General features: G+C 40.1%; 6 non-coding genes across 6 annotated transcripts; all 6 read right to left on the bottom strand.

Moving 5' to 3' along the window:
• Positions 1 to 25,737: 25,737 nt before the first annotated feature.
• trnat-agu (transfer RNA threonine (anticodon AGU)) lies at positions 25,738 to 25,811 on the bottom strand. Its single transcript has one exon. It is a non-coding gene; the product is annotated as a tRNA-Thr (tRNA).
• Positions 25,812 to 31,267: 5,456 nt separating this feature from the next.
• On the bottom strand, positions 31,268 to 31,341 carry trnat-agu (transfer RNA threonine (anticodon AGU)). The gene has a single exon. It is a non-coding gene; the product is annotated as a tRNA-Thr (tRNA).
• Positions 31,342 to 31,864: 523 nt separating this feature from the next.
• Positions 31,865 to 31,954, bottom strand: trnar-ucu (transfer RNA arginine (anticodon UCU)). Its single transcript is given in 2 exon segments — positions 31,865 to 31,900; positions 31,918 to 31,954. It is a non-coding gene; the product is annotated as a tRNA-Arg (tRNA).
• A 236-nt stretch (positions 31,955 to 32,190) lies between these two features.
• trnat-agu (transfer RNA threonine (anticodon AGU)) lies at positions 32,191 to 32,264 on the bottom strand. The gene has a single exon. It is a non-coding gene; the product is annotated as a tRNA-Thr (tRNA).
• Positions 32,265 to 32,787: 523 nt separating this feature from the next.
• Positions 32,788 to 32,877, bottom strand: trnar-ucu (transfer RNA arginine (anticodon UCU)). Its single transcript is given in 2 exon segments — positions 32,788 to 32,823; positions 32,841 to 32,877. It is a non-coding gene; the product is annotated as a tRNA-Arg (tRNA).
• Positions 32,878 to 33,710: 833 nt separating this feature from the next.
• On the bottom strand, positions 33,711 to 33,800 carry trnar-ucu (transfer RNA arginine (anticodon UCU)). Its single transcript is given in 2 exon segments — positions 33,711 to 33,746; positions 33,764 to 33,800. It is a non-coding gene; the product is annotated as a tRNA-Arg (tRNA).
• Between the last annotated feature and the right edge of the window lie 38,289 nt (positions 33,801 to 72,089).

A 72,089-nucleotide genomic window follows, 5' to 3' on the forward strand; every position in this document is an offset into this window, starting at 1 on the left:
GCAAACAAAACAAACCTGGGACTGGGAGGAGCAGGGAGCTAAACGAGAGTGAAACGAGGGGGAAAACTAAAGGGGTATAAACACAAAGCCACAAACCTCGCTTGGGCAGAGAGGGGAGATACTAAGGACAGAGCCAAGCTCTGTGTACAAACAAAGGTAGCGGGGGAACCAACTGCCAGACCAGACAGCAAGGCCGACCTAACCTGAACCTGTAGAGTACTGCCTAGAACTTGGTTCACCATGGAACCTGAGCAGGAAGCGAACGTACCTGGCTTGCCTCCGAGTCGGACAGAGAATCTCTCCTAAACATGGGCCGCAAAACTAGAGCTGACCTGAACACGGCGGTAACGTGTGAGGAATCCCAGAGCGTCACAGGGATTCCAGTAGAGTCAATTCACGGCAGTGAACAAAGGGAACTACGCTCCTTTAGTACTCCCAGTCCCAGGTGAAACACATGAACAATGAATCAACACAAATGAACAGAAACGAACAGGAAGTCCTTATTATTATTACTATTATTATTTAATATCTTTTAATTATAATAATATTATTTTTGAACATCCAGTGAACAGTTTAAACTCACCTGGCATATCGAGAATCTCTACACCCAACTGAATGACGTGTGGAAGAAACGCCATCTAGCGATCATTATATGTCAGTAACAGCTTCCTTGTATAAATATAAAGTGGTATGAGGAGTTTAATTGAACCCTACGCCACTGTTTCCTTAAACTAGAAGCTGAGTGAATATTTACTGCTGGAAGGTCTAATTTACACTGGAGAGTGATATCATTTTTCTTTATGCTTTAAAAATTAAATTCTTTAGAAATTTTTATTCAGTTTTTATTACACACTGTGCTGTAATGGCTCCCGCAAGCTTAAGACTCTCCACAGGGGGTGCCATTAGTGCACAACTAGCTCTGTTTGAGTCGATTCTGCGCATGCGTGGACCAATTATTTTTACAGTTTTCATGTGTTTTTCATGATAATTCTGTTTTTCTCGTTGCTTCATGCAATCTCTGCTTACCGTTAATATTTGCTAGAGTGAAAAAGTGTAAACTGTGATTAAAAAAATAAAAGTAATAAAAAACGATTTCTTATCACCTCTGTTACCTCATAATTATTACTCTCATATAGTCACTAACACTATATCTCTCATATACGTCTGCTGGGAGCATTCTCTGATATGATGCTTTTAGCCTGTAGAAATATCCCACCTACTGGTTCATTTAGGCACATTTACCTTCATAAAGAAACACATGGCTGCACAACTCGACCGGACCGCCATCGTCTGCATAGCAATTATCAAACAGGTACAAACTACATCCTCTCCTTATTAGAAGTACTTGAGCAGCTTTGGTGTAGAGATGGTTATTGAGAAGCTTTTCAGAGTATTAACACAGTTCAGTGCTGTTGAAGCATTTGACTCCTGACTCCATGCTGCCATCTAGCGTCTAGTTTCATTTCCTACAATGACTGTTTCTGTCCTTTAATACAACGTAAATGTCAATTTGATATTTTCTAAATTAAATTAATATACCACGGATATAATTCTCATTCTTATTAACAACCGATAAAGATAATAAAATAAACTTTATTTTACCTAAAAATGTCTCTCTTTTTTCTTTTTTTACACACTTTCACACACTCTGGAAAGTGGGCGTCAGAGTGACTGCATTCAACCCATATTCACTTCCTAATCAATGCTAAACGAGTCTGTGTGTGTCTGTTGGGATTGTTGGGCCCTCATCTGTTTAGACGCATACTATCCTAATTGCTGCTGCCCTAACATTGCATTTAAACCACTCCCATTTGTTCAGAGGTGAAATTTCCAGTAGTGAAATATCTTCAATTAAGTAAAAGGTTACTATTAAATTTCCAAATTGAATTCAAAGGTGATTTACATTTGTTCCCAAGAGAGGAACAAGGTAACTGAACAGTGATCAGTTAAAGGAGATGCTGAAATTTCACAGCTTAAAATACTATCCGTCACATTGTGAGGGATTAACCAGTAGTGTAGCCTTGAACACTGACCTTTATTGGAAGCATTAAACCAGGTGTACTGTCTGGCATTGGGGTTTCCTGTCCTCCAACAGTCTGTCAGATTAGTATTGGAGACTAAGTTATTGAAAATATAATCAAAAAGATGATGCTGCCCTCTAGAGGGAAGACGGTCAACTGAGCCATCTGGAACTACATTAAAGTCTTCTCCTATAACAACCTGATCTGTCGAGTATTTTACCTTCCATTACTTTATCTTCCTACAAAGGTCTGCTTCAAATATTTGGTTAATCGCAATACTGTTAATCGCATATACACAAACTAAAATGAATTTTGCTCCATCAGTATTCACAACTACCAATGACTAATAACATCTGTATCACATACATGGTCCAATAAATCTACACTATGGTAGCATGTTTTGACAAGTAAGTGAAACTCACCAGAACATGTGATCCATGTACAAACGGTCCGAGTTAGCACAAGAAATATGCGTGGTGACGTCAACAACTAATCGTCTATTAAATACTAATGAACTAATTGGGTCGTCGATTTTTGTAGACTATGTCGATTAGCTGTTGCACCCCTACAGCAGATATTCTGTCTGGTTTGTTCTGTAAAGTAATGAAATAAAAACAGTAATATTACTAATATTAGAATCTAAACAGTTGGTAATTATGTGGAATATTATATGGAAATTATATAAACATCAGGGAAAATATGTAAAATTGGTATATTTGGAATTGTACAATAATATATGTTGTTTATATCCTGTAATATAACCTTATTTTCTACTACAGACTCACTCACTATAAGAGCTTATATGTAAATATGTTTATTTGGAACAGATCGTGCATAATAGTGTAAAATAGTGTATATGTTTATATATTCTGTATTTGAATGTGAATATTGTATACTTGGTCACTATAAAAGATTTTTAAATATAAATATAAAAGACTATAAAAGATTTTAGGGAAGCACTCATTTGTTAGCCTGATAATGTCTCTGTCTGTCTGTCTCTCAGTAAAGGCTGAAGAGGCCATGGACCAGCACAGAGGTCCCTCCACCAGTGGAGCTTGTCTCGGACTGAGTCAGAAATAGTGGGTGGACTAACGTAAGTCTAAATCAAGTGTGATTCAGAACCTGATTTCTGAACATCTTCAGTTGAGTCATGTATGAATGCTGCTGATCTGTTTCTTAAACTGGTTGTTTTTGGAACTAAATCTACATCCACAGAGGAGCTTTACTACCTCTGATCTAAAGGAGAAGTGTATTCAATGAGGGAGGAGCATAGTAATGAGGCCGCCCTGACCTGCAGACAAACGATTTCTCAAACCCTGAAACTAAAATATGAATATTTAATCATTATGTACATTTAAAAATATTTATCTAAATTTCATAAAAATATACCTCAGAAGATAAATGTACCATTTCTGTAGATGTTCCCAAATAAATCTTGCTGTTGGTAAAACAACCATTGAGGAGCAGATTGTGGTACTCATCATCCATAAGGAGCTGAAGGTCTGGACAGCGATGCCAAGGTTCCTATTTTCCTGTTATTTAAACAATTATTTTTTAAACCAGATATGAACCAATTATGGTTACCTGGTGGATTTGATTGCATTCTGCGACAACAGCTTTAGTGAGGTCAGTATATTGGTTGATCACCCCACCTAATCATCCCCAACTCTCCAACCCATCTCTAAAATTTTGTATGGAGCACCATCCATCATTTCAGAAAACACAGTTCCACTGCTCCACAGCTCAATCTAACCTACAGGGGCTAGACAAGCTGTGTGTGTGTGCATTTGCACATCTGTGTCAGCAATGGGTGCAACATAAAGTAGCTGAAAGCATTGTTTAGAAAGGTTGTCCACAAATATTTGGACTTATTGTGTAAGTTAAGTGAAACGCTTGGTAGGTTTGAAAGTAGGTTACTCTCAGACAACCCTGAAAAAAGTGCAGTGATTGAATGTTCTTCACCTCAGGCATCAGCTCTCCACTGGTGTCCAGTTCAATATGGAGGGTGAAGCTTGTTCCGGTGGCCTCAGTGATACAGACCAGAACTTCCACACTCTGTTGGACAGCGGATCTCCTCCCATAGACACTGCTTGATTTACCAGCCTAGGACCAGAGGACCGGAAAGTGATCCATACTGAGGCCATGGAACAGCAGGGATGTCTCTCCACCAATGAAGCTCGTCTCTGGGACTGAATCAGGAGCAGTGGGTGTTCTGAAGGCAGTCTGAATCAAGAAGCACAACAAGAAGATTCAGAACCTGATTTCTGAACATCTTCAGTTGAGTCATGTACAGGTGCTGGTCATAAAATTAGAATATTTTGAAAAAGATGATTTATTTCAATTCCATTCAAAAAGGTAAACTTGTATATTATATTAATTCATTACACACAGACTGATATATTTCAAGTGTTTATTTATTTTAATTTTGATGGTTATAACTGACAACTAATGAAACCCCAAATTCAATATTTATATTATATCTATCAATATATATATATATATATATATATATATATATATATATATATATATATATATATATGGAAACTCAGTTGTTTCTGATGTGGACATGAAGCGGACTTACTGAGAAGCAATGCACTGTAAAAAGTGGGACTGGGGTTCATTAATATTTACTAAATAATTAAAAGTTACCAACACATAATAAAATAAGAATATATGTAGTTTAAAATCAAATCGAGTTTTTAATGTTTTTATTAATTGTATGTAACACAAATGTTGCTTTAATAATAAAATTAGCTGAGTAGAATTTACTTAACGGCAATATTATATATATATATACAACTTTTTCTAGGACCTTGGCTATGAAGGGAAGATTTGAGATTGGTGTATAATTACCAAGCTCATTGGGGTCAAGGTTAGGTTTTTTGAGAACAGGTTTGATAATTGCTGAATTAAGGGATTTAGGTATGTAGCCAATGTTGAGGGAAGAGTTAACTATGGCCAGTACTGATTGTATAACCCTAGGCAGAACCTGTTTAAACAACTGTGTTGGAACAGGATCTAGTACACATGAGGATGACTTTAATAGGCTATTCAGAGTATTCAGAGTGTGCATTAAAGCTGGTGCACCATTCATCAACATTCACTGCAGTGGTCAGGGACTGACTATGAATTTTTAATGTTTTCAATTTTATCCTGCTAATGTCAGCAGGAATGGCTGAGTTAGTTTGTCTGTGACTGCTGGTGAGTTTATTCACAGTATTAAAAAGGAATCTGGGGATATTTTTGTTATTGTCTATTAGTGATGCGATTTATGAGGATTTGGCTTTAATTAAAGCTTTTTTGTATTCCGCATGACTATGATGCCATTCAAGCCGTAGAGAGTACGCATATGGTCATTACACCAAGGCGCTAGCTTTCTCTCCCTAATTTGTTTGATCTTAATTGACGCAACATTGTCAAGAGTAGAGCGGAGCACAGACAGCAGATCATCTGTTTCATGCTCAAGTTCTATATGATGAGATGGGCTGGAGATGGTTAAATCTGGAAGGTTATTAATGAATACACTAGCTGTAGACATTGTTATGGTACGTTTGCTCATAAAGCGAGGCATCAGGTGGATATCCTGGTTTAAGACTACAAACATGATTAGGTAATGGTCAGAAATGGAGTCAGGCTGAGAAATGCTTACTACATGTTCTGTTTCAATATGCAGGGTCAGAACTAGGTCTAGTGTATGGTTGGACCTATATCTAGGAGTTGGACCTATAACATTTTGAATGAATCCCAAAGCATCTAAGATTGATTTAAACCTAATTCTAAGGGGGTCCTAAGGACTCTTTTCAAAGTGAATACTGAAATCTCAAACAATAAAAGCCTTATCAGTTGTGGTGGAAATCTGTCAGAGAGTGATGAAGCAGACAAGGGAATATGCATTGAGTAGCAAGTTTAATGAATCTGCACGCAGCTCGTGACCACGATACAGACTGCCTCAATGGTATTCAACATACATACTTATAGGAATATCCCCCACCCACCCTCACATGTTGCATACGCATCCTGAAGTCATGACTTACGACACCTGGCACCTCCTAAGAAGGAGTGTATGTAATTAACACTAGTGGTGTGTGACCTCTGGCACACTTTTCTGCCTATTGTTGATAGATTTAAGACACTGTGCCCCTGAGTGTGAGGGTGAGTAAGGGGACAACATGATTAACTGCTCTGTTTCAGCTAATGCTTACCCATATATTTCTTATCTGGCCTCGGCTGGCGCCAGACATAGTATCAGAATGTACTGTACAACTGTGCAGTAGATTATATAGAACAGAACATGATTTACGAATGCGAAATATTAAGGGGATACAAGATTAAATGGATACATTATGAATCAGCATGATTACAATATTTTTCATGACACAGTAGAGACAGCTACTTCTGAAAAGAAGTCAGCAATTTCACTAACAAGATCTGTATAAGGTCCAGGAGGACGATAGACTGTAATAAGCAGGAAAGAGAGCTGCTTTTTAGAAGCCGGAGAAAAGCCTGCCACTTTAAGAATAAGCACTTCAAACGATTTAGCTTCATAACCTGAGTTTAGGATTATGCCTAGAACTGAATCATAGATTGTGGCAACGCCGCCACCACGACCACACCTGAGTGGATAACTGCAGTAGTTAAAGCCTGGGGGAGTTGATTCATTCACAGCAATAATTCATTAGGTTTAACCCACGGTTCACAGAGACACAGTGAACTGAGGAGGTTTACAGTTAGAATTTCATTGACAATGACGGCTTTACGTGTTAGAGACCGTACGTTTAACAGCCCAAACTTAACGCAGGAGTTGCTAGTACTCGGACATCACGAAGCGCTGTTGATTCTGATTGGGTTGTTAAAATTTATTTTTGAACGTCTATGATTATCTGCAAGACTAAGCACACACCAAAGCTCTGCATACTGTTAGTCATAGTCTGACGCCAATAAAAAAGGGTTGATTTACTCATTGTAGCAGTTACTGATTAAAGATTACCCAAGGAAAATGCACTGCTGGGATTCAAACCCAGGATCTCCTGTGTACTAGACAGGCACTACAACCAACTAAGCCACTGCGCCCTACCTGAAAGGTAATCTATATCAATACAATATAGCTTCAGGCAAATTCAAAAACATTCTCTTGCATACAAACTTCACACAGACAGAAAAAACAACTTCCCTGAATAGGAACCTCTGCATTTTCCAGAAACAAAAAACATCACATGTACATATACATGTACAGAGTAGGAGACCTGGTCACACAGAATGTACACACAAAAGCTTAGCATCTTTTGTTTAGCCTTCAGGTTCCATTTAAACATCTTTTAATGGATCAGCAAACATCATTCTGATTCAGAAAAGGCTAAAATCCAAAATTTCAAACTGCTTCCTCTCACTTTTCACAAATACATGCAGAATCTTCTGCAGCACAAATATGTTCCAATACCCCAACATCAAACAGAATATTTCTGAAAGTTTGAAATTGCTATTAATTAGGTAAAAAGACTAGACCAAATCTTGCAAATAAAAGTACAAAAAAGTAGTAGACAGAGCTATAAAGAAGAGGAAACACTCTCGACTCTGGTGGGACTCAAACCCACAACCTTTGAATTGCTCCAGCTAGTCATTTAGAAGTCCAGTGTGCTATCCATTGCATCACAGAGGCCAGTTTATGAAATGGGTTCCTTGGCCAACCTTCCTATAAAATAACAGTAGTGCTGCTAATATTTGAGGCAAATAATGAATTTACTATGCATATGTAAATCCCAGTGGTCTGATGATTATCTGCAGGTCTAAGCAAACACCAATGCTCTGCATACTGTTAGTCATAGTCTGACTTCAATAAAAAAAAGGGTTGATTTACTCATTGTAGCAGTTACTGATTAAAGATTACCCAAGGAAAAAGCACTGCTGGGATTCAAACGCAGAACCTCCTGTTTACTAGACAGGCGCTATAACCAACTAAGCCGCGGCGCCGTACCTGACTCGTCTTCTATATCAATACAATATAGCTTCAGGCAAACTCAAAAACATTCTCTTGCATACAAACTTCACACAGACAGCAAAAACAACTTCCCTGATTAGGAACCTCTGCATTTTCCAGAAACAAATAACATCAACTCTGAAAGCTTGTCTCAATTGCTTAAACCTATCATATACATGTACAGAGTACTAGACCTTGTCACACAGAATGTACACACAAAACTTTGCATCTTTTGTTATCCTTCAGGTTCAGTTTAAACATCTTTTAATGGATCAGCAAACATCATTCTGATTCAGAAAAGGCTAAAATGCAACATTTCAAACTGCTTCATCTCACTTTTCACAAATACATGCAGAATCTTCTGCAGCACAAATATGTTTCAATACCCCAACATCAAACAGAATATTTCTGAAAGTTTGAAATTGCTATTAATTAGGTAAAAAGACTAGAGAAAATCTTGCAAATTAAAGTACAAAAAGGTAGTAGACAGAGCTATAAAGAAGAGGAAACACTCTCGACTCTGGTGGGACTCAAACCCACAACCTTTGATTTGCTCCAGGTATTTATCTAGAAGTCCAATACGCTATCCATTGCACCACAGAGCCCAGGTGAAGAAACTGGTTCCTTGGCCAACCTTCCTATAAAATAACAGTAGTGCTGCTAATATTTGAGGCAAATAATGAATTTACTATGCATATGTAAATCCCAGTGGTCTGATGATTATCTGCAAGTCTAAGCACACAACAAAGCTCTGCATACTGTTAGTTATAGTCTGACACCAATAAAAAAGGAGATGATTTACTCATTGTAGCAGTTACTGATTAAGGATTACCTAAGGAAAAGGCACCACTGGGATTCGAACCCAGGATCTCCTGTTTACTAGACAGGCGCTATAACCAACTAAGACACGGCACCCTACCTGACTGGTTTTCTATATCAACACAATATAGCTTCAGGCAAACTCAAAAACATTCTCTTGCATACAAACTTCACACAGACAGCAAAAACAACTTCCCTGATTAGGAACCTCTGCATTTTCCAGAAACAAATAACATCAACTCTGAAAGCTTGTCTCAATTGCTTAAACCTATCATATACATGTACAGAGTACTAGACCTTGTCACGCAGAATGTACACACAAAACATAGCATCTTTTGTTTACCCTTCAGGTTCATTTTAAACATCTTTTAATGGATCAGCAAACATCATTCTCATTCAGAAAAGGCTAAAATCCTACATTTCAAACTGCTTCATCTCACTTTTCACAAATACACGCAGAATCTTCTGCAGCACAAATATGTTCCAATACCCCAACTTCAAACAGAATATTTCTGAAAGTTTGAAATTGCTATTAATAAGGTAAAAAGACTAGAGAAAATCTTGCAAATAAAAGTACAAAAAGGTAGTAGACAGAGCTATAAAGAAGAGGAAACACTCTCGACTCTGGTGGGACTCGAACCCACAACCATTGAATTGCCCCAGCTATTTATCTAGAAGTCCAATGTGCTATCCATTGCACCACAGAGCACAGGTGAAGAAGGTGGTTTCTTGGCCAACCTTCCTATAAAATAACAGTAGTGCTGCTAATATTTGAGGCAAACAATGAATTTCCTATGCATATGTAAATCCCAGTGGTCTAAGCACACACCAAAGCTCTGCATACTGTTAGTCATAGTCTGACGCCAATAAAAAAAAGTGTTGATTTACTCATTGTAGCAGTTACTGATTAAAGATTACCCAAGGAAAAGGTACCACTGTGATTCAAACCCAGGATCTCCTGTTTACTAGACAGGCGCTATAACCAACTTAACCACAGCGCCCTACCTGACTGTTTTTCTATATCAATACAATATAGCTTGAGGCAAACTCAAAAACATTCTCTTGCATACAAACTTCACACAGCCAGCAAAAACAACTTCCCTGATTAGGAACCTCTGCATTTTCCAGAAACAAATAACATCAACTCTGAAAGTGTCGTCTCGGTTCGTCTTCCTCTGGAGATGGACTTGTTATTCAAAAAGGAGAGTCTGTAACCACCGTCTTTAGTTGTAACAATAATATATTTTATTTCAATCGAAAGAACAGTGTGGAGAGAGTCTGCCAATTCTGGGTGCCCTTCGGTCTCTCTCTTCCCGACTTAGGAATACCTTGAGTTTTTATACCCTATTTCACGTCACATTCTGTTGGAATGTTGCCATATATGGAATGTTTACATTTCATCCATAGGGAACAGCCATTAGCTCCCCCATTACCTAAGTGGTCCATGGCCACATCTGGACAGCGTTTAAATCACTGACACGTCTGCCCAAAGGGATGTCCAAATCTAAACAGCATCTTATGTCTGTTCAATTTGTGTATATTTGGTCAAGAAACGGGGCCCCCTTTCTTTTCTACATCTGCAAAGCCAATGAATATACTACATTTGCCCCCTTTGAGCCTAATCAGAGGCTCAATATAATAAAAGAGCATCACACACATGGTTACATGTGCTTCTAAAGACCTATTCCTTCTATGTTTGCCTTTTTTAACACTTATTTCACAGAATGTGAGAGCGAAAACCTGCCAGGCAGCTATCTCACTTTTAATATCCCTCAATCATCCAAGACAGGAAAAACTCTCTCACGGTCCCTCTGCCCCAGGCGACCACATACTGTACTCCAGGCCAATGTAAAAAGAAGGAATATCTCATTGATATATATATTGAATATGGACATCTGCTAGTGTGAGTAAATACATTTGTAACCCCATTAAACCAAACATAATGTGTACTTTCAGGCTGGTCGACCCATCGGACCTTCCAATACACCTGTCCCTGCCTACCATTACTGACCCTAGTGTAACCAAGTTAAAAAAGCTATATATGGTTTTAATGTTATAATTACACAAAATTCCTCTCTATAAGGTGGCTCGTATTGGTGCTGGGCAGTTTAAATTAGGACCTCCCCTTCCCTTCTCCTCCTCTTCCCCTGCCTCCTCCCTTTTGACTTCGGTCTGTATGAGGAGGTAGGTATCTCTGAGTGCCTCAGGGTTAATCCTTATTAATCTTAATTTTCTTAGTTCATAAATATCTCAACATAAGTATATATATATTCCTGGGCTCATAATCAACACTTGTATTGTATTGTATTTTGCTGATGGTCAATGTTAGAGTGAGTTATACTGCTGCACATATTGCTAGCATCGTGCAGCATGGCCTATGCAGTATACCAGTCGGCTGAGCTAATTGGTTTTATATTCTTTTCCTATGAGGAGCGAGGAGAGAGTGATGCACGGGCTGCCCAACACTAAAACAGCTATATTATTTCTGTTATCAGAATAAAAGCCACACAACGAAACAACGCAGAGTCCCTTTGTCTGTTGGTGACAGTGGTATGATCATCCACCGGTTACACTTGGTGCCGTGACCGTCCTGGATTCTGAGACCATCGCTCGTTTGGTCGCCGTGGGTTTCTCCTCCCGCTCGCCTCGCGCCTCCTTCCCCCGCCCGCTACGGAGACAACGTACCCCCTCCCCTCCCGGCTCGCGCGCTGTGTGTGTGAGCGTGTGCACCCGTGAATCTGCACTGGTGACGGACACTCTCTCCTATGCTCCGTGTTAACAGGGCAGTTAATTCGAGTAGCCACGTTTTATATTTATATTAGTATAAACAGCACTTTGTGAAAGTTAGAATTTATATAGTGATGTGTTGTTGTTTTTTTCTTAAAGTGACCAGAATCTGACGTTCTCTTAATATCAATAGCTTGGTTATTCACTAAGCAATGTTTCAGAGCAGGCTACATCTGTTTACAGTGGTGAAGACAATCATATGTTGATAGCTTTTTGTGTATCATCTTGCACATTGGTTTAATAAGAGTTCAGTATGTCACAGTTTGATGGTGCAAGTAGTGACAGTCCTGTTTCACATGATACGAGATTTACGTTTGGGAGGGGTCAGCCAGTTCCAGGTTATGGGAGGGGCAGAGCAGTAGCACCTACCTTTATAGTAAATCAGGATGACACAGTTAATCAGTTTGTGTTAGACTGTCATAGAGGCCCAGCAGCAGTTTCTACCCCTGTTGCTCATGAAGTTCCACAGACCCAACCTCAAGTGGTTAGCACTGAAGTTTTAAGTGAGGTCATGGCTAATCTAGCTAAACAGATAAGTGAAAACATTACTGCCAGTATCCACACCATACACCAGCAAAGCAATTCCCAAGTGCAGTATCACAGCCATCAGTCACAGTCTGCCATTGATGCTTCAAAACTAAACATAACCGTCCAGTCAGATGTTAAACCTCCACCCTTCTTTCGAGGGGATGGCACAGACAGCATTACAGTCCATGAGTGGGAGGATATGATGATGAGTTATCTCCACCGTGTAAACCTTGAAGAAGAAAAAATTGGTAGTTTCATTATCAGCAGACTGACAGGTAAAGCAAGAGATATGGTGAAAGTTTCTCTGCGCAGCAACTCACAGCTAAGCTCCTGCAGTCCTACTTCTGTGTTCGACATTCTGAAGAGGCATTTCAGTGAGCTAACATACTCCAATATGCCAATGAGAGATTTCTATAACACTGTTCCTATGGTTGGTGAGGGTGTTATGGATTATTGGATTCGTCTCAACAAAGCCATAGATGTAGCAGATGAGTGTTTAAGGAGACGAGGTAAAAGTGTGGAGGACCCAAGTGCTGAAGTTGTCATGATGTTTATCTCTCACTGCCCAGATCCTGGTCTCGCTTTGTCTTTTTCTTTCAAGTCCGCTGAAAAATGGACTGCAGCTGAGGTACAAGAGAAACTGGATGCCCACCAGAGAGATATGAAAAAAGGTACAGTGCATGCTCCACAGGCAACAGTAACAACACGCAGGATGGGTTTTGCACCCATCACCCAAGCTGTTATCAAAAAGGATGAGTCTCACCAACCAGTCCAAGCCCCTAGTCATCTGCAGCACAGCAGTGCTTCACCTATACAATCAACCCCATCTTCTAACCCTACAGCAGCTGAGCCTAGCTTTAAAGAGGTGGTCAGTATGCTTGACAAAGTCCTTTCCCTTTGCACAACGTCACTCTCTCCATGTCAAGAGCAGCACAAGCAAGCCTATAGCTCCCAGGGACAAACACGGCAGACGTGCAGAGTGTGTGGGAAACAAGAACACTCCACATATGATCACTGTAAACTTCATCGGCTGTGTCGCCACTGCCTAAAGCCTGGCCATTTCAAGAGTGAATGTCCAAACACTGCCAAACCACAAGTGAGCAATGTGCAGACCTCTAGCAGTCCTTTAAACTAGCTAGCCCATGTGGTGAGAGGGGAAACATGGGCAGTGTTGATGCTACCCTCATTGAGTCAGACTTTGAGGCAGTTTATGTTAACAGCTGTGCATTCTTACCAGCAGAGAAGACTGCGATTTTTGTGGGCTCACAGAAACTTGAAGGAGCCAGTGACCTGTTCTATACCCCAGTGATAGTCAGTAGCCAAGTTACATTAAAAGGACTGCTCGATTCAGGTTCTATGTCATGTACAATTAGTGAAGAGGGTGAACGGAAACTGAAAAATGCCGGCGTTCTTCCTCGCTCACAGCCAGCACCCAGTAACATTGTGCTCATTGGCTGTGGGGGTTTAACTACTCATCCAAAGTGCATATATGAATTGAACATTGAAGTGTGTCAGGCCAGGTTCATTGTGCCAGCTCTTGTCATTCCCGGCCAGCGTGATGAGTTCATCATTGGTACAAATGTGATCAAACCAGTTATACAAACAATGAAGTCTGATGAGAAGTACTGGCAACTGATATCGTCCAGAACCAGAGATCCAGAATGTGAGCAGCTGCTTGAGTTACTGAGCTGTGTTTCACGGGGGACAGGCCTAGAGACGGCAAGCAAAGTTGGTACAGTAAAACTACGACAAGCAGTTACTCTCCTCCCACAAAAGGAGCATCTGGTGTGGGGAAAGCTTCCAAACAATGTTACTGTTTCACCAGGAGCCACTGTCATAGTTGAGCCTACATCTTCTAGAGCAGGTCCCAGGAATGTTCTGGTTGGAAGAATCATAACACCGATGTGGGGAGATCGCTGGGTGCCGCTGAGAGTTATGAATGCATCCCTGTGCCCTGTTACACTGAGGCGCAACACCAAGCTAGCCGACGTATCCCACTGTCTTGCTGTTGAAGACCTACCTGTCACTCAAGGCTTATCTCAAAGTCAATCTGACAATTGTAACCTTGTATCTCCAAGAGTGATGTCATCACCTGACACTAAGCAGCTGCTTAAAGATTGTGGATTGGGTGATATCGACATTGATGCATGTGAAGTTTCAGAAAAATGGAAAGCTAAGCTGGCTGAGCTGTTGGTGAGATTCCAAGATGTGTTTTCTAAAGGCAAGCTGGACTGTGGTGAGGTGAAAGATTTTGTACATCGGATTCATCTGGCTGATGAACGCCCCTTTAGGCTTCCATACCGCAGGGTTCCACCTGCTCACTACCACAAGTTGAGGGAAGTTCTGAGTGAGATGGAGGAGAAAAACATCATTAGCAAATCAGTGAGTGAATATGCCTCGCCACTCGTCATGGTCTGGAAGAAGAATGGGGATCTACGAATCTGCACTGATTTTCGTTGGCTCAATGCCAAAACTGTTAAAGATGCTCATCCCTTGCCACATCAAGAAGACTGTCTTGCTGCACTGGGTGGAAACACATATTTCAGCACCATGGATTTAACATCAGGATTCTACAACATCCCTCTTCATGAGGCTGATAGGAAATACACCGCTTTTACCACGCCCTTAGGATTATACGAGTACAATCGCCTCCCACAAGGGCTTTCGAATAGCCCGGCTTCATTTATGAGAATGATGCTCTCCATCTTTGGGGACCTGAATTTTTCTACTATTTTGTGCTACTTGGACGACTTGCTTTTGATGGCACCTTCTGAGGAGGAGGCACTGAAACGCCTTGAAGTGGTACTGAGTAGGCTTAGAGCAAACAACCTGAAGCTCTCTCCAAAGAAATGTCATTTTCTGCGCCAGTCTGTGCGATTTCTTGGCCATATCATTAACAGCGAAGGGGTGTCTGCTGACCAAGAGAAAGTGAAGGTCATCTCTGACTTCACAACTAGAGATCTAATGATGGAGGACAGCATCACCCCATCTCAGAAACGGATCAGATCCTTTTTAGGAATGGTGTTGTACTACCAGAATTTCATTCCTGGCTGTTCATCTATTGCAAAACCTTTGTTTGCCCTAACTGCTGGCCAAAAGCGGAAAGTTAGAGGCGACAGAGGCTGCAAGAGACCTGGCACCTTCCGTGAGCTTAAACCTGAGGATTGGACACCAGCTTGTGAGGCAGCGTTTGGGGGACTGAAGAAAGCACTTATAGACAGTGTAGTACTGGCCCACCCCAATTTTGAAAAGCCTTTTCTCCTTTCCACTGATGCATCTCTTGATGGCCTTGGTGCGGTTTTATCACAAGTCCCAGATGGAGAAGACAGAGCTAGGCCAATAGCCTTTGCTAGCAAATCTCTTAGTAGAAGTCAGGCCAATTATCCAGCGCATAGGCTTGAGTTCTTGGCACTTAAGTGGTCTGTGTGTGACAAGTTTAGTCACTGGCTCAAAGGTCACAGATTCACAGTTTGGACAGACAACAATCCTCTCACTTACATCATGACCAAACCAAAGTTAGATGCATGTGAGCAGCGGTGGATTTCCAAACTCGCTCCATACAGTTTTGAAATCAAGCATGTTCCAGGTAAACAGAATATTGTGGCTGATGCCCTGAGCCGAGACCCTTTTGTGAAGCCTATAAGTGAGAGACTCTTGTCAGAATCTTACAGTGCACTAGTGGAGCAGACAAGCAAAGTGGAGGACGAATGTGTTCAGGAAGTTTTTCGTCTGTCATGTCAGCCACAAATGATGGCTACCCTTCCTGCCTGTGATCCGCAGTCAGTGTCTATGTCGAAGGATGATGTCTCTTGTCTCCTCACATCTCATGACTCTTGGGATGATGGGCCTAGGCAGAGAGCTGCTTCCATGGTTGACCATGTAGAGGAACTGATTCCTAGTAGCCAAGACACTTTCCCAACATGGTCCATTGAGGAACTGAGGTCACATCAACTACAAGACACTTCAATAGCAAGAGCACTGTTCTATGTTGAAAGGAAGCGTAGGCCAACCAGACGTGAGCGCTTCAATGAAACACCAGAGTCTTTAAAAGTACTAAAACATTGGGAGAAGCTGACACTGATAAATGGCATTCTGTACAGAGTTTCCAAAGATCCAGCGACCAAGCACAAGAGATTTCAGTTTGTTTTGCCTGAGTCGCTGAAAAAGGATGCCCTGACTGGTATTCATGATCTGGCTGGACACCAGGGTCAGCCACGTACACTTTCTCTTGCCCGACAGCGTTTTTTCTGGTGTAACATGGAGAAAGACATTAGGAACTATGTCAAGTCCTGTCAGAGGTGTGTTTTCGGCAAGACTCCAGAACCTTCAGCTAGAGCCCCACTGGAGAGCATTAAAACTACTGCTCCACTGGACCTGGTCTGTATAGATTTTTGGTCGGCTGAAGACAACAACAACAAATCAGTAGATGTTTTGGTACTAACAGACCACTTCACTAAGTTAGCACATGCTTTTCCCTGTCAAGATCAAACAGCTAAGAAGGTAGCAAAAAAGCTCTGGGACAACTTCTTCTGTGTATATGGATTCCCAGCACGTATCCATTCTGACCAGGGAGCAAATTTCGAAAGTGAGCTCATCGCTGAGCTTCTGGAGTTGGCTGGCGTTGTGAAATCCAGGACCTCTCCTTACCACCCTATGGGTAATGGAGGCACAGAGAGGTTTAATAGGACGCTGGGGAACATGTTAAGGTCCTTGCCCCCAAAATCAAAGCAGAAGTGGCCCCAGATGATTCAAACATTAACATTTGTGTACAACTGTACTGTACATGAGACCTCTGGCTTTGCTCCCTTTTATTTGATGTTTGGCAGGGTGCCGAGACTTCCTGTCGACCTGATGTTTAGGAATGTGCTTCAGGATGAGAGGGTCTGTGATTATCACACATATGTCAAATCGCTGGTGAGTGACCTTCAATCAGCCATGCTGTTAGCACAGAAAAATTCAGCTGCAAAACAGGATCACCAGGCCCAGCAATACAACAAGAAGGTCAAAGGTCTCTCTCTGTCAGTTGGTGACCAAGTCCTAGTAGCTAACAAAGGGTGCAAAGGGAAACGCAAGCTTGCTGACAAGTGGGAGCCATGTATCTACACAATTGTGTCTTCCAAGCCATCGCTACACATTTACAAAGTTCGGGGTCGGGATGGAAACGAACGAGTGCTGCACAGAAATCTCCTTCTTCCAGTCAACTTTCTTCCCATAGACAAGACACAGAGTGAAGTCTCTGGTTTTGTCAATGATAGTGTGGAAAGCCGATCTCTATGTACAGGGGGTTCTGAACGGGATTACGATTCAGTGTTTCCCAATGCAACAGCTTCACCTTCCATGGCCAGGGCCTTGTCCACAGTTGATAGCCTAGATGACAGCTGGACACTCTCTTGGGTTCAGGAGCACTCTACAGAACCGAGCAGAGCCGCTGGTCTGGCAGAGGAAGAATTTGACATTCAGAGCCACAGTGAATCGCGGATGGGCATTCTTACTGAAGAGCTCCCTCATGACAACATTTCCCATTTGTCCAGCCCAAGCCCTAGACTATCCAGAGCAACAGATTGTTCCGATCAAAGCCATGACCATCTTACTTCTAGATTTGGCAGAGCTATAAAGCCAGTCCGCAGGTTGATAGAGTCGATGGTCCAGCTGGAAGCTATATTTGGTGTAGCTGTACCTATCCCTAAAGTTATTCAGGTCTAAGCTGATTACAGAGTAAGCACTTTTCTTTCTAAGTTCCATGTATAGTCAGCTGTTGTATGGGTGTAAAAGGCACCTTGTGTATTTGTGGACTGACTAGAGAGCTGATCATTCTCTGTCTCTTCATAACCTTTAACTAGGTAGCTTCTAAGCTGTTGAACATACCAGTTTTTCAGTGGGTATGGTGCTGGCTGGTTTGGATGTTTTTCTTGTTTATTTTTTTTATTTATTTATTTTTTTGCATCTGCTTGTTTGACTTTCCATGTTTATTATTGTTCCCCAAATGGTTCTAAATTTTGTGTAATTCTAGGGGGGTGAGTGTAACCAAGTTAAAAAAGCTATATATGGTTTTAATGTTATAATTACACAAAATTCCTCTCTATAAGGTGGCTCGTATTGGTGCTGGGCAGTTTAAATTAGGACCTCCCCTTCCCTTCTCCTCCTCTTCCCCTGCCTCCTCCCTTTTGACTTCGGTCTGTATGAGGAGGTAGGTATCTCTGAGTGCCTCAGGGTTAATCCTTATTAATCTTAATTTTCTTAGTTCATAAATATCTCAACATAAGTATATATATATTCCTGGGCTCATAATCAACACTTGTATTGTATTGTATTTTGCTGATGGTCAATGTTAGAGTGAGTTATACTGCTGCACATATTGCTAGCATCGTGCAGCATGGCCTATGCAGTATACCAGTCGGCTGAGCTAATTGGTTTTATATTCTTTTCCTATGAGGAGCGAGGAGAGAGTGATGCACGGGCTGCCCAACACTAAAACAGCTATATTATTTCTGTTATCAGAATAAAAGCCACACAACGAAACAACGCAGAGTCCCTTTGTCTGTTGGTGACAGTGGTATCATCATCCACCGGTTACACTAGTATCGAGAAAAGATCAAAACCCCTGGGGTCACGCTGTGCTTACTCACAATAAAATACATCATCTTACAACTCATTTACAAAATAATATCAATAGATTATACATATCAAAACTACTATTTGTACATGTAGTGTATTTAGAGTACAGACAGTAATAATTGACAAGTTTAAATGTGGCACATTGGAATTCATCAACAACGGTGTTCCTTGATGGTGAGTGTTCCTTGATGGTGAGTCGGGATAGATGAATTTACAATGTCCTTGTTCAAAAGATCTTCAGATCTCTCGATTAGTAGTGTCCATCAACATCTGACCCCTTTTCTGCCTCTTGGGATCTCTGAATACCAGTCCAGTGGTACTCCCCACGCTAGTCTGAAGGGAAAGATAGAAACAACAGCCAATATCTTTTCTTCAAAACATCAAATGCAGATTTCACAACAACAGTATTATACGTGTCAAACTATTACTACTCAGTAAATCATCTTTCAAGCCACCCTTTTCAGCCATACTATCATATACTTAAATCCCCTTTTACATAACCTGTGGTAATATAACATAGGTGTTATAACTTATGATAAAAGACTTGATTCATTAAATTAAAGTCATAATTCAATTAGATACTCAGAATGGATATTTATCCACCAAATCACCTTCTAATACTAATCCCTCATCTTCTTCTGAATCTGTCCTAGGTAATAATGGCAGTTGAATTTGTTCCCCCGGCATTACAATTCCAACCCATCTTAAAATCATTGCCTTAGCAAAAGTCAATATCAGTGTGCAACAACAGAACATTACACATAGCGACAAAAGCGCAGCACCAAACAACTGAGCCAACAATGTTCCCACATAACGATTGAATCCAGCTTTTTGCAGAATTTCTTCCATGCCCGGCACTCCCAGGAGATTAGCAAGAAGTCTTTTAATATCTCCTACAGCAGGTTGTGTTCCCACCATAATCTCTTCCAACTTTGCGATCCAAGGATGTGCTCCGTCTTGTAGAGTTGGCAATTTTTTCAAAACATCAGACATGTCTGTATTCTGCCAAGGCTTGTATTCCAATGTCTGTCCTCGGATGATCACTGGACACATCTTGTCACATGATGTTCCTTTTCTTGGGCGCAATGCATATCCCTTGTCCACTTTCTGAGAGCCTTCCATCCTTGATTCCTTCTTCTGCATGTGTAGCTCCTTCAGTTGTTTTTCCAGTCTTTTCTGCTTCTCTAAACTCATAGCAGTGTCCACATGAGAAAGGCATTGGTCTATACGCCTCTCTACATTTCTCATATCCCTGTCGATGTCTTCTTCCATTCTTGAACTGGCTGTGGTCGGGAAGAATCCTCTTGAAGTGCAAAGACTTGTGGGTCCCTTGTCTTGGTCGTCGTCTTCATTTTCACTTTCATCAGAACTTTCATCAGTGGAGTCCTCATACCGTCTAGTCTTGCCTCCTCTCCTTTCTGCCCTCACCAGGATCCGTCTGACTGCTGCATCATATCCTCCTCTGGCTTCTTCCCAAGCACTCTGATCCACATCATCTCCAACTTTTGTCCTCCTGGTCTTCACTGCACCTTCGATTTGCAAACATGTTGTTTTCTTCTTACTTTTGGAAATTGGATACATCTTTATAATAGTTTCTGCTTTGCCTGCTTCCACTATTCGGTCGTCCTCATCTCTGATACGATAGTCTCCCTCTTGAGTGATCACTGGAAGCTGGGGATAGATCTCCTTAGACGTCACCTCCTTCTCATATGGTGGGGGATTTTTTACTGGGTTGACATGTGAAAATGGTGCACTTATTTCTGCCATCTGCTTTTCTGTGCCCCTTACCTGTCTCTCTATGTCTTCTGCACTCCTCTCTCTCTTATCCTTTGCTGCTCTAACCAATTTCTGTCCCTCTTGTTCAAACAACTGAAGAATGCCAAGCTCCATCTGTCTCTTCTCCTTACGTTGTTCCCCCTTCTTACCTTTCTTTTGGTTTGCCTTGTATGTAGCCACAAGCACCTGCATTACCTTAATTACATCTGGATTAAGAGTCCCCTCCACTGGCCATGGTTGGTCAATGTCAGGCCAACGCTTATGCCATTTCTCTGATGTTTTAGTTATGCCTTTAATTAATGGATTATTTTTCTTAACCACATCAACAGGAGTAATACCTTTTGAAGTGTTGGTACCCATAGTTGGCATACTAATAGCCTCTCTATGTTATTTAAGTATGGAAAAAAAAAAGATGACTTAAATAATTGAAGTTACTACCCTTTCACTATCTACTTACAATTATACTATGTATTTGTAAATTACTTGGATGGTTATTGAAATTAAGTGGATGGGTTATTAAAAATATACTGAGGTTTGCCAACTCCAGAACAACCCAGACCTTAAAGATGTATGACCACTATGCAATAGTAAATTCTCCTAAAGTAAGACTGATGCCACCAAATACTTTTGAATCTAATCTCCCCAAAAAACACAAGATATTACAATAGTAAATGCTCCAATGTATCTCTATGCAGACTACATGTCTTAACAAAAATGTGTAACCCCCAAATACTTTCTCCTGCGTATTCAAATTCACTAACCAATCAGTCTGTTGCCAAGCTTCATACAGAGTCCTTTAAACTGTAAGTATTATGCAATTAATAGTACTATAACTGTGACTGCACATGTTTTTAAGTGCAGGTGTGTACAGGGAAGTAATTTGTGGAAAAACACACTAGCCTGATCTGCCGTCAGCACAGCTTCTTCCACTCAGTCCACGTAACTCTTCTGTCCCGTCGCTCACCAGCAGCCCCTCCTTACTTCCTTTTTCTGCCTCCTCTCACATCCCATAAAAGAGAAAAGGAGAATCACGCCAGAGTTAATATTGTCATAAACTCTCAAGGTCCATAACAATTCACTGTAAACATACATTTTCCATCCTATTTCCATCCACTTTCCATACATCTTCCTTCTGTTCCTACATACTATAATACCATCTTGAACCATTCTTCATATCCCCAAGGGACTCTTGGCCTACTGCCAACATAGTTTCTCAACTATCATCATAACATAGACTATTCCGCTTAAAACCAATTTAACACTCTTCACCTTTTTAAGCCCAAGTGTATATTTATGTTGACATGCCTGACTCTCCCTTAGCCAGGGGTCATAGGTCAACCAGAAACATATGTGTGCAAAGCCTATCTTCACACTAGTATGTATGGTGGATAGTCCCCTTTCTCCCGCTGTGCAGAAAGGGAGAGAAATACCAGCAAAACAGAAAAACTAATTTAACCCATCGAGGCTCACTAGTTCCTCTCATAAAGTAACCCTGTGTAAGGTAACTACCAACATGAGTGATACTAGTAAAACAACATTATCATCATAATGGTCTGTCATGCACCCTGAACAATTTATATAACAGTTCATACTGGGTCTAATAATCACTTAGGTTTAATGCATTCTCAAAGCACAACCAGCACTCCAAGCCACACACTCACTGCACTCACTGCCACAGAACACCAATAAAATCACCACCTCCATTATAATAATCCCAAAGACAGTTGGCTAGAAGCACTATAATAGTCTATTCTTCAACACAAGCCATACCAAGAACATCACTGTACCCATTTCAATACAGGAAAAACAACAACCTTAGACATCTTTTCCCCCATACAAAACAAACCAACCATTCTGCTATTACTATTCTCTAGTCATACTTCTTATGAACACATATTTAACAAGACTAATATTATTATTATAATATATTATCTCATATGACACCACAACCAAACTCTTAACCATGAACCATCATTTCTCATCATAGGAAAAATCTCACTCTACCAGGCCCCTGTGCTCCTGCATATCTTGTCATTAACACTGCATTACACATCTGGCGCTCAGCCACGCCTTAGCCATTGCAAAACACAGAATCACAAACCTACTACTAAATTCCTTTAGTAACCACTCGCCTTTATATAGTTATATGCAAACACAAAGTGTATATTTAATACACTCCTCTACTTATCTTACATTATGGCTATCATATTATATCAACATTCTACAATCAGTATTAATTTCATTTATTCCTTCTCAACATTAACATACCAGAGACTATTCTCCTACATTGCTGAACAATACTACTCATCTCAACCATATATAAACTTTCCTTCAAATTAGACATACTACTAATATCACATCTTCTACATGCACATATATACATGTATATATATATATGTAACTTTGAATTGATTTAAATTTGTCTCTCAGATGGTAGGTTGAAATTACACTTTAAAAACCCACATTCCAGGATCCACACGACAATCACAGGACTTATTAACAGTATTCTTGTACTGTACATGACCTGGTGCCAATATGGGCTGCTTTGGTGGTTTATGAAATTTTACCCTTACCTATCTCCCTCTCTGTTATCCAGACAGGGCTCATTAATTTTCCTATACCTCATTCCAACCCACACATCTGAGAAACCTATTTATTTAACATTACTGTTCTACAATCATTATCACTTAACTATGTTTATGGGATCCCTTTATCTATTATTTGCCATTAAACAACAACACAGACTAGACATACAACACATAACATTTACTCCTTTTTCCTCTCTCTATGGGCCCCCATATTTTCCTTTAAATTTACAACCTCCCACAAAGGTACACATGGTCTGAAACAATATCAGAATTAATTTAAATTGCATGTCCCCTTTAAATCTTTTCATAACCTCAATTAATCTGGCTTTTATTGCTTCTGGTGCACAGACTCAAATACAGCTCCTCCTCCCCGTAAGGAGTGACTCTCAGGCCCCATACTTTTGTCAGAAGAGACCTCCTGCAAGGCATAGGATCTCAGAAAGCCAACGAGATCGGGTATTTGACCATATGCATGTTTTTTTTTTTGTTTTTTTTTGTTTTTTTTCAATAAAAGCCAACATTATGGAGAGTTTGAGAATTACTCTCCTCTTACCAAACATATCCCTTTTAACCCAGACAAAACATGACAAAGAAAGGGAGGAGGGTACCAGCCCCTCAGCCTCCACACACAGACTGACACACACACGTAAATCCCTGGGCACGCGCGCACACACACACCCCAAGTCGACTGTTTTAAGCTAACCCTTAAGTCTTCTCTTCTGTGCACTATACCCTTTTCTCTTTACTTCTGACACTTAGATAAGTACTCACCCCTCTTTTCTTTTTTCTCTTGTACTACCCTTTTTACTCTAAAAACCCCTTCTTTTCTCTTGTAACACCCCTTCTTTTCTTCTCTTAAACTTCCCATATTTCTCTTTTTCTTCTATAACACCCCACATTTCTCTTTGATTTTCCGTAACATCCCATAGTACTTGTCTTCTTCTATAACACCCCATGTTTCTTCTCTTAAAAACCCCCCATATTTCTCTTATATCACCCTGGTAAGCTAACTTTCATACTGTAACCTGAACCTGCTCACGTCTTACAATCCTAAGAGAGACAAGGGCCCTAGCTCTCAAAGCCTGCGTGGCGCAAATTAACATGGCCTTATCAATGTTACTCACTGCTTTTTCAACAACACCCCTTTTGTGTTCCTCATTTTCCTTATACCTTGTCAGTACTCTTGTTCCTACATATTTTTCTCATTCCTTACACCCCCGTATTGTGGTGGCACAACCCACAAACAACCCAAATTTAGAACAGAGTCTCCTCCCAAATAATGTCACAACCTCATGTGTTACAATTGCACTCAGTGCAGCCTCACAGCACACACCCCAGCATAACGCTGAAACCCAAGCTCGAATAGTGAGAAAAGTGCTCACCGTGTATTGTTGGCTCACGAGCAAAAGTTTTCCACGTGGTACCGTCTGGTGCCGCCGGAAGTCACAGCTGGGTCCCTGTTCGGGCGCCAAAATTTGTCGTCTCGGTTCGTCTTCCTCTGGAGATGGACTTGTTATTCAAAAAGGAGAGTCTGTAACCACCGTCTTTAGTTGTAACAATAATATATTTTATTTCAATCGAAAGAACAGTGTGGAGAGAGTCTGCCAATTCTGGGTGCCCTTCGGTCTCTCTCTTCCCGACTTAGGAATACCTTGAGTTTTTATACCCTATTTCACGTCACATTCTGCTGGAATGTTGCCATATATGGAATGTTTACATTTCATCCATAGGGAACAGCCATTAGCTCCCCCATTACCTAAGTGGTCCATGGCCACATCTGGACAGCGTTTAAATCACTGACACGTCTGCCCAAAGGGATGTCCAAATCTAAACAGCATCTTATGTCTGTTCAATTTGTGTATATTTGGTCAAGAAACGGGGCCCCCTTTCTTTTCTACATCTGCAAAGCCAATGAATATACTACAAAAGCTTGTCTCAATTGCTTAAACCTATCATATACATGTACAGAGAACTAGACCTTGTCACACAGAATGTACACACAAAACTTAGCATCTTTTGTTTACCCTTCAGGTTCATTTTAAACATCTTTTAATGGATAAGCAAACATCATTTTGATTCAGAAAAGGCTAAAATCCAACATTTCAAACTGCTTCATCTCACTTTTCACAAATACATGCAGAATCTTCTGCAGCACAAATATGTTCCAATACCCCAACATCAAACAGAATATTTCTGAAAGTTTGAAATTGCTATTAATTAGGTAAAAAGACTAGAGAAAATCTTGCAAATAACAGTACAAAAAGGTAGTAGACAGAGCTATAAAGAAAAGGAAACACTCTCGACTCTGGTGGGACTCGAACCCAAAACCTCTGAATTGCTCCAGCTATGCATCTAGAAGTCCAATGCCCTAACCATTGCCCCACAGAACCCAGTTGAAGAAACTGGATCCTTGGCCAACCTTCCTATAACATAACAGTAGTGCTGCTAATATTTGAGGCAAATAATGAATTTAATATGCATATGTAAATCCCAGTGGTCTGATGATTATCTGCAAGTCTAAGCACACACCAAAGCTCTGCATACTGTTAGTCATAGTCTGACGCCAATAAAAAATTTGTTGATTTACTCATTGTAGCAGTTACTGATTAAAGATTACCCAAGGAAAAGGCACCGCTGGGATTCGAACCCAAGACCTCCTGTTTACTAGACAGGCGCTATAACCAACTAAGCCACGGCGCCCTACCTGACTAATTTTCTATATCAATACAATTTAGCTTCAGGCAAACTCAAAAACATTCTCTTACACATAAACTTCACACAGACAGCAATTACAACTTCCCTGATTAGGAACCTCTGCATTTTCCAGAAACAAATAACATCAACTCTGAAAGCTTGTCTCAATTGCTTAAACCTATCATATACATGTACAGAGTACTAGACCTTGTCATACAGAATGTACACACAAAACTTAGCATCTTTTGTTTACCCTTCAGGTTCCGTTTAAACATCTTTTAATGCATCAGCAAACGTCATTCTGATTCAGAAAAGGCTAAAATCCAACATTTCAAACTGCTTCATCTCACTTTTCACAAATACATGCAGAATCTTCTGCAGCACAAATATGTTCCAATACCCCAACTTCAAACAGAATATTTCTGAAAGTTTGAAATTGCTATTAATTAGGTAAAAAGACTAGAGAAAATCTTGCAAATAAAAGTACAAAAAGGTAGTAGACAGAGCTATAAAGAAGAGGAAACACTCTCGACTCCGGTGGGACTCGAACCCACAACCATTGAATTGCCCCAGCTATTTATCTAGAAGTCCAATGCGCTATCCATTGCACCACAGAGCACAGGTGAAGAAGCTGGTTCCTTGGCCAACCTTCCTATAAAATAACAGTAGTGCTGCTAATATTTGAGGCAAACAATGAATTTACTATGCATATGTAAATCCCAGTGGTCTGATGATTATCTGCAAGTCTAAGCACACACCAAAGCTCTGCATACTGTTAGTCATAGTCTGACGCCAATAAAAAAAAGGGTTGATTTACTCATTGTAGCAGTTACTGATTAAAGATTACCCAAGGAAAAGGCACCGCTGGGATTCAAACCCAGGATCACCTATTTACTAGACAGGCGCTATAACCAACTAAGCCACGGCGCCCTACCTGACTAATTTTCTATATCAATACAATATAGCTTCAGGCAAACTCAAAAACATTCTCTTACACATAAACTTCACACAGACAGCAATTACAACTTCCCTGATTAGGAACCTCTGCATTTTCCAGAAACAAATAACATCAACTCTGAAAGCTTGTCTCAATTGCTTAAACCTATCATATACATGTACAGAGTACTAGACCTTGTCACACAGAATGTACACACAAAACTTAGCATCTTTTGTTTACCCTTCAGGTTCCGTTTAAACATCTTTTAATGCATCAGCAAACGTCATTCTGATTCAGAAAAGGCTAAAATCCAACATTTCAAACTGCTTCATCTCACTTTTCACAAATACACGCAGAATCTTCTGCAGCACAAATATGTTCCAATACCCCAACTTCAAACAGAATATTTCTGAAAGTTTGAAATTGCTATTAATTAGGTAAAAAGACTAGAGAAAATCTTGCAAATAACAGTACAAAAAGGTAGTAGACAGAGCTATAAAGAAGAGAAAACACTCTCAACTCTGGTGGGACTCGAACCCAAAACCTCTGAATTGCTCCAGCTATGCATCTAGAAGTCCAATGCGCTATCCATTGCACCACAGAGCACAGGTGAAGAAGCTGGTTCCTTGGCCAACCTTCCTATAAAATAACAGTAGTGCTGCTAATATTTGAGGCAAACAATGAATTTACTATGCATATGTAAATCCCAGTGGTCTGATGATTATCTGCAAGTCTAAGCACACACCAAAGCTCTGCATACTGTTAGTCATAGTCTGACGCCAATAAAAAAAAGGGTTGATTTACTCATTGTAGCAGTTACTGATTAAAGATTACCCAAGGAAAAGGCACCGCTGGGATTCAAACCCAGGATCACCTATTTACTAGACAGGCGCTATAACCAACTAAGCCACGGCGCCCTACCTGACTAATTTTCTATATCAATACAATATAGCTTCAGGCAAACTCAAAAACATTCTCTTACACATAAACTTCACACAGACAGCAATTACAACTTCCCTGATTAGGAACCTCTGCATTTTCCAGAAACAAATAACATCAACTCTGAAAGCTTGTCTCAATTGCTTAAACCTATCATATACATGTACAGAGTACTAGACCTTGTCACACAGAATGTACACACAAAACTTAGCATCTTTTGTTTACCCTTCAGGTTCCGTTTAAACATCTTTTAATGCATCAGCAAACGTCATTCTGATTCAGAAAAGGCTAAAATCCAACATTTCAAACTGCTTCATCTCACTTTTCACAAATACACGCAGAATCTTCTGCAGCACAAATATGTTCCAATACCCCAACTTCAAACAGAATATTTCTGAAAGTTTGAAATTGCTATTAATTAGGTAAAAAGACTAGAGAAAATCTTGCAAATAACAGTACAAAAAGGTAGTAGACAGAGCTATAAAGAAGAGAAAACACTCTCAACTCTGGTGGGACTCGAACCCAAAACCTCTGAATTGCTCCAGCTATGCATCTAGAAGTCCAATGCGCTATCCATTGCACCACAGAGCACAGGTGAAGAAGCTGGTTCCTTGGCCAACCTTCCTATAAAATAACAGTAGTGCTGCTAATATTTGAGGCAAACAATGAATTTACTATGCATATGTAAATCCCAGTGGTCTGATGATTATCTGCAAGTCTAAGCACACACCAAAGCTCTGCATACTGTTAGTCATAGTCTGACGCCAATAAAAAAAAGGGTTGATTTACTCATTGTAGCAGTTACTGATTAAAGATTACCCAAGGAAAAGGCACCGCTGGGATTCAAACCCAGGATCACCTATTTACTAGACAGGCGCTATAACCAACTAAGCCACGGCGCCCTACCTGACTAATTTTCTATATCAATACAATATAGCTTCAGGCAAACTCAAAAACATTCTCTTACACATAAACTTCACACAGACAGCAATTACAACTTCCCTGATTAGGAACCTCTGCATTTTCCAGAAACAAATAACATCAACTCTGAAAGCTTGTCTCAATTGCTTAAACCTATCATATACATGTACAGAGTACTAGACCTTGTCACACAGAATGTACACACAAAACTTAGCATCTTTTGTTTACCCTTCAGGTTCCATTTAAACATCTTTTAATGCATCAGCAAACGTCATTCTGATTCAGAAAAGGCTAAAATCCAACATTTCAAACTGCTTCATCTCACTTTTCACAAATACACGCAGAATCTTCTGCAGCACAAATATGTTCCAATACCCCAACTTCAAACAGAATATTTCTGAAAGTTTGAAATTGCTATTAATTAGGTAAAAAGACTAGAGAAAATCTTGCAAATAACAGTACAAAAAGGTAGTAGACAGAGCTATAAAGAAGAGAAAACACTCTCAACTCTGGTGGGACTCGAACCCAAAACCTCTGAATTGCTCCAGCTATGCATCTAGAAGTCCAATGCCCTAACCATTGCCCCACAGAGCCTATTTGAAGAAACTGGATCCTTGGCCAACCTTCCTATAACAGTAGTGCTGCTAATATTTGAGGCAAATAATGAATTTAATATGCATATGTAAATCCCAGTGGTCTGATGATTATCTGCAAGTCTAAGCACACACCAAAGCTCTGCATACTGTTAGCCATAGTCTGACGCCAATAAAAAAAAGGGTTGATTTACTCATTGTAGCAGTTACTGATTAAAGATTACCCAAGGAAAAGGCACCGCTGGGATTCCAACCAAGGATCTCCTGTTTACTAGACAGGCGCTATAACCAACTAAGACACGGCACCCTAACTGACTGGTTTTCTATATCAACACAATATAGCTTCAGGCAAACTTAAAAACATTCTCTTGCATACAAACTTTACACAGACAGCAAAAACAACTTCCCTGATTAGGAACCTCTGCATTTTCCAGAAACAAATAACATCAACTCTGAAAGCTTGTCTCAATTGCTTAAACCTATCATATACATGTACAGAGTACTAGACCTTGTCACGCAGAATGTACACACAAAACTTAGCATCTTTTGTTTACCCTTCAGGTTCTGTTTAAACATCTTTTAATGGATCAGCAAACATCATTCTGATTCAGAAAAGGCTAAAATCCTACATTTCAAACTGCTTCATCTCACTTTTCACAAATACATGCAGAATCTTCTGCAGCACAAATATGTTCCAATACCCCAACATCAAACAGAATATTTCTGAAAGTTTGAAATTGCTATTAATTAGGTAAAAAGACTAGAGAAAATCTTGCAAATAAAAGTACAAAAAGGTAGTAGACAGAGCTATAAAGAAGAGGAAACACTCTCGACTCTGGTGGGACTCGAACCCACAACCTTTGAATTGCTCCAGCTATTTATCTAGAAGTCCAAGGCGCTATCCATTGTGCCACAGAGCCCAGGTGAAGAAACTGGTTCCTTGGCCAACCTTCCTATAAAATAACAGTAGTGCTGCTAATATTTGAGGCAAATAATAAATTTACTATGCATATGTAAATCCCAGTGGTCTGATGATTATCTGCAAGTCTAAGCACACACCAAAGCTCTGCATACTGTTAGTCATAGTCTGACGCCAATAAAAAAGGGTTGATTTACTCATTGTAGCAGTTACTGATTAAAGATTACCCAAGGAAAAGGCACCGCTGGGATTCCAAGCCAGGATCTCCTGTTTACTAGACAGGCGCTATAACCAACTAAGCCACAGCACCCTACCTGACTGCTTTTCTATATCAACACAATATAGCTTCAGGCAAACTCAAAAACATTCTCTTGCATACAAACTTCACATAGACAGCAAAAACAACTTCCCTGATTAGGAACCTCTGCATTTTCCAGAAACAAATAACATCAACTCTGAAAGCTTGTCTCAATTGCTTAAACCTATCATATACATGTACAGAGTACTAGACCTTGTCACGCAGAATGTACACACAAAACTTAGCATCTTTTGTTTACCCTTCAGGTTCCGTTTAAACATCTTTTAATGGATCAGTAAACATCATTCTGACTCAGAAAAGGCTAAAATCCAACATTTCAAACTGCTTCATCTCACTTTTCACAAATACATGCAGAATCTTCTGCAGCACAAATATGTTCCAATACCCCAACATCAAACAGAATATTTCTTAAAGTTTGAAATTGCTATTAATTAGGTAAAAAGACTAGAGAAAATCTTGCAAATAAAAGTACAAAAAGGTAGTAGACAGAGCTTTAAAGAAGAGGAAACACTCTCGACTCTGGTGGGACTCGAACCCTTTGAATTGCTCCAGCTATTTATCTAGAAGTCCAATGCGCTATCCATTGCGCCACAGAGCCCAGGTGAAGAAACGGGTTCCTTGGCCAACCTTCCTATAAAATAACAGTAGTGCTGCTAATATTTGAGGCAAATAATAAATTTACTATGCATATGTAAATCCCAGTGGTCTGATGATTATCTGCAAGTCTAAGCACACACCAAAGCTCTGCATACTGTTAGTCATAGTCTGACGCCAATAAAAAAAGGGTTGATTTACTCATTGTAGCAGTTACTGATTAAAGATTACCCAAGGAAAAGGCACCGCTGGGATTCGAACCCAGGATCTCCTGTTTACTAGACAGGCGCTATAACCAACTAAGCCACGGCGCCCTACATGACTGGTTTTCTATATCAATACAATGTAGCTTCAGGCAAACTCAAAAACATTCTCTTGCATACAAACTTTACACAGACAGCAAAAACAACTTCCCTGATTAGGAACCTCTGCATTTTCCAGAAACAAATAACATCAACTCTGAAAGCTTGTCTCAATTGCTTAAACCTATCATATACATGTACAGAGTACTAGACCTTGTCACGCAGAATGTACACACAAAACTTAGCATCTTTTGTTTACCCTTCAGGTTCTGTTTAAACATCTTTTAATGGATCAGCAAACATCATTCTGATTCAGAAAAGGCTAAAATCCTACATTTCAAACTGCTTCATCTCACTTTTCACAAATACATGCAGAATCTTCTGCAGCACAAATATGTTCCAATACCCCAACATCAAACAGAATATTTCTTAAAGTTTGAAATTGCTATTAATTAGGTAAAAAGACTAGAGAAAATCTTGCAAAAAAAAGTACAAAAAGGTAGTAGACAGAGCTTTAAAGAAGAGGAAACACTCTCGACTCTGGTGGGACTCGAACCCACAACTTTTGAATTGCTCCAGCTATTTATCTAGAAGTCCAATGCGCTATCCATTGCGCCACAGAGCCCAGGTGAAGAAACGGGTTCCTTGGCCAACCTTCCTATAAAATAACAGTAGTGCTGCTAATATTTGAGGCAAATAATAAATTTACTATGCATATGTAAATCCCAGTGGTCTGATGATTATCTGCAAGTCTAAGCACACACCAAAGCTCTGCATACTGTTAGTCATAGTCTGACGCCAATAAAAAAAGGGTTGATTTACTCATTGTAGCAGTTACTGATTAAAGATTACCCAAGGAAAAGGCACCGCTGGGATTCGAACCCAGGATCTCCTGTTTACTAGACAGGCGCTATAACCAACTAAGCCACGGCGCCCTACATGACTGGTTTTCTATATCAATACAATGTAGCTTCAGGCAAACTCAAAAACATTCTCTTGCATACAAACTTTACACAGACAGCAAAAACAACTTCCCTGATTAGGAACCTCTGCATTTTCCAGAAACAAATAACATCAACTCTGAAAGCTTGTCTCAATTGCTTAAACCTATCATATACATGTACAGAGTACTAGACCTTGTCACGCAGAATGTACACACAAAACTTAGCATCTTTTGTTTACCCTTCAGGTTCTGTTTAAACATCTTTTAATGGATCAGCAAACATCATTCTGATTCAGAAAAGGCTAAAATCCTACATTTCAAACTGCTTCATCTCACTTTTCACAAATACATGCAGAATCTTCTGCAGCACAAATATGTTCCAATACCCCAACATCAAACAGAATATTTCTGAAAGTTTGAAATTGCTATTAATTAGGTAAAAAGACTAGAGAAAATCTTGCAAATAAAAGTACAAAGAGGTAGTAGACAGAGCTATAAAGAAGAGGAAACACTCTCGACTCTGGTGGGACTCGAACCCACAACCTTTGAATTGCTCCAGCTATTTATCTAGAAGTCCAATGCGCTATCCATTGCGCCACAGAGCCCAGGTGAAGAAACTGGTTCCTTGGCCAACCTTCCTATAAAATAACAGTAGTGCTGCTAATATTTGAGGCAAATAATAAATTTACTATGCATATGTAAATCCCAGAGGTCTGATGATTATCTGCAAGTCTAAGCACACACCAAAGCTCTGCATACTGTTAGTCATAGTCTGACGCCAATAAAAAAAGGGTTGATTTACTCATTGTAGCAGTTACTGATTAAAGATTACCCAAGGAAAAGGCACCGCTGGGATTCAAACCCAGGATCTCCTGTTTACTAGACAGGCCCTATAACCAACTAAGCCACGGCACCCTACCTGACCGGTCTTCTATATCAACACAATATAGCTTCAGGCAAACTCAAAAACATTCTCTTGCATACAAACTTTACACAGACAGCAAAAACAACTTCCCTGATTAGGAACCTCTGCATTTTCCAGAAACAAATAACATCAACTCTGAAAGCTTGTCTCAATTGCTTAAACCTATCATATACATGTACAGAGTACTAGACCTTGTCACGCAGAATGTACACACAAAACTTAGCATCTTTTGTTTACCCTTCAGGTTCAGTTTAAACATCTTTTAATGGATCAGCAAACATCATTCTGATTCAGAAAAGGCTAAAATCCTACATTTCAAACTGCTTCATCTCACTTTTCACAAATACATGCAGAATCTTCTGCAGCACAAATATGTTCCAATACCCCAACATCAAACAGAATATTTCTGAAAGTTTGAAATTGCTATTAATTAGGTAAAAAGACTAGAGAAAATCTTGCAAATAAAAGTACAAAAAGGTAGTAGACAGAGCTTTAAAGAAGAGGAAACACTCTCGACTCTGGTGGGACTCGAACCCACAACCTTTGCATTGCTCCAGCTATTTATCTAGAAGTCCAATGCGCTATCCATTGCGCCACAGAGCCCAGGCGAAGAAGTTGGTTCCTTGGCCAACCTTCCTATAAAATAACAGTAGTGCTGCTAATATTTGAGGCAAATAATACATTTACTATGCATATGTAAATCCCAGTGGTCTGATGATTATCTGCAAGTCAAAGCACACACCAAAGCTCTGCATACTGTTAGTCATAGTCTGACACCAATAAAAAATTGTTTGATTGGGTTGATTTACTCATTGTAGCAGTTACTGATTAAAGATTACCAAAGGAAAAGGCACCGCTGGGATTCCAAGCCAGGATCTCCTGTTTACTAGACAGGCGCTTGTTGTGTTGACTTGTCGTTCAGAGTCAGACATTAACCACACGTGATTATGGAACAGAGAGCTTACTATTTTGTTTATTCTTCCCCTCCTTTCCTCTCTTCTTTCTCTTACCTCAAACAGTCCACTAGTGCTCTCCAGTGTCCTAAATCCGTAACAACGAATTTGTTTAATATATGCATTAAACACATTGCATATGGACACAACATCTTCCCTCTTGAACAAAGAATACCTTCTTGTAACTCAGAAGAACCTGACAGTATTATTAATGTAACAGTAATGCTTTAACTAAAACCTGAATATTGTAAATCACATTTTATGATCATTCCATAACAAAATCTTTAGTCCAGCTAGGTGCATTTCTAATTCTGACAGGTCTGGACTGGCTAACCGAGTCAGAGTTAGTTATTTGGTCAGTCCCTGTATCAGTACAGTCCATTGCCCTATCAGAATCCACATCTGTGCTCAAGTTGGGAAGTACGGACAGATGTGAGGAGTTCCAGGTTGTTCCATCATCCAACAAGTATGTATCCGGTCCTTTCTTTGTCACGATAGTTCTAGGTTTAGAAAACTTCAGTTCTCCTTTCTTCACTTTCCATGGTTTCCTCACCCTCACTTTGTCACCAGGCCGGAAGTTGGAAGACTTGGCATGTCTTTGCTGATCGGTGTACGCTTTCATTTTCTGTTGTTTACTCCCCACTCTTTCTCGCATCGCTTTCTTCTCTGTTAGTGGGGCAGGCATATCGATCACCTGTAGCTTTGTTCTCATTCGCCGGCCATGGAGCAGTTCTGATGGGGATACTCCAGTGGTTGAATGAGGAGTTGCTCTGTAGTCCCTCAGGTAAGTTCTCAGGAATGACTTCCAGGGTTCTCCTTGAATGGATGCAGTCTGTAAGCAGTCCTTAACGCTTCTGTTGAATCTCTCAACTTCTCCATTAGCTCTTGGGTAGTACACTGAAGATCTCAGGTGTTGTATTCCACTCTCTTTGAGAAAGTCAGCAAACTCAGCAGAGAGAAATTGAGGACCATTGTCACTTATCAGCGTCTTTGGGATTCCTTCTCGAGAGAAAAGGGCAGTCAGGAACTGTATAATAGTAGCTGTGTCAACGCGGTGAGCAAACGCTACTTCAGGCCATTTACTAAAGTAATCTACCAGTGATATGGCAAATCTACAATCAGGAGGAGCTTTCTCAAATGGGCCTATGATGTCTACGGACACCTTTTCCCAAGCAGCAGCTGGTAGGGGAACTGGTTGCAGTGGAGCATCATGGGTGACAGTTGTCTTGTCATTCTGTTGGCAGGTTGAGCAGTTCTTAATGCATATTTCTATCTGAGAGTCCATTTTGGGCCACCAGTACAACTCTCTAAGGCGTTGTTTGGTACGCACAATACCCTGGTGGGTTTCATGGGCTAGCACAATGAGTCTTTTCTGCAATGACTCTGGCACAAGTAATCTGTGAGACCCTCTGACTATGCATTCATTCATGACAGCAAGTTCATGGCGAATTGGAAAGTATGGCTGTATGTTAAGATCGAGTGTAGACTTCCGTGATGGCCAGCCTCTCTGTATCTGTGCACGGAGTTTAGTGAGCACTGGACAGTCATTACATTCTGAACGGAAGTCTTCCTCAGACACAGCACTCAGGTCAGTGAGTATGGCAGCCACTGACTCAATCTCTTCTGCGTATGCAGTGTCAGTTTCAGGCAGTGGGAGTCTCGACAGGCAGTCAGCAACATGGTTCAGGGACCCTGTTCTGTATTCAACGTCGTAGTCAAACTCTAGGAGACGAGCAGACCATCGGGTAATGCGGAGACCAGCACGGTTATTGCCTTTGGTAGTCAGCAGCGTGGTAAGTGCTTGGTGATCAGTGCGTAACAGGAATCTCCTTCCCCACAGCCATGTCCGCCATTTCTCGGCAGCCCAGACGCAAGCTAGCGCTTCCTTCTCGACTATAGAGTATTTCCTCTCTGCCTCAGAAAGACTGCGAGATGCAAAAGCAACAGTCTGCTCTGCCCCGTTACTGTCCATCTGAGTCAAGACTGCACCTACCCCATAGTTTGAGGCATCTGTTGAAACAATGGTTGACTTACTGGGGTCAAACATCACCAGTGCAGTGCTATGCACAATCAACTGCTTGACTTGCTTAAATGCTGCTTGAGCTGTCTTGTTCCAGTGAAATGAACAATCTTTTCAAAGAAGAGCTCTCATGGGCTCAACGACAGTTGCGTAATTTGGCACAAACTTGCTGCACCATGCACTCAGGCCAAGGAAAGAGCGCAAGGTTGCAGGATCGGAAGGGGACGGTGCATTCAGAATAGCAGCAACGTGAGAGTCATCTGGCAGCAGACCCTCTGGTCCAATCTTTTGACCAAGGAAGCTTAGTGTGGTTTGCCGGAGTTGGCATTTGTTAACATTGAGCTTCAGTCCAGCATCATTGATTTTGCGCAACACCGCACTCAGGTTGGCGTCATGCTCCGCCTCTGACGATCCATATGTAATGACGTCATCAAGGTAGCATTGCACCCCCTTCATGCCACTGAGAATCTGCATCATCATCTTTTGGAAAGCTGCTGGGGCTGAACACAGTCCATATGGGACTCTGCAGTACCGGTACAGTCCTTCATGTGTAATGAAAGCAGTGAGCCCCCTACTCTCTTCATGCAGCGTCAGTTGATGGTAAGCAGATTTCAAATCCAGAGTTGAGAACATCACGGCGCCACGCAGTTCTGACAGAATGTCCTCAATCAGTGGCAATGGATGGCTATCCCTAATCACAGCCTTGTTAAGTTCCCTCAGGTCAACACACATGCGTATGCCACCAGTTCTCTTTTTTGGTGACCACAATTGGAGAGACCCATTCAGACGCATCAATTTTCTCAATTATGCCGTGTTTTTCCAGGTCCTTGAGTTCCTCGGAGACAGCATCGCGAACTGAGAGAGGTAAGTGTCGGAGGTTCTGTCGTACAGGCTTCACATCAGGCCGGAGCTTCACTTTGTGCACGAAGTTTCTCGCACATCCGAACGTGGCAGGTGACCCACCATCATGTTCAAAGTGAGTAGATGGAGCTTTGGCTTGGTGGAGCGTTGCACAGATTTCCGACGCCTGTGTTAGTAACTGTCCTCCTTTAATCTGCAGCTGGAGAGCAGTAACCAGGTCCATGCCCAGTACAGGTGTCCCTGTCTTCACTATGTAAAAGTCAGTAGAGGCAGTACTACCATTGTGAGTAACGTCAGCTCTAAGACATCCTATCACATTCAGTTTTTCCTTAGAATACGTCACAAGCTGCACTTTTGGATTATGCAGTTTAACTGAGCTAAAATTAGCATTGTAAATACTATTAGGCAGTATAGAAACGCCAGATCCTGTATCAACTAGCAATTTTACATTACATGCAGCAGTAGTATTTGGTAGAGTGATGGTAACAGGGCACATTAGTTTAATTGCATCAACAGTGAAATTATTTTCAACACTTAAAACACACATTTCAGGCACAGTCACTTCATTAACTGGCTTTCGAGAGGACTTGCATACTCTTGAGAAGTGTCCCAATTTTCCACATGACTTGCATTTAGAGTTTGTTGCAGGGCACGACTTGTCATTTGCTTTGTGCTCAGCAGCACCACACCGGTAGCATGACGTAGCACCATCAGTTTTACGAGCAGGTTTTTTTTGGGGTTACGTGCCTTCTTTTGCACTTGCACAGCAGCAACGGGCTTTGTATCAGTCACAGAAATCGCTAACAGCTATAGCGGCTTCAGTACGCCTGGCTACATCCAGAGTTTTATCCAGTGTCAAACCTTCTTCCATTAAAAGTCTTTCACGGATGCGGGAACTGTTTGTTTTCTCTACAATTTGATCCCGAAGCATCTCATCCTCCATAGCTCCAAACTGACATTTTTTTTACCAGTTCACGCAATGCTGCGACATAGTGATCAATTGACTCACCTACAGCTTGTGCTCTTTGCCTAAAGCGGTATCTTTCTGCGACAATGTTTAGTTTTGGACTGAAGTGCTTCTCCAAAGCCTTTACTGAGCCCTCATAGTCATCTTTTTCGAGTGGTAAGGTGCTGTAGATTCGGTTACCCTCCGTTCCCAAGCAGTGAATAAGCAAGGCTCTCTTCCTCTCGGCAGGAAACTCGCCTCCCCCGACAGCAAGCAGATAGTTATCGAATAGCATTTTCCAAGTAGCAAATGGAATTGTCGGGTTGCCTGGGCAGTCCAGGAACACAGCAGGAGGTTGCAAGGAGAGCAGAGCCATGTCTGTATCTTCACTCCTTCTCTCGTCGCCACTTTGTTGTGTTGCTTGTCGTTCAGAGTCAGACATTAACCACACACGATTATGGAACAGAGAGCTTACTATTTTGTTTATTTTTCTCCTCCTTTCCTCTCTTCTTTCTCTTACCTCAAACAGTCCACTAGTGCCCGCCAGTGTCCTAAATCCGTAACAACGAATTTGTTTAATATATGCATTAAACACATTGCATATGGACACAACAAAGTTACAGCAGCTTCAAGAAAAATGACATTCACTGGCCTGATGGTGGCGTTACAACAAAGCATTAAGCGTTTTTATTCAATAGCATCTGGTCTGTAGCATCTGTGTCCTACACACAAAATTCTTTTTTTTTTTGGGGGGGGGGGGGTAATTTCTTGATCCTTTCTACTTCAAGAATTTTTTTGCCAATCCTCACACATCTGGTAGCAAAATACCTGCAATATTTATAATTAATAATAATTATAAGGAATAACTTGTACCTTTTGAACACTTTGACTTTGAACAAGCCCATTTTAACAAAATGTTCAGCACATTATTTTGAGGGGGTATGTCAAGTTTGGTGGACATTTGTCACAAGAAAGCGAGGCCAATAGTACATAACTCTTAGAAACCATTCATCCAGTCAACCTACAATTTTACATGCTGCATCTTTAGCCTGTTCTATAATAGTCTGACCAGAGGACTTGATATGTCAATTATTGTGGTTGGTATTAGCCAATCACATTCAAGCATACATTTGACATGCTAAACATTCACCAATCAGGGTGCAACTTAAGGGGATTTATCAATGTAGGCATATTCTATTAACCAGTGAAGTTGCCAGAAATGCCTTACAATAATGCTGTCATATGCTGTTTCCTATATGTTACAATTACAGATACACCATACATAATCGATACCAATACATAAACTTATTGATCGATACACAGTACCGATCTGATACCATTGTTAAATAAATAAACTGTATACCTCACCATGTGGGAGAGATTTAAAGCATCAGGATTGATGTAAACATTATCTCACTAACTTTGTAAAATAGTTGTATTAAATTGCTATTTATTTGTCACTAAAATAAGAAACAATTGTGCAGGACCTTGGCACAGCATTCACCTTACAATGTGTTCATTTATTTATAAGTATTTATAGGACACAGTCACACATGCCAGATTTAGTTCTTTTCAAAGGATACAAAACTCTTCATATGAGATATGACTATTAACAGAATTTTTTTTTTAGTTGAAAATGCAATAATTTTGATGATTGGTTATGTGTATTGATTTGTAATGATCATTATCGTTGGGCCTGTTGTGCTGGTTCTTTAGGTCTCATTGGGCCTGTTGTGGTTGGAACTTTAAGCCACTTGCCTATTGTCTTTTTTCTATATTGGCATAAAAAAAATCCTAAAACTTAGGCCTACTTGAAGCCATAGCTGACACTCGTGTGACTCCAGTGTTGTGACTGTTTTTTTTCATGGTAATTCCTACTCCATCCACTATGTGGCAGTATATTGGAAGTAGGCCAGGTTACAAGCCAAAAGGGAGGGAACTATGAAGCAGCAAGGTGGTTTAGATGTGGCTCACTTCAGGCCTCACTGTAATGAAGATCCTTACTGGTGGAACTACAGGTTCTAACACTCACTGTAAGTTTGCTATCATTTAATTCTTTCTATATTCAGTCAAGCTTTGTGTATGTTTTATTCATGAGGTTTTGTGCTGTTGTGCTTTTGCAGAAAGCTTCACTTTTGTCTTGTTTTCTGTTTGTTTGTTTCTCTATTTGCAGTCCTTACAACTAACTTGCTCTTCTTATGGACATTGGGATAAACTTTACACACAGAAGACAAATGTATCACTCCTGAATTGACTCTCAGCAACTCAAACCAGGGATTTTCACAAGGAAACACCCAGGATTATAAACTGTTATCAGAAAGAAGGATGTCTGAAATACAAACCACTTTGTGAGAGCTTTCCAACTCCTATGTTTTGGACTGGTTCTATGGACTTCAAGTAAGTACCGTTAATAAGAGGGTGAGTACAGACAAAATTTTACCTACCTTCAAGCACTAGTGAGCAGTCCACAAGAAATCTGCAGGCTCTCTTAAGTACTTGTTTTGTAAATTGTGATCTGGCTATTCTAAGGGTAGTAGTATATTTCAGATGTCTCTCTACACTACAGCTGATTTTGGATTTATATGCTTTATGGATGTTTAACTGGAACTATATTACATTAAAAATGGTTAAAATAGGCAGTGTCACAGTAGTGATTTATTCATTATGAAAATGCGCTACATGCATGTTTAGAACCTCTAAAGTGCAAAAAAAAAAAATCTGTTTGTTGAAGAAGTTAAGGTTTGTCATTGATTTTAATTTCTTCTCTGTTCTTCAGTAGGTTTGTTTGTCTTTAAGTAACACCAGCAGCTCTTTATCTCTGAGAGTTTTTGATTTCCGCACATTTTGTCTTTTAGCATCAACAGCACCTGTTGCAGGAATTCTGGCTATTCTGATTAAATAATCTTGTCCAAATGGAAAGACTGGAAATGTTGAGGAAATATAATGAGTGTAGTTTCTCTGTTCTCCATCGGTTTTTTTAAGTCATGTTTGAGGTTTTAAGGGATTTGTTTGTGAGTGAGAGGAGGGGCAAAGCGAATATCTAATGATCCAATATCAAACTAAGTTGACTGAGCTTTCCAAACTCAAGGTTCTCAAACTCAAATGTGCTTGGATTTTAAGTGACTGTGTTTTTTAGCTCATTAGTAAGACAGCCCGATTAATTTCTGTGAAGTTTCATTTACTAGTGTTTGCAAATGCAGCTTCTCCTAGTCTGAGAAATATGTGGAAATAGTACCACCAGTTAAAGTGATGAAATTGGGTATGATGTCCGGTCCTCTATCACAGAGAAAGGCTTCTCCTCTGCTTCCTGGAATCTGTTGTGCTCTCCGGAAACATTGAGAAGGTGCTACACCAAGACCTTACCCAGTCACACCAGTCAGGTAAGTGATGGTTTACTTTATTCAAATCTTTATTCAGTCAAATGATTTTTAGTTGCTGGACCAGGGATAATGGAAAAATCAGCTGATCTAACATTAAGTCTAAATAAAAATAGTTTATTTCTAGTGTCTTTTGGACCTAAAAGGAGAAGTTTTGTTTTGTTACTGTTAAGAAGAAAGAAGTTATGTGACATCCAGAGTTTTATATCCTTTACACAGTCCTCCATTTTCTTTAATCTAAATGTATCAACATGTTGGGCTGATATATAGAGCTGTGTGTCATCTGCAATGGCAATGGAAATTATAACTGCCCAGTGGTAACATGTATAATGTAAATAATAGCAGTCCTAAAATAGAGTATTGTGGAACTCCATATCTTATTTGTGTAATTTGAGGATAAATCTTTTATCTTTATAAATGTGATGGTGTTCAGTTAGATATGATTTGAGCCACGGTAGGGCTGTTCCTGTGTTTCCAACCATTTTCTCTAATCTTTCTACACTGTAAAAAAAAAAAGTTCAGCCAACAAAAAAAAAAATGTCAACTTATTACAAGTGAATTTTTGAGTAAACTGAACTTTTGGAGTCAAAAGTCTTCCCAACTCAAAATATCAAGTTAAGTGATGAGTCCACTTAACAAAAATAATTTTGTCCACTGAACCAATTACAGAACTAAGCAATGTTAGTTGGTAGAACAAAAGCTACCACAACGGTAAAAAAATGAGTCCAGATGGTTTACTTAATATTTTAAGCCGAAGTAACAAAGAAAATATGAGCATTAATAAAACACTTTATTAATCAGAATGGAGTAAAATTCAATATGCATGGGCTACAATACATGGAACATGCCCAGGACTGTACAAATAGTGTGATCTATAAGCAGAAAAATTAAAAGCATTAAATCTCCATTCCATATACAACTTAAATCATTTATAAAATTTTACAAATATTTAAATGCTATGGATTTGTGTAGGAAGAAAATGTGATAAAACCAGCACTTTTTAAACTTGTTAACCTGCAAAAACTGAACAGACAAAATGTTTACACTTTAACTTTAAACTATGTTTTCTTTTACACCTTAAATGTATGATGCATTTGAGTCTATGAATCAAATAAAAATTGTTAAAGTCACAAACGTGTGGCTTAAACCCTTTGTTTACCTGCAAAAACTGAACAGACAAAATGTTTACACTTTAACATGCAACCTACATTACAATTCATCTTGGACATCGTAAAAGTATGGTGCAATATGGTCATAACATTTTTAAACGCCACACATTTGTGGCTTTAACAATGGTACAACAAAAATGTGAGCTTTTCCAATGTTACAAAACCTTTTGTTAACCTGAAATAACTGAACTGATAAAGATGTTCAAAACTTTAAACTTTTTTAAATAGCAAAATGCAACCTGCATTTCAATTTTGCTTTGACACCTTATTTAAAGTATGGTCCTTTTTCTTTCTTTTTGGAAAGAAAAAAACGAACTCCATGAATCTAATAAAAATGTGTTCCTTCTACTCACATTTCTGGAAACCAAGAGTATTGATATTATGCGTAATGCAGACAATTTTGCATACAGAAAGGTATGGTGACAAGGATTGCAAGGAGGATTAAGCATCCATCAGTCCATCTAGCACAGCTTAACCTTTAGGGAATGGACTCTTGCAGTGCAAGATTCACCAAGATCCATGAAAATCTTCTGTATTGCCTCAAAGGTGTACCTGAGTTCTTGGGGATATTCCATATTAATGGCAAACAGAAGGCCAAACAAGTATGCAAATGCTGTTGGCAGATCAACAATATCCTGAAGAACAACAACCTCTTCTAGGATAATTGCAATGTTCGTGACATTTGGCAGGGACGTTGAGGCAGCTACATCATCTTCCATCACTGTGAGAATGGCAACCTTGACATCTTTGGTGTAGTGGTCTTCAGTGTCTGTGTCCTGAGAAATTAGAAAAGGGGGAGTGGAGATGGAATGTGAGAAAAAGAGAGACAGCTTAAAATTTTGTATTATACATTCAGAAATCATGTAACTGATCTACATAGGTACACAGAAGGCTACTTACCAGACATTTCTTCAGCAAGCTAGATGGATTTTCCCGCAAAAAAAGGGGCAACCCTTCAAGAACTGTTCTTTGTCGTTTGGCAACAATGTCATTCACCTAAGGGAAAACATACTGTTGACAATACTTGCAGCAATATTCAAGCAGCTCTGTGTTCAGTGTTTATCAAGTGTGTCAAGAATCACGTTCATCTACAAAGCAACATTTAACATGGAAGTGGCTACTCCAGCCCACTACAGAAAAAAAACATCAACACAGCCATTACCATATCGTTGCTGTCCATTAAAAAACATGAACGAATCATTAGAACCCAGCAGATGACATTTGTGTTGTGTGAAAATTTCATGATGAATGAACCAACAGAAGTGGCCCAAAACTGCATGGAAAAAGTCTGGTTCTTTTGACACTGCATTAAAATTAAATTAGATTTTTGTCCTCTCCTGAAAAATTTGCCATTTTGTAGATAATTATTTTTCATTGGACAGTAACAATATTCACACTCACTGACCACTCTTTTAGGAAAACTACATCTCTCAAAACAGTATTTCTTCTACAAGACCAGTTTGCGACAGGGGCCATGTAAACACACTGTAACGGTTGTAACGGCTGCTGTCCGTTATGGCGTACGGCGCATAAATTCTGCACGTTTTAACGTGGCCTAAAAATGACCAAGGAATATATATTACTCGAGTCCCCTCACAAATACTAGGTTTTATATAATTTGCTCGTGAGTCGTTTTAGGGACAGATTTGTTCGCATTGCGCAAATATAGAGGTCACTTACATTTGTTAGTGAGCCGTAAAGGTCCGAGCTAAAATAATCTGAGCTAAAAATCAGATTTGAGCAATGTGGCAACTCTGACTAATAAAGTCTGCAGACTGCGCCAACTATTTACTTCGACACAATTACAAAAACAACTGTATGGCAACGAATATGCCATGCCTCGTCCCCTTTAGTTAAAAAAGCAGCATTAGCTAGCTAACTAAAATATATGGAAAAACCGTCGAAAGTGACATTTGAAAACAACTTTTTCTAGAAACTCCGACATATTAAAACCGAATTTAAAAAAGCGTTGAAAAACCAACCTATTCTGTGAGAAAATAATCACAACAGCAAAATGTTAATGTTAGTTAATCTAGCAAGCTGGCTAGCGAGCTAACACACTGCCAGAGAAACACTACTTTAACCCCGAGCAGTTCTGGGCTTGCAAACATTGTTTTACAAAGATAATTTATTTTCACATATTACTCCAGCTAATATATCCACATTAACAATAGTCGTAGTCAAAGACACCTTCATCAGCTGTTGTAAATGACTTTCTGTACTCTACGCTAGCTGTTCTCAGGAACGTGCTTAAGCCCCTGCCAAGACTGGGAAACCCCATAGCAACTTCCACTGACATGAAGTGCGCATGCGTTAACTAAATTACTTGGTATTGTGGATCAGAAACATAGAATTGTAAGTTACACGAACAAAGAGAAATTAGTTTATAATAAATTTGAGCTGAATTTGCTTAAATTACTCATTATGACATGTAAACTTCATCTACTCACTTATTTTAGTTCAAATTACATTCTTATTTTAGTTTAGAGAACAGTTTGAAAAAAGGATTTTTTACAGTGTAGTAGAATAGTGTGACGTATTGTATCAAAGGCTGCACTGCGGTCTAGTAGGGCTAATAAAGAATACGTAGCCTTGATCAGAGGCAAGAAAGAGATCTTTGTAATCTTCACTAGGGCTGTCTCTGTGCTATGATGGGGTCTGAATCCAGATAGGAATTTCTTATTCATGGATGGACTAGGAGATTTGGTTTCTTAATGAAAGGTTTCATGACTGCTAATTTAAGGGTTTTGGGTACATACCCTAAGCTAAGGGATGAATTTACTATTGTTAAAAGAGGTCTGATTATAATTGGGAGTATTTCGTATAGTATTTTAGAGGGAATTGGGTCAAGTGTACAGGTTGTGCAATTTGCTGAGGAAATCTTTTTTTAGTTCTGGCTGTGGAAGTGGGTAGAAGGCTTCCAGCCTTTATTCTACAACCAAGTTATGTTCTAAAGCAGCTGTACCAGGCAATTTTGATTTAAGGTCAAATTTTTGATTTAATAAGGAGTGTTGGATTTGTTGTTTAATGTTTTCTATTTTATTATTAAAATAGTCCATAAAAACATTACTGGTTAAAGAAGCTGGAATCTTGGGACACTTGGGTCATCCGCCATTTTCGCTCTAGTTTCTACGCTGTTTGTTTTAAGGTACGAGTTTGATCACTGTACCACTGTGCGGGCGGAGCCACCTTGTCTAAGGTTAATTGAAGGGTATTTTAAAGGCCGTTTGTTAATCTATCTAGCTATGTTTAATCTAACGGAGTGTAAGCTAAGGTCGGTAGGTCTGGAAGGTTTTCAGTAAACTGTACAGTGGTCATTGGGTTATTGCATGCTTTAAAAAGTGGCAAGGGGCCAAATTAACATTTTGCCTAAGATGTAGCTCATAGGAGATTAGATAATGGTCTGATGTTACTAAGCTTAATGCTAACACCCAGGGTCAGGACTAAATCTAGGGTATGATTACAGTAATGTGTGGGTCCAGTTACAGTTATCTAATATCGATGCAAGGGCATTTGTTAATGGATCGTCTGCTTTTTCAAAATGAATATTAAAGTCTCCTACTATTATAACTTTGTTGTTGCACACTGCCAAGTCTGCAGCAAAATCACTCAATTCTTTTAAAAATTCAGTGTGGTGCTGAAGGCCTACAAATAATAGTGTGAATCCATTTTTATTTGTGGCTGGATTTGATATATTAACGTAGAGAATCTCAAACAAAGTGAATTTGATAGTGTTTTTGAGTATCAAGCGTTTTCTGGTAGATTATGCATGCTCCACCTCCTCTGCCTGATAATCTAGGGCTATGTACATATTTATAACCTGCGGGGGTGGCTTCATTTAGTGCTAAATATTGATCAGGTCTAATACAGGTTTTCAGACATCTGTAGTAGAGATGTATTCATTCTCCATCTACCTCTTCTAAGCCTGTCTGAATGTATATTCACACAAAGCTAAACAGGTGCATGGTCCGACAGGGAAATAGCGTTGATAGTGCTATCAGTGATATTATTGGTTAGACTCTGGGAGATTAAAATCAAGGTTAAGTCTTGGGTAGGAATTATGGCAGTGGTAGTAAAATGTGCATTCCTGGTTTCTAGGATTGAATCAGGTCATTGTCCACCATCAGCATGTGAATGGCAGCTCTATCCTTCGGCGTTGAGGTACCTGATTATTTACTTTTATCTAATATCCCATTTAAGACCTAATTGAAGTCTCCTGCCAAAAGCATTTTTCCTTGGGCATTTCCCAATTTATTAACTCCATGAAAGAAAGATGGGTCCTCCATGTTAGGAGCATAGATATTACACAGTGTTATTTACCCCCAACCCCCCCCCCCCCCCCCCCCCCAATTTATATTGGCTTCTATATAAATAACTCTACCATTACTATCCTTATACTCTCTCAGCAAAGTTCAACCTCATATGGACCAAAATAAGAACTCCATAAGAACCATTAATATTCCAGGAACATTAACATTAGCACTATTTGCCATTCATATGATAAGATAACAAAACTGAAATAAAAGATTGGCATAGCAATCGTTCCATGCCATCTGACCCTCCTAATTTCAAAATATAGGCTACTGCTTTTGTACCAGTGAACATTATTAGGATACCTGTAATTCTAAATAGAACCAGCATAGCCAAACAGGCCAACAAAAATCTTTTCTCCACAGCAGAAGAGAGAACATGAACAGAAAAATGTCTCCAGTAGCCAGCTGAGGATTCTCTTCTTGTTAAATTCATGTCCACAAAACTAACAACAAAGAGAAAAAAGGAAGAAAAAAAAGAAGAGAACTTAACTTAGGTCAGTGGAATGTCTGAGACGTCTACTAGGTTATAGCCTAAACAGCTACACAAAGCTATCCAGACCAATCATACCTCTCAGTCTCCTTGTGCTAGTGGATGTTTTATAGTTTATTCTCTATCAGTAACTTGCTTCTTGATGAACTTGACAGCTTCTGTTGTGACGTCAAACTTTGTTTCTCCTCTTCCACGCAAACTGGAGCGCTGCAGGAAAGACTAAAGGAAACCTCACTTTCTTGTCACGCAGCAGCTGTTTCGCCAGTCAGAACGTTTTCCTCCTCTCAACCAGCTTCTTCAACATGTATGGAAACAAGGAAATGTTGCTTCCACTCCACACTACACCTCCTTTCTCCCTCACAGCTTTTAAGACATTATCTCACTAACTAACTTCTGTTTACTTTCGAGGAATATGGTGGCCATGGAGAGGCACTGGGAGCATCAGCGTGACCAGGGCCAGCCCAAGACTTTATGGGGCCCTAAGCAGATTTTCATTTGGGGCCCCCATACCACTACCTTAGCACCAGATGCTTCATCATTCCGTATGCTGCACTGTGTATTGTACCCATTAGCATTATTTGTAATTAGCTTACATCGTACACAAAAATGTTCTAATTAATTTTTACTTTTAAATACAGAGTGATGTATACATGTTCAGTATCATTAGCAGACAAGACACTGCATTTACAGTAAACAAGTTAATGAGATTTTTCTTAATTTTTTCTTCAACAGATGTAGAAAAGTGTGAGAAAGGCACCCATTATTAATATCGGGCCCAAAGAGTAATGCTGCGGTACCTGTGGCCTGGAAGACCTCTAGTACACTAAATTCCAGACACCGTTTGGAAGAAAACAGACAACAGGATCGAGGAAGCAAGCCATTCAGCTGACTCTTCGCGCAGGTTTGACATTCTGTCCTCTACCACCGAGAAAGGCTACACCTGTGCTGCCTGAGATCTGTCAGGTAAGTGATTATTTACTATATTCAAACCATTTGTTCTTCCCTTTCTCTGCTTGTATTAAAAAAGTAATATTAGTATCACTTGCTCACATTTAAACAAACCCTGCAGTATCGAGCATATATTGAGAATAGAAAATTGGTTTTAACAGTCTTGGGGGAAAAAAGGAAACTTACATATCAATTCTTACCAGTACCAGTAACTTCCACAAATAAATTTAAATTTAGACTGTTAAATATACAACCTAAGTCAGGTATGCCATGCAGATTCTCAACCCCAGATCCCTACTACCTTAACCAGTAATATTTTTATAATAAATTTTTTATAATACAGCCTGTACACTCGACCCAATTCCCTTTAAAATACTGACAGAATTACTCCCAATTATAATCAGACCTCTTTTAACAATAGTAAATTCATCCCTTACCTAAGGCCATGTACCCAAATCCCTTTAATTTGCAGTTATAAAACCTTCAATTAAGAAACTAAATCTTGGTCCTGGTGTACTGTCAATTACAGACCCATCTCAAGCCTGACATTTCTGTTCAAGATATTAGAAAATGCTGTGCCTCAACAACTCTGCTTATACCAGAGTAAAAATGAAATGTATGAGAAATTCCAATCTGGATTCAGACAGCCCAAGTAAAGATTACAAACGATCTCTTTCTTGCCTCTGATCAAGGCTACGTAGCCCTACTCGCCCTCAGTTTAGCCTTTGACACTATAGATAACACTATTCTCTTTGAAAGATTAGAGAACATGGTTGGAATCACAGAAACAGCCCTATTGTGGTTCAAATAATATCTAAACGAACCCTATCAGTCCGTATTTCTAAATTACACAGAAGTCCGATATGGAGTTCCACAAAGCTCTATTTAAGGGTATCTATTATTTACATTATAGATGTTACCACAGGGCAGTTATAAGCAGACAAGGATGTTAACTTAAAGAAGCAAATGACACTGCTCTATATATCGGCCAAACCTGATAGTAACTCTAGATTAAAGAAAATTTAGGACTGTGTGAAGGATGTACTCTGGATGCCACATGACTTCGTTCTCCTTAACAGTAACAAAACATAGGTTCTCTTTTTAGGTCCAAAAGACACTAGAAGTAAACTCAGACTAAATGTTAGACTTGGCTGTTTTTTTGCATTGTTCCGGGTCCAGCAGCTACAAATCTTGGTGTCTTATTTAATTCAGATCTATCATTTGAGCAACATATAGCTAAATAACTAGGACAGCCTACATTGCCAAACTAAGAAATTCCTTCTCTACAGGATGCAGAAAAGCTAGTACACACTGTCGTGGAATTCTGTCAAGAATCAATAAGGCAGACAAGAATATGCATTGAGTAGCAAAGTTTTATTGAGTCTGTTAGCAGTTTGAAACCACAGTGCAGACTGAGGTAAAAACAGTTAACGTACATATTTATAGTATAGATTAGGGAGTTGAGAAAAGCGAGGGGAAGAGGGTGTGCGTGCCACACCGACGTCTGAAGAGATACATTGTTCAGGTCGCTGTGACCCATAGATCAGAGTGCTGGCGCCTGAGAGGACACATTGTCCGGGTCGAAAGGTTACTAGCAGGTCAAGCTAGGCTGTAAATATGTCAGGTGCACTCTCAATGTAGCTGTAATCTATGCTAGGAAAAACAATAGTGTTTCCTGGAAAAAGAAGAGCGATTTAACATGCCGTACAGGCAGTTGCAAGGCCAACACATGATTATAGTTAGCACACACTATCACCAGGCTAAGCATGATTACAATAAATGAGTGGATTTTAAATGAGTCTATTATGAATCAACATAAAATTATAATGTGGTTATAATATAATTTTCCATAACAACACTTAACCTCACGGTTAGATTATTGCAACACACTTTTGTCAGGCTGTTCCAGCAGGTACCTCAATAAACTTTGTCGTGGTTCTTCTACTTCTTCTTCAGAGGACTTCTTTTGAATGGAGACTCGTGACCAGTGTCTTTCAGTTGTAACAATGAAACATTTTATTCCAAACAAAAGTACAGTGTGGAGGGAGTCTGCCAATTCTGGGTGCCCCTCTTCTCTCTCTCCCAGACAAAGGAATACCTTATGTTTTATATCCTTCTATACGTCATATGTTGTTGGACTGTTCTCATATGCAGGATGTCTGCATTTCATCCATAAGGAATCATCATTAGCCCCCACCATCTTCTTTCCAAGACTACCCCATGGGCCTCACTATATTCAGTTTCTATACATGTATTGACTTTCTTTTGCGTTACAGGTTCTCAGGAACCCCATCAACCCAACAAATGTATTTTCATCGGCAACTGTGTGGCTCACTGTCTGAACTGTGTGTTCTGCAACTCTGTAACATGTAAGTGATCATTCAGTTTCTATACATGTATTGATTTTCTTTTTTGTATTACAGGTTCTCAAGAAATCTGTCAACCGCTTCTTCTCCCTGAACGTGTATGCGTCTAACAAATATATTTTCATCTGCAACTGTGTGTGGTTCGCTGTCCATCATTCTGCAACGCCGTAACAGGTAAGTGATCATTCAGTTCGTATTCATGTATTGCCTTTTTGTTGTCTTACAGGCTTTCCCCCCTTCCTGATGGTGCATACAGCCAACAAGGGTCTGTCCATTGCAACTGTTTGTGTGGCTTGCTATCTATCTGTCTGCAAGTGTGTAACAGGTAGGTGATCATTCAGTTTCTATACATGTTTTGACTTTCTTTTTTTGTCTTTCAGGTTTTTCGGACCGCATGAACCAAGGGTATGTGCATTTGCAACTGTGTGTGACTCGCTACTATCTGTCTGCAAGTGTGTAAAAGGTAGGTGATCATTCAGTTTGTATACATGTATTGCCTTTTCGTTGTCTTACAGGCTTTCAGGACCAATGGCTCCCCCCTTTCTGATAGTATATACAGCCAACAAGGGTCTTTCTATTTCCACTGTGTGTGGCTCGCTATCAATCTGTCTGCAAGTGTGTAACAGGTACAGTGAGTCCAAGAAGTATTTGATCCCTTGCTGATTTTCTTTGTTTGCCCACTAATAAAGACACTATCCTTCTGCACTTTTAATGGTAGATATATTCTAACATGGAGAGACAGAATATCAAGACAAAAATCCAGAATATAATTTTAAAGAATATATTTTAATTAATTTGTATTTCAATGAGGAAAATAAGTATTTGATCCCTCTTGCCAAACACACTCAATACTTAGTGGCAAAGCCTTTGTTTGCAAGCACAGCGGTGAGACGTTTGTTGTAGTTAACCACAAGTTTAGCACACACACCAGGGGGAATTTTGGCCCACTCTTCTTTGCAGATCCTCTCTAAATCATGAAGGTTGGTGGGCTGTCGCTTGGCAACTCTGACCTTCAGCTCCCTCCATAGATTTTCGATCGGATTGAGGTCTGGCGACTGGCTGGGCCACTCCATGACCTTAATGTGATTTTTCTTGAGCCAATCCTTTGTTGCCTTTGCTGTATGTTTAGGGTCGTTATCATGTTGGAAGACCCAACCACGGCCCATTTTCAGATCCCTGGCAGAGGGGAGGAGGTTGTCCCTCAGGATTGTGCGGTACATGGCTCCATCCATCTTCCCAGTGATGCGGTGAAGTAGCCCTGTACCCTTGGCAGAGAAACACCCCCAAAACATTATGCTTCCACCTCCATGCTTGACGGTGGGCACAGTGTTCTTGGGGTCATAGGCAGCATTTTTCTTCCTCCACACATGGCGGGTGGAGTTGAGGCCAAAAAGTTCAATTTTGGTCTCGTCTGACCACAAAACCTTCTCCCAATAACTTGGTTCATCTTTCAAATGATCATTGGCATACTTGAGGCGCGCCTCCACATGTGCTCTCTTCAGCAGGGGTACCTTTCGGGCACTGCAGGATGTGAATCCATTGTTGCGCAAAGTGTTGCCAATTGTTTCCTTGCAAACTGTGGTCCCAGCTGCCTTCAGGTCATTTGCTAACTCCTGCCGAGTGGTTGCAGGACGATTTCTGACTGTTCTCAGCATCATTGCCACCCCACGAGGCGAAATCTTCTTTGGAGCACCGGGCCGAGGTCTGTTGATTGTCATGTTATACTCTTTAAACTTTCTGATAATTGCACCAATAGTTGTTACTTTCACATCCAACACCTTACTAATCTTTTTGTAGCCCATTCCAGCTTTGTGAAGGTCAACAATTCTGACTCTGAGGTCCTGTGACAGCTCTTTGGTTTTACCCATGTTGGAGACTTGAAATCTGTGTGATCTGTCTGATTCTGTGGACAGGTGTTTTTCACACAAGTGATTAGTGAGAACAGGTGGCTTCAGGTCAGGTAACAAGTTGATTGGGAGTGTCTAACTGGTCTGTAAAAGCCAGAACTGCTAATGAATACTAAGGGATCAAATACTTATTTCACTCCATGAAATACAAATCAATTAATATATATTCCTTAGATTTATTTTCTGGATTTTCTTTTTAATATTCTGTCTCTCCATGTAAGAATACATCTACCATTAAAAGTATAGAATGATCATGTCTTTATTAGTGGGCCAACGAAGAAAATCAGCAAGGGATCAAATACTTCTTGGACTCACTGTAGGTGATCATTCAGTTTCTATACATGTATTGACTTTCTTTTTTTTGTCTTAAAGGTCTTTCGGACCACATGAACCAAGGGTCTGTTCATCTGCAACTGTGATTGACTCGCTACTATCTGTTTGCAAGTGTGTAACAGGTAGGTGATCATTCAGTTTCTATACATGTATTGACTTTCTTTTTTTGTCTTGCAGGTTTTTCGGACCGCATGAACCAAGGGTCTGTGCATCTGCAACTGTGTGACTCGCTACTATCTGTCTGCAAGTGTGTTACAGGTTGGTGATCATTCATTTTCTATACATGTATTGACATTCTTTTTTTGTCTTACAGGTTTTTTGGACCGCACGAACCAAGGGTCTGTGCATCTGCAACTGTGTGTGACTCGCTACTATCTGTCTGCAGTTTCTATACATGTCTTCAGTTTCTATACATGTATTGACTTTCTTTTTTTGTCTTACAGGTTTTTCGGACCGCATGAACCAAGGGTCTGTGCATCTGCAACTGTGTGTGACTCGCTACTATCTGTCTGCAAGTGTGTAACAGGTAGGTGATCATTCAGTTTCTATACATGTTTTGACTTTCTTTTTTTGTCTTACAAGTTTTTCGGACCGCATGAACCAAGAGTCTGTGCATCTGCAACTGTGTGTGACTCGCTACTATCTGTCTGCGAGTGTGTAACAGGTTGGTGATCATTCAGTTTCTATACATGTATTGACTTTCACTTTTTGTCTTAAAGGTCTTTCGGACCACATGAACCAAGGGTCTGTGCATCTGCAACTGTGTTTGACTCGCTACTATCCTTCTGCAAGTGTGTAACAGGTAGGTGATCATTCAGTTTCTATACATGTTTTGACTTTCTTTTTTTGTCTTAAAGGTTTTTCGGACCACATGAACCAAGGGTCTGTGCATCTGCAACTGTGTTTGACTCGCTACTATCCTTCTGCAAGTGTGTAACAGGTAGGTGATCATTCAGTTTCTATACATGTTTTGACTTTCTTTTTTTGTCTTAAAGGTTTTTCGGACCACATGAACCAAGGGTCTGTGCATCTGCAACTGTGTTTGACTCGCTACTATCTGTCTGCATGTGTGTAATAGGTAGGTGATCTTTCAGTTTCTATACATGTTTTGACTTTCTTTTTTTGTCGTACAGGTTTTTCGGACCACATGAACCAAGGGTCTGTGCATCTGCAACTGTGTGACTCGTTACTATCTGTTTGCAAGTGTGTAACAGGTTGGTGATCATTCAGTTTCTATACATGTATTGACTTTCTTTCTTGTCTTACAGGTTTTTCGGACCGCATGAACCAAGGGTCTGTGCATCTGCAACTGTGTTTGACTCGCTACTATCTTCTGCATGTGTGTAATAGGTAGGTGATCCTTCAGTTTCTATACATGTATTGACTTTCTTTCTTGTCTTACAGGTTTCATGAACCAAGGGTCTTTCCATTGCCACTGTTTGTGTGACTCGCTATCAATCTGTCTGCAAGTGTGTAACAGGTTTTGACTTTCTTTTTTTGTCTTACAGGTTTTTTGGACCACATGAACCAAGGGTCTGTGCATCTGCAACTGTGTGTGACTCGCTACTATCTGTCTGCAAGGGTGTAACAGGTAGGTGATCATTCAGTTTCTATACATTTATTGATTTTCTTTTTTTTGTCTTACAGGTTTTTTGGACCGCATGAACCAAGGGTCTGTGCATCTGCAACTGTGTTTGACTCTCTACTATCTGTCTGCAAGTGTGTAATAGGTAGGTGATCATTCAGTTTCTATACATGTTTTGACTTTCTTGTTTTGTCTTACAGTTTTTCGGACCGCATGAACCAAGGGTCTGTGCATCTGCAACTGTGTTTGACTCTCTACTATCCTTCTGCAAGTGTGTAACAGGTAGGTGATCATTCAGTTTCTATACATGTTTTGACTTTCTTTTTTTGTCTTACAGGTTTTTCGGACCGCATGAACCAAGGGTCTGTGCATCTGCAACTGTGTTTGACTGGCTACTCTCTGTCTGCATGTGTGTAATAGGTAGGTGATCATTCAGTTTCTATACATGTTTTGACTTTCTTTTTTTGTCTTACAGGTTTTTCGGACCGCATGAACCAAGGGTCTGTGCATCTGCAACTGTTTGTGACTCACTACTATCTGTCTGTAAGTGTGTAACAGGTTGGTGATCATTCAGTTTCTATACATGTATTGACTTTCACTTTTTGTCTTAAAGGTCTTTCGGACCACATGAACCAAGGGTCTGTGCATCTGCAACTGTGTTTGACTCGCTACTATCCTTCTGCAAGTGTGTAACAGGTAGGTGATCATTCAGTTTCTATACATGTTTTGACTTTCTTTTTTTGTCTTACAGGTTTTTCGGACCGCATGAACCAATGGTCTGTGCATCTGCAAATGTATGTGACAATCTACTATCTGTTTGCAAGTGTGTAACAGGTAGGTGATCATTCAGTTTCTATATATGTTTTGACTTTCTTTTTTTGTCTTAAAGGTTTTTCGGACCACATGAACCAAGGGTCTGTGCATCTGCAACTGTGTTTGACTCGCTACTATCTGTCTGCATGTGTGTAATAGGTAGGTGATCCTTCAGTTTCTATACATGTTTTGACTTTCTTTTTTTGTCGTACAGGTTTTTCGGACCACATTAACCAAGGGTCTGTGCATCTGCAACTGTGTGACTCGTTACTATCTGTTTGCAAGTGTGTAACAGGTAGGTGATCATTCAGTTTCTATACATGTATTGACTTTCTTTTTTGTCTTAAAGGTCTTTCAGACCGCATGAACCAAGAGTCTGTGCATCTGCAACTGTGTGTGACTCGCTACTATCTGGCTGCGAGTGTGTAACAGGTAGGTGATCATTCAGTTTCTATACATGTATTGAGTTTCTTTTTTTGTCTTACAGGTTTTTCGGACCGCATGAACCAAGGGTCTGTGCATCTGCAACTGTGTGTGACTCACTACTATCTGTCTGTAAGTGTGTAACAGGTTGGTGATCATTCAGTTTCTATACATGTATTGACTTTCACTTTTTGTCGTACAGGTTTTTCGGACCACATGAACCAAGGGTCTGTGCATCTGCAACTGTGTTTGACTCGCTACTATCCTTCTGCAAGTGTGTAACAGGTAGGTGATCCTTCAGTTTCTATACATGTATTGACTTTCTTTCTTGTCTTACAGGTTTTTCGGACCGCATGAACCAAGGGTCTTTCCATTGCCACTGTTTGTGTGACTCGCTATCAATCTGTCTGCAAGTGTGTAACAGGTTTTGACTTTCTTTTTTTGTCTTACAGGTTTTTCGGACCACATGAACCAAGGGTATGTGCATCTGCAACTGTGTGTGACTCGCTACTATCTGTCTGCAACTGTGTAACAGGTAGGTGATCATTCAGTTTCTATACATTCATTGACTTTCTTTTTTTGTCTTACAGGTTTTTTGGACCACATGAACCAAGGGTCTGTGCATCTGCAACTGTGTGTGACTCGCTACTATCTGTCTGCAACTGTGTAACAGGTAGGTGATCATTCAGTTTCTATACATTCATTGACTTTCTTTTTTTGTCTTACAGGTTTTTCGGACCACATGAACCAAGGGTCTGTGCATCAGCAACTGTGTGTGACTTGCTACTATCTGTCTGCAAGGGTGTAACAGGTAGGTGATCATTCAGTTTCTATACATTTATTGATTTTCTTTTTTTTGTCTTACAGGTTTTTTGGACCGCATGAGCCAAGGGTCTGTGCATCTGCAACTGTGTTTGACTCTCTACTATCTGTCTGCAAGTGTGTAATAGGTAGGTGATCATTCAGTTTCTATACATGTTTTGACTTTCTTGTTTTGTCTTACAGTTTTTCGGACCGCATGAACCAAGGGTCTGTGCATCTGCAACTGTGTGTGACTGACTCGCTACTATCTGTCTGCAAGTGTGTAACAGGTAGGTGATTATTCAGTTTCTATACATGTATTGACTTTCTTTTTTTGTGTTACAGGTTTTTCAGACCGCATGAACCAAGGGTCTGTGCATCTGCAACTGTGTTTGACTCGCTACTATCCTTCTGCAAGTGTGTAACAGGTAGGTGATTATTCAGTTTCTATACATGTATTGACTTTCTTTTTTTGTCTTACAGGTTTTTCGGACCGCATGAACCAAGGGTCTGTGCATCTGCAACTGTGTGTGACTGACTCGCTACTATCTGTCTGCAAGTGTGTAACAGGTAGGTGATTATTCAGTTTCTATACATGTATTGACTTTCTTTTTTGTCTTACAGGTTTTTCGGACCGCATGAACCAAGGGTCTTTCCATTGCCACTGTTTTTTTGGCTTGCTATCAATCTGTCTGCAAGTGTGTAACAGGTAGGTGATCATTCAGTTTCTATACATTTCTTGACTTTTTTTTTTTTGTCTTACAGGTTTTTCGGACCGCATGAACCAAGGGTCTTTCCATTGCCACTGTGTGTGTGGCTCGCTATCAATCTGTCTGCAAGTGTGTAACAGGTAGGTGATCATTCAGTTTCTATACATTTCTTGACTTTCTTTTTTTTGTCTTACAGGTTTTTCGGACCGCATTAACCAAGGGTCTGTGCATCTGCAACTGTGTGTGACTCGCTACTCTCTGTCTGCAAGTGTGTAATAGGTTGGTGATCATTCAGTATCTATACATGTATTGACTTTCTTTTTTTGTCTTACAGGTTTTTTGGACCGCATGAACCAAGGGTCTGTGCATCTGCAACTGTGTGTGACTCGCTACTCTCTGTCTGCAAGTGTGTAATAGGTTGGTGATCATTCAGTTTCTATACATGTATTGACTTTCTTTTTTTGTCTTACAGGTTTTTCGGACCGCATGAACCAAGGGTCTTTCCATTGCCACTGTTTTTTTGGCTTGCTATCAATCTGTCTGCAAGTGTGTAACAGGTAGGTGATTATTCAATTTCTATACATGTATTGACTTTCTTTTTTTTGTCGTAAAGGTTTTTTGGACCGCATGAACCAAGGGTCTGTGCATCTGCAACTGTGTGTGACTCACTACTATCTGTCTGTAAGTGTGTAACAGGTTGGTGATCATTCAGTTTCTATACATGTATTGACTTTCACTTTTTGTCTTAAAGGTCTTTCGGACCACATGAACCAAGGGTCTGTGCATCTGCAACTGTGTTTGACTCGCTACTATCCTTCTGCAAGTGTGTAACAGGTAGGTGATCATTCAGTTTCTATACATGTATTGACTTTCTTTTTTTGTCTTACAGGTTTTTCGGACCGCATGAACCAAGGGTCTGTGCATCTGCAACTGTGTGTGACTCGCTATCAATCTGTCTGCAAGTGTGTAATAGGTTGGTGATCATTCAGTTTCTATACATGTATTGACTTTCTTTTTTTGTCTTACAGGTTTTTCGGACCGCATGAACCAAGGGTCTTTCCATTGCCACTGTGTGTGTGGCTTGCTATCAATCTGTCTGCAAGTGAGTAACAGGTAGGTGATCATTCAGTTTCTATACATGTATTGAATTTCTTTTTTGTCTTACAGGTTTTTCGGACCGCATGAACCAAGGGTCTTTCCATTGCCACTGTTTTTTTGGCTTGCTATCAATCTGTCTGCAAGTGTGTAACAGGTAGGTGATTATTCAATTTCTATACATGTATTGACTTTCTTTTTTTTGTCGTAAAGGTTTTTTGGACCGCATGAACCAAGGGTCTGTGCATCTGCAACTGTGTTTGACTCTCTACTATCTGTCTGCAAGTGTGTAATAGGTAGGTGATCATTCAGTTTCTATACATGTTTTGACTTTCTTGTTTTGTCTTACAGTTTTTCGGACCGCATGAACCAAGGGTCTGTGCATCTGCAACTGTGTGTGACTCGCTACTATCTGTCTGCAAGTGTGTAACAGGTTGGTGATCATTCAGTTTCTATACATTTATTGACTTTCACTTTTTGTCTTAAAGGTCTTTCGGACCACATGAACCAAGGGTCTGTGCATCTGCAACTGTGTTTGACTCGCTACTATCCTTCTGCAAGTGTGTAACAGGTAGGTGATCATTCAGTTTCTATACATGTTTTGACTTTCTTTTTTTGTCTTAAAGGTTTTTCGGACCACATGAACCAAGGGTCTGTGCATCTGCAACTGTGTTTGACTCGCTACTATCTGTCTGCATGTGTGTAATAGGTAGGTGATCTTTCAGTTTCTATACATGTTTTGACTTTCTTTTTTTGTCGTACAGGTTTTTCGGACCACATGAACCAAGGGTCTGTGCATCTGCAACTGTGTGACTCGTTACTATCTGTTTGCAAGTGTGTAACAGGTAGGTGATCATTCAGTTTCTATACATGTATTGACTTTCTTTTTTTGTCTTACAGGTTTTTCGGACCGCATGAACCAAGGGTCTGTGCATCTGCAACTGTGTGTGACTCGCTATCAATCTGTCTGCAAGTCTGTAACAGGTTGGTGATCATTCAGTTTCTATACATGTATTGACTTTCTTTTTTTGTCTTAAAGGTCTTTCATACCACATGAACCAAGGGTCTGTGCATCTGCAACTGTGTTTAACTCGCTACTATCTTCTGCATGTGTGTAATAGGTAGGTGATCCTTCAGTTTCTATACATGTATTGACTTTCTTTCTTGTCTTACAGGTTTTTCGGACCGCATGAACCAAGGGTCTTTCCATTGCCACTGTTTGTGTGACTCGCTATCAATCTGTCTGCAAGTGTGTAACAGGTTTTGACTTTCTTTTTTTGTCTTACAGGTTTTTCGGACCACATGAACCAAGGGTCTGTGCATCTGCAACTGTGTGTGACTCGCTACTATCTGTCTGCAACTGTGTAACAGGTAGGTGATCATTCAGTTTCTATACATTCATTGACTTTCTTTTTTTGTCTTACAGGTTTTTTGGACCACATGAACCAAGGATCTGTGCATCAGCAACTGTGTGTGACTGACTTGCTACTATCTGTCTGCAAGTGTGTAACAGGTAGGTGATTATTCAGTTTCTATACATGTATTGACTTTCTTTTTTTGTCTTACAGGTTTTTCAGACCGCATGAACCAAGGGTCTGTGCATCTGCAACTGTGTTTGACTCTCTACTATCCTTCTGCAAGTGTGTAACAGGTAGGTGATCATTCAGTTTCTATACATGTTTTGACTTTCTTTTTTTGTCTTACAGGTTTTTCGGACCGCATGAACCAAGGGTCTGTGCATCTGCAACTGTGTGTGACTCACTACTATCTGTCTGTAAGTGTGTAACGGGTTGGTGATCATTCAGTTTCTATACATGTATTGACTTTCACTTTTTGTCTTAAAGGTCTTTCGGACCACATGAACCAAGGGTCTGTGCATCTGCAACTGTGTTTGACTCGCTACTATCCTTCTGCAAGTGTGTAACAGGTAGGTGATCATTCAGTTTCTATACATGTTTTGACTTTCTTTTTTTGTCTTACAGGTTTTTCGGACCGCATGAACCAAGGGTCTGTGCATCTGCAACTGTGTTTGACTCGCTACTCTCTGTCTGCATGTGTGTAACAGGTAGGTGATCATTCAGTTTCTATACATGTTTTGACTTTCTTTTTTTGTCTTACAGGTTTTTCGGACCGCATGAACCAAGGGTCTGTGCATCTGCAACTGTGTTTGACTCGCTACTCTCTGTCTGCATGTGTGTAATAGGTAGGTGATCATTCAGTTTCTATACATGTTTTGACTTTCTTTTTTTGTCTTACAGGTTTTTCGGACCGCATGAACCAAGGGTCTGTGCATCTGCAACTGTGTGTGACTCACTACTATCTGTCTGTAAGTGTGTAACAGGTTGGTGATCATTCAGTTTCTATACATGTATTGACTTTCACTTTTTGTCTTAAAGGTCTTTCGGACCACATGAACCAAGGGTCTGTGCATCTGCAACTGTGTTTGACTCGCTACTATCCTTCTGCAAGTGTGTAACAGGTAGGTGATCATTCAGTTTCTATACATGTTTTGACTTTCTTTTTTTGTCTTAAAGGTTTTTCGGACCACATGAACCAAGGGTCTGTGCATCTGCAACTGTGTTTGACTCGCTACTATCTGTCTGCATGTGTGTAATAGGTAGGTGATCTTTCAGTTTCTATACATGTTTTGACTTTCTTTTTTTGTCGTACAGGTTTTTCGGACCACATGAACCAAGGGTCTGTGCATCTGCAACTGTGTGACTCGTTACTATCTGTTTGCAAGTGTGTAACAGGTAGGTGATCATTCAGTTTCTATACATGTATTGACTTTCTTTTTTTGTCTTACAGGTTTTTCGGACCGCATGAACCAAGGGTCTGTGCATCTGCAACTGTGTGTGACTCGCTATCAATCTGTCTGCAAGTCTGTAACAGGTTGGTGATCATTCAGTTTCTATACATGTATTGACTTTCTTTTTTTGTCTTAAAGGTCTTTCATACCACATGAACCAAGGGTCTGTGCATCTGCAACTGTGTTTAACTCGCTACTATCTTCTGCATGTGTGTAATAGGTAGGTGATCCTTCAGTTTCTATACATGTATTGACTTTCTTTCTTGTCTTACAGGTTTTTCGGACCGCATGAACCAAGGGTCTTTCCATTGCCACTGTTTGTGTGACTCGCTATCAATCTGTCTGCAAGTGTGTAACAGGTTTTGACTTTCTTTTTTTGTCTTACAGGTTTTTCGGACCACATGAACCAAGGGTCTGTGCATCTGCAACTGTGTGTGACTCGCTACTATCTGTCTGCAACTGTGTAACAGGTAGGTGATCATTCAGTTTCTATACATTCATTGACTTTCTTTTTTTGTCTTACAGGTTTTTTGGACCACATGAACCAAGGGTCTGTGCATCAGCAACTGTGTGTGACTGACTTGCTACTATCTGTCTGCAAGTGTGTAACAGGTAGGTGATTATTCAGTTTCTATACATGTATTGACTTTCTTTTTTTGTCTTACAGGTTTTTCGGACCGCATGAACCAAGGGTCTGTGCATCTGCAACTGTGTGTGACTCGCTATCAATCTGTCTGCAAGTCTGTAACAGGTTGGTGATCATTCAGTTTCTATACATGTATTGACTTTCTTTTTTTGTCTTAAAGGTCTTTCATACCACATGAACCAAGGGTCTGTGCATCTGCAACTGTGTTTAACTCGCTACTATCTTCTGCATGTGCGTAATAGGTAGGTGATCCTTCAGTTTCTATACATGTATTGACTTTCTTTCTTGTCTTACAGGTTTTTCGGACCGCATGAACCAAGGGTCTTTCCATTGCCACTGTTTGTGTGACTCGCTATCAATCTGTCTGCAAGTGTGTAACAGGTTTTGACTTTCTTTTTTTGTCTTACAGGTTTTTCGGACCACATGAACCAAGGGTCTGTGCATCTGCAACTGTGTGTGACTCGCTACTATCTGTCTGCAACTGTGTAACAGGTAGGTGATCATTCAGTTTCTATACATTCATTGACTTTTTTTTTTTTGTCTTACAGGTTTTTTGGACCACATGAACCAAGGATCTGTGCATCAGCAACTGTGTGTGACTGACTTGCTACTATCTGTCTGCAAGTGTGTAACAGGTAGGTGATCATTCAGTTTCTATACATGTTTTGACTTTCTTTTTTTGTCTTACAGGTTTTTCGGACCGCATGAACCAAGGGTCTGTGCATCTGCAACTGTGTGTGACTCACTACTATCTGTCTGTAAGTGTGTAACGGGTTGGTGATCATTCAGTTTCTATACATGTATTGACTTTCACTTTTTGTCTTAAAGGTCTTTCGGACCACATGAACCAAGGGTCTGTGCATCTGCAACTGTGTTTGACTCGCTACTATCCTTCTGCAAGTGTGTAACAGGTAGGTGATCATTCAGTTTCTATACATGTTTTGACTTTCTTTTTTTGTCTTACAGGTTTTTCGGACCGCATGAACCAAGGGTCTGTGCATCTGCAACTGTGTTTGACTCGCTACTCTCTGTCTGCATGTGTGTAACAGGTAGGTGATCATTCAGTTTCTATACATGTTTTGACTTTCTTTTTTTGTCTTACAGGTTTTTCGGACCGCATGAACCAAGGGTCTGTGCATCTGCAACTGTGTTTGACTCGCTACTCTCTGTCTGCATGTGTGTAATAGGTAGGTGATCATTCAGTTTCTATACATGTTTTGACTTTCTTTTTTTGTCTTACAGGTTTTTCGGACCGCATGAACCAAGGGTCTGTGCATCTGCAACTGTGTTTGACTCGCTACTCTCTGTCTGCATGTGTGTAATAGGTAGGTGATCATTCAGTTTCTATACATGTTTTGACTTTCTTTTTTTGTCTTACAGGTTTTTCGGACCGCATGAACCAAGGGTCTGTGCATCTGCAACTGTGTGTGACTCGCTACTATCTGTCTGTAAGTGTGTAACAGGTTGGTGATCATTCAGTTTCTATACATGTATTGACTTTCACTTTTTGTCTTAAAGGTCTTTCGGACCACATGAACCAAGGGTCTGTGCATCTGCAACTGTGTTTGACTCGCTACTATCCTTCTGCAAGTGTGTAACAGGTAGGTGATCATTCAGTTTCTATACATGTTTTGACTTTCTTTTTTTGTCTTAAAGGTTTTTCGGACCACATGAACCAAGGGTCTGTGCATCTGCAACTGTGTTTGACTCGCTACTATCTGTCTGCATGTGTGTAATAGATTGGTGATCTTTCAGTTTCTATACATGTTTTGACTTTCTTTTTTTGTCGTACAGGTTTTTCGGACCACATGAACCAAGGGTCTGTGCATCTGCAACTGTGTGACTCGTTACTATCTGTTTGCAAGTGTGTAACAGGTAGTTGATCATTCAGTTTCTATACATGTATTGACTTTCTTTTTTTGTCTTACAGGTTTTTCGGACCGCATGAACCAAGGGTCTGTGCATCTGCAACTGTGTGTGACTCGCTATCAATCTGTCTGCAAGTCTGTAACAGGTTGGTGATCATTCAGTTTCTATACATGTATTGACTTTCTTTTTTTGTCTTAAAGGTCTTTCATACCACATGAACCAAGGGTCTGTGCATCTGCAACTGTGTTTAACTCGCTACTATCTTCTGCATGTGTGTAATAGGTAGGTGATCCTTCAGTTTCTATACATGTATTGACTTTCTTTCTTGTCTTACAGGTTTTTCGGACCGCATGAACCAAGGGTCTTTCCATTGCCACTGTTTGTGTGACTCGCTATCAATCTGTCTGCAAGTGTGTAACAGGTTTTGACTTTCTTTTTTTGTCTTACAGGTTTTTCGGACCACATGAACCAAGGGTCTGTGCATCTGCAACTGTGTGTGACTCGCTACTATCTGTCTGCAACTGTGTAACAGGTAGGTGATCATTCAGTTTCTATACATTCATTGACTTTCTTTTTTTGTCTTACAGGTTTTTTGGACCACATGAACCAAGGGTCTGTGCATCAGCAACTGTGTGTGACTGACTTGCTACTATCTGTCTGCAAGTGTGTAACAGGTAGGTGATTATTCAGTTTCTATACATGTATTGACTTTCTTTTTTTGTCTTACAGGTTTTTCAGACCGCATGAACCAAGGGTCTGTGCATCTGCAACTGTGTTTGACTCTCTACTATCCTTCTGCAAGTGTGTAACAGGTAGGTGATCATTCAGTTTCTATACATGTTTTGACTTTCTTTTTTTGTCTTACAGGTTTTTTGGACCGCATGAACCAAGGGTCTGTGCATCTGCAACTGTGTTTGACTCGCTACTATCCTTCTGCAAGTGTGTAACAGGTAGGTGATCATTCAGTTTCTATACATGTTTTGACTTTCTTTTTTTGTCTTACAGGTTTTTCGGACCGCATGAACCAATGGTCTGTGCATCTGCAACTGTATGTGACAATCTACTATCTGTTTGCAAGTGTGTAAAAGGTAGGTGATCATTCAGGTTCTATATATGTTTTGACTTTCTTTTTTTGTCTTAAAGGTTTTTCGGACCACATGAACCAAGGGTCTGTGCATCTGCAACTGTGTTTGACTCGCTACTATCTGTCTGCATGTGTGTAATAGGTAGGTGATCCTTCAGTTTCTATACATGTTTTGACTTTCTTTTTTTGTCGTACAGGTTTTTCGGACCACATGAACCAAGGATCTGTGCATCTGCAACTGTGTGACTCGTTACTATCTGTTTGCAAGTGTGTAACAGGTAGGTGATCATTCAGTTTCTATACATGTATTGACTTTCTTTTTTTGTCTTACAGGTTTTTCGGACCGCATGAACCAAGGGTCTGTGCATCTGCAACTGTGTGTGACTCGCTACTATCTGTCTGCAAGTGTGTAACAGGTTGGTGATCATTCAGTTTCTATACATGTATTGACTTTCTTTTTTGTCTTAAAGGTCTTTCAGACCGCATGAACCAAGAGTCTGTGCATCTGCAACTGTGTGTGACTCGCTACTATCTGTCTGCGAGTGTGTAACAGGTAGGTGATCATTCAGTTTCTATACATGTATTGACTTTCTTTTTTGTCTTAAAGGTCTTTCGGACCACATGAACCAAGGGTCTGTGCATCTGCAACTTTGTGTGACTCGCTACTATCTGTTTGCAAGTGTGTAACAGGTAGGTGATCATTCAGTTTCTATACATGTATTGACTTTCTTTTTTGTCTTACAGGTTTTTCGGACCGCATGAACCAAGGGTCTGTGCATCTGCAACTGTGTTTGACTCGCTACTCTCTGTCTGCATGTGTGTAATAGGTAGGTGATCATTCAGTTTCTATACATGTTTTGACTTTCTTTTTTTGTCTTACAGGTTTTTCGGACCGCATGAACCAAGGGTCTGTGCATCTGCAACTGTGTTTGACTCGCTACTATCCTTCTGCAAGTGTGTAACAGGTAGGTGATCATTCAGTTTCTATACATGTATTGACTTTCTTTTTTTGTCTTACAGGTTTTTCGGACCGCATGAACCAAGGGTCTGTGCATCTGCAACTGTGTGTGACTCGCTACTATCTGTCTGCAAGTGTGTAACAGGTTGGTGATCATTCAGTTTCTATACATGTATTGACTTTCTTTTTTGTCTTAAAGGTCTTTCGGACCACATGAACCAAGGGTCTGTGCATCTGCAACTGTGTGTGACTCGCTATCAATCTGTCTGCAAGTCTGTAACAGGTTGGTGATCATTCAGTTTCTATACATGTATTGACTTTCTTTTTTTGTCTTAAAGGTCTTTCATACCACATGAACCAAGGGTCTGTGCATCTGCAACTGTGTTTGACTCGCTACTATCTTCTGCATGTGTGTAATAGGTAGGTGATCCTTCAGTTTCTATACATGTATTGACTTTCTTTCTTGTCTTACAGGTTTTTCGGACCACATGAACCAAGGGTCTGTGCATCTGCAACTGTGTGACTCGTTACTATCTGTTTGCAAGTGTGTAACAGGTAGTTGATCATTCAGTTTCTATACATGTATTGACTTTCTTTTTTTGTCTTACAGGTTTTTCGGACCGCATGAACCAAGGGTCTGTGCATCTGCAACTGTGTGTGACTCGCTATCAATCTGTCTGCAAGTCTGTAACAGGTTGGTGATCATTCAGTTTCTATACATGTATTGACTTTCTTTTTTTGTCTTAAAGGTCTTTCATACCACATGAACCAAGGGTCTGTGCATCTGCAACTGTGTTTAACTCGCTACTATCTTCTGCATGTGTGTAATAGGTAGGTGATCCTTCAGTTTCTATACATGTATTGACTTTCTTTCTTGTCTTACAGGTTTTTCGGACCGCATGAACCAAGGGTCTTTCCATTGCCACTGTTTGTGTGACTCGCTATCAATCTGTCTGCAAGTGTGTAACAGGTTTTGACTTTCTTTTTTTGTCTTACAGGTTTTTCGGACCACATGAACCAAGGGTCTGTGCATCTGCAACTGTGTGTGACTCGCTACTATCTGTCTGCAACTGTGTAACAGGTAGGTGATCATTCAGTTTCTATACATTCATTGACTTTCTTTTTTTGTCTTACAGGTTTTTTGGACCACATGAACCAAGGGTCTGTGCATCAGCAACTGTGTGTGACTGACTTGCTACTATCTGTCTGCAAGTGTGTAACAGGTAGGTGATTATTCAGTTTCTATACATGTATTGACTTTCTTTTTTTGTGTTACAGGTTTTTCAGACCGCATGAACCAAGGGTCTGTGCATCTGCAACTGTGTTTGACTCTCTACTATCCTTCTGCAAGTGTGTAACAGGTAGGTGATCATTCAGTTTCTATACATGTTTTGACTTTCTTTTTTTGTCTTACAGGTTTTTTGGACCGCATGAACCAAGGGTCTGTGCATCTGCAACTGTGTTTGACTCGCTACTATCCTTCTGCAAGTGTGTAACAGGTAGGTGATCATTCAGTTTCTATACATGTTTTGACTTTCTTTTTTTGTCTTACAGGTTTTTCGGACCGCATGAACCAATGGTCTGTGCATCTGCAACTGTATGTGACAATCTACTATCTGTTTGCAAGTGTGTAAAAGGTAGGTGATCATTCAGGTTCTATATATGTTTTGACTTTCTTTTTTTGTCTTAAAGGTTTTTCGGACCACATGAACCAAGGGTCTGTGCATCTGCAACTGTGTTTGACTCGCTACTATCTGTCTGCATGTGTGTAATAGGTAGGTGATCCTTCAGTTTCTATACATGTTTTGACTTTCTTTTTTTGTCGTACAGGTTTTTCGGACCACATGAACCAAGGATCTGTGCATCTGCAACTGTGTGACTCGTTACTATCTGTTTGCAAGTGTGTAACAGGTAGGTGATCATTCAGTTTCTATACATGTATTGACTTTCTTTTTTTGTCTTACAGGTTTTTCGGACCGCATGAACCAAGGGTCTGTGCATCTGCAACTGTGTGTGACTCGCTACTATCTGTCTGCAAGTGTGTAACAGGTTGGTGATCATTCAGTTTCTATACATGTATTGACTTTCTTTTTTGTCTTAAAGGTCTTTCAGACCGCATGAACCAAGAGTCTGTGCATCTGCAACTGTGTGTGACTCGCTACTATCTGTCTGCGAGTGTGTAACAGGTAGGTGATCATTCAGTTTCTATACATGTATTGACTTTCTTTTTTGTCTTAAAGGTCTTTCGGACCACATGAACCAAGGGTCTGTGCATCTGCAACTTTGTGTGACTCGCTACTATCTGTTTGCAAGTGTGTAACAGGTAGGTGATCATTCAGTTTCTATACATGTATTGACTTTCTTTTTTGTCTTACAGGTTTTTCGGACCGCATGAACCAAGGGTCTGTGCATCTGCAACTGTGTTTGACTCGCTACTCTCTGTCTGCATGTGTGTAATAGGTAGGTGATCATTCAGTTTCTATACATGTTTTGACTTTCTTTTTTTGTCTTACAGGTTTTTCGGACCGCATGAACCAAGGGTCTGTGCATCTGCAACTGTGTTTGACTCGCTACTATCCTTCTGCAAGTGTGTAACAGGTAGGTGATCATTCAGTTTCTATACATGTATTGACTTTCTTTTTTTGTCTTACAGGTTTTTCGGACCGCATGAACCAAGGGTCTGTGCATCTGCAACTGTGTGTGACTCGCTACTATCTGTCTGCAAGTGTGTAACAGGTTGGTGATCATTCAGTTTCTATACATGTATTGACTTTCTTTTTTGTCTTAAAGGTCTTTCGGACCACATGAACCAAGGGTCTGTGCATCTGCAACTGTGTGTGACTCGCTATCAATCTGTCTGCAAGTCTGTAACAGGTTGGTGATCATTCAGTTTCTATACATGTATTGACTTTCTTTTTTTGTCTTAAAGGTCTTTCATACCACATGAACCAAGGGTCTGTGCATCTGCAACTGTGTTTGACTCGCTACTATCTTCTGCATGTGTGTAATAGGTAGGTGATCCTTCAGTTTCTATACATGTATTGACTTTCTTTCTTGTCTTACAGGTTTTTCGGACCGCATGAACCAAGGGTCTTTCCATTGCCACTGTTTGTGTGACTCGCTATCAATCTGTCTGCAAGTGTGTAACAGGTTTTGACTTTCTTTTTTTGTCTTACAGGTTTTTCGGACCACATGAACCAAGGGTCTGTGCATCTGCAACTGTGTGTGACTCGCTACTATCTGTCTGCAACTGTGTAACAGGTAGGTGATCATTCAGTTTCTATACATTCATTGACTTTCTTTTTTTGTCTTACAGGTTTTTTGGACCACATGAACCAAGGGTCTGTGCATCAGCAACTGTGTGTGACTGACTTGCTACTATCTGTCTGCAAGTGTGTAACAGGTAGGTGATTATTCAGTTTCTATACATGTATTGACTTTCTTTTTTTGTGTTACAGGTTTTTCAGACCGCATGAACCAAGGGTCTGTGCATCTGCAACTGTGTTTGACTCTCTACTATCCTTCTGCAAGTGTGTAACAGGTAGGTGATCATTCAGTTTCTATACATGTTTTGACTTTCTTTTTTTGTCTTACAGGTTTTTTGGACCGCATGAACCAAGGGTCTGTGCATCTGCAACTGTGTTTGACTCGCTACTATCCTTCTGCAAGTGTGTAACAGGTAGGTGATCATTCAGTTTCTATACATGTTTTGACTTTCTTTTTTTGTCTTACAGGTTTTTCGGACCGCATGAACCAAGGGTCTGTGCATCTGCAACTGTGTTTGACTCGCTACTATCTGTCTGCAAGTGTGTAACAGGTTGGTGATCATTCAGTTTCTATACATGTATTGACTTTCTTTTTTGTCTTAAAGGTCTTTCAGACCGCATGAACCAAGAGTCTGTGCATCTGCAACTGTGTGTGACTCGCTACTATCTGTCTGCGAGTGTGTAACAGGTAGGTGATCATTCAGTTTCTATACATGTATTGACTTTCTTTTTTGTCTTAAAGGTCTTTCGGACCACATGAACCAAGGGTCTGTGCATCTGCAACTTTGTGTGACTCGCTACTCTCTGTCTGCAAGTGTGTAACAGGTAGGTGATCATTCAGTTTCTATACATGTATTGACTTTCTTTTTTGTCTTACAGGTTTTTCGGACCGCATGAACCAAGGGTCTTTCCATTGCCACTGATTTTTTGGCTTGCTATCAATCTGTCTGCAAGTGTGTAACAGGTAGGTGATTATTCAATTTCTATACATGTATTGACTTTCTTTTTTTTGTCGTAAAGGTTTTTTGGACCGCATGAACCAAGGGTCTGTGCATCTGCAACTGTGTTTGACTCGCTACTATCTGTCTGCAAGTGTGTAACAAATTGGTGATCATTCAGTTTCTATACATGTTTTGACTTTCTTTTTTTGTCTTACAGGTTTTTCGGAACACATGAACCAAGGGTCTGTACATCTGCAACTGTGTGTGACTCGCTACTATCTGTCTGCAATTGTGCAACAGGTAGGTGATCATTCAGTTTCTATACATGTTTTGACTTTTTTTTTTGTCTTACAGGTTTTTCGGACCATATGAAAACAAGGGTTTGTGCATCTGCAACTGTGTGACTCACTACTATCTGTCTGCAAGTGTGTAACAGGTAAGTGATCATTCATTTTCTATATATGTATTGACTTTTTTTTTTGTCTTACAGGTTTTTCGGACCGCATGAACCAAGGGTCTTTCCATTGCCACTGTGTGTGTGGCTCGCTATCAATCTGTCTGCAAGTGTGTAACAGGTAGGTGATCATTCAGTTTCTATACATTTCTTGACTTTCTTTTTTTTGTCTTACAGGTTTTTCGGACCGCATTAACCAAGGGTCTGTGCATCTGCAACTGTGTGTGTCTCGCTACTATCTGTCTGCAAGTGTGTAAGAGGTAAGTGATCATTGAGGTTGTATACATGTATTGCCTTTTTGTTGTCTTACAGGCTTTCAGGACCAATGGCTCCCCCCTTCCTGATGGTGAATACAGCCAACAAGGGTCTATCTATTGCAACTTTGTGTGTGGCTCGCTATCTATCTGTCTGCAAGTGTGTAACAGGTAGGTGATCATTCAGTTTCTATACATGTATTGAGTTTCTTTTTTTGTCTTACAGATTTTTCGGACCACATGAACCAAGGGTCTTTCCATTGCCACTGTGTGTGTGGCTTGCTATCAATCTGTCTGCAAGTGTGTAACAGGTAGGTGATCATTCAGTTTCTATACATGTATTGACCTTTTTTTTTCTTAAAGGTCTTTCGGACCACATGAACCAAGGGTCTGTGCATCTGCAACTGTGTGTGACTCGCTACTATCTGTCTGCAAGTGTGTAACAGGTAGGTGATCATTTAGTTTCTATACATGTATTGACTTTCTTTTTTTGTCTTACAGGTTTTTCGGACTGCATGAACCAAGGGTCTGTGCATCTGCGACTGTGTGTGACTCGCTACTATCTGTCTGCAAGTGTGTAACAGGTAAGTGATCATTCAGTTTCTATACATGTATTGACTTTCTTTTTTTGTCTTAAAGGTCTATCGGACCACATGAACCAAGGGTCTTTCCATTGCCACTGTGTGTGTGGCTCGCTATCAATCTGTCTGCAAGTGTGTAACAGGTAGGTGATCATTCAGTTTCTATACATGTATTGACTTTCTTTTTTTGTCTTACAGGTTTTTAGCACCGCATGAACCAAGGGTCTGTGCATCTGCAACTGTGTGTGTGACTCGCTACTATCTGTCTGCAATTGTGCAACAGGTAGGTGATCATTCAGTTTCTATACATGTTTTGACTTTCTTTTTTTGTTTTGCAGGTTTTTCGGACCATATGAAAACAAGGGTTTGTGCATCTGCAACTGTGTGTGACTCACTACTATCTGTCTGCAAGTGTGTAATAGGTTGGTGATCATTCAGTTTCTATACATGTATTGACTTTCTTTTTTTTTTGTCTTACAGGTTTTTCGGACCACATGAACCAAGGGTCTGTGCATCTGCAACTGTGTGTGTCTCGCTGCTATCTGTCTGCAAGTGTGTAACAGGTAGGTGATCATTCAGTTTCTATACATGTATTGACTTTCTTTTTTCGTCTTAATGGTTTTTCGGACCTCATGAACCAAGGGTCTGTGCATGTGCGACTGTGTGTGACTCGCTACTATCTGTCTGCAAGTGTGTAACAGGTAGGTGATCATTCAGTTTCTATACATGTATTGACTTTCTTTTTTTTGTCTTACAGGTTTTTTGGACCGCATGAACCAAGGGTCTGTGCATCTGCAACTGTGTGTGACTCGCTACTCTCTGTCTGCAAGTGTGTAACAGGTAAGTGATCATTCAGTTTCTATACATGTATTGACTTTCTTTTTTTGTCTTACAGGTTTTTTGGACCGCATGAACCAAGG

Source organism: Salminus brasiliensis, chromosome 4 (genome assembly GCF_030463535.1).
Source record: "Salminus brasiliensis chromosome 4, fSalBra1.hap2, whole genome shotgun sequence".
Taxonomy (NCBI): domain Eukaryota; kingdom Metazoa; phylum Chordata; class Actinopteri; order Characiformes; family Bryconidae; genus Salminus; species Salminus brasiliensis.